Source organism: Cryptomeria japonica, chromosome 7 (genome assembly GCF_030272615.1).
Source record: "Cryptomeria japonica chromosome 7, Sugi_1.0, whole genome shotgun sequence".
Lineage (NCBI taxonomy): Eukaryota > Viridiplantae > Streptophyta > Pinopsida > Cupressales > Cupressaceae > Cryptomeria > Cryptomeria japonica.
In genome coordinates, this window is record NC_081411.1 from 166,744,763 (window position 1) to 166,816,851 (window position 72,089).

Sequence of the window (72,089 nt, forward strand, 5' to 3'; positions counted from 1 at the left end):
AATGAAGATTTGGTTAGGTCCGGTGAGTTAGAATAGTGCATCTGACATAATATAGTATTTTGGTTGGCATTTCATTTATATTGAATATTTTGTGTTGCGGAGCTAGAGGAAGATAGTTGGATGTTTGGAGTACTTTATTCTAGAATCTTAGCCATCAGTGATGATTTTCATGTAAGTTAGAAGATCTGGTATATAGGTTTTGGGGTTGAACAATGTGATATGAATGACTTGTGTAATTGATCATTATGTAGAATTGATAGAGTAATTTTGGTGATTGTTTTTGCATGATCGAGGATGTTTAGCCGATATTTATAAAGCATGTGGAAAATTATTTTTGGTCTGCATATGCATTGGAGTTCGGATTGAGCCGACTATGTATGCACGTTTCATTATTTGTATAGTGTTCTTGAAGCTGACATGTAGAAGACCTAATTTCATGTTGTAGATATATGAGACCGATGGATATGATCATTTTGGATATTGGTGGATATATGCAAGATGTTTATGATTGATTGTGCGCAGTTGCACATGCATAAATTGAGGATTTGTGCTCCGGATTACAACAGAACAGTGGATTAGCACAGTATGAGTTAAAGTGTGTGTAATATGTATAATGAGCTTAACCGAAACTATAATTTGTCATTGGTAGATTCTATTCATTAGTTCATTTCACTCTTGTGATCTTTGTAATTGTTTGTAAGGTAGTGAGCCTTACCAAGGGTTGTAGCCCACCTTGCTTTGTAAATTGAGTAGTGAGCCTGAATGCATGTGCATTCCGTTGTAATACTTTTAACAAAGTATAATTATCTTGTTGGTTCATCCTCACCATGGTTTTTCCCTTAACCAGGTTTCCATGTATAAAATCATTTTGTTATGGTGTTGTTCTGGTTCTTTTCTTTATGCTCTTGCATCTTTCTTTTGTTCATTTGCATCAAGTGGTTGAAAGAACACGTTAATAAAGTTAAAAATTGCAGAACACTGATTCACCCCCCTGCCTTCTCAGTGTTCCTTGATTACAACAATATTATCAATCTTAGAAAGAAAGGAATTACCTTTTTGACTTGTATGTTGTTGATCAACCTCACCATCCTTGATATACTCATAATCACATGTGCTACAACATAGGTCATAAGCACAAGCCTTTGATTCATAAGGCACTTCATAAGAAGATCTAAAATCTTCAGATTGCCTCTCTATTTTTATTTCTTCTTCTTGGTGACCAACTGCAATAACCTCAAGCTCATGGCACAATCTGCTTCGCATACTACCTACAATAATAACATCATTTCTTGTAGCCTCCTCAACATGTGTAGCAAGAATCACATCCTTTCAACATAAAGAGACATTAATCTTCATCCTATCCTCTGAAAATGGAAGAAAAGAAGGTAAGACATCAAAAATATTTTTGTCTTCCCCATTCTCATCATAGTCTGACTTGTGTTCAGAATGATCAACATCATGACCTAATCTAACTGAATCCTCCATGTTGTCTTCACATTTTGGTTTAGGAGATGGTGGCTTGATGTTAACATATATTTCTTTATGGGTTGATATTTCTTCTTTCATAAGCTACTTCTCTATAGTTATAAGTTGCCTGATTTCCTCCTTCCTAGCAAAAGAAACTTGCCTTGTAAGGAAATCCTCATGTTTATGTCTTTGACCCTCTATCTATTGTTGTTGAAGTTGAGAATGATAAGTAAAGATAATCTTGTTGTATGTGGCTCTCTTTATCCAATTCAATAGACCTTAGTTGTTCTTGGAAGCTCAACATCATGTCTCTAATGCAGACATCTTCCAAGCTTTCACACTTTGATACTAATTGGAAGGGGAAAAATGTTGATTAGGAACAAAAGGGGCCTCTTGGGGCTACTAGTGAGCATAGTTAGACATACAAGAAGGATAATTAGGGATGGTTGGGTGCTAATAATAAGGAAAATTCCCACCTGTTGCTATAGTAAAGTTGTTTGGGGTAAAACTAGGACCATTCCTAGTTTGGTACTTATATTGAGAAGGAAAATAACCAATAGGCTCATGGAATGGAGGGGAAAAGAACGTATTCCCAAGATATGTATTCACTATAAAGAATTTGGAATATATAAAACTTTTTTAATAAAATTCTTAAAAGAACAAGCAAATCTGCTCAACCGAAGACTAGTAACTTACCAGCAAATTTGGCAAATTGAATGTAGAGTCATTCGGTGTTTGAAGAGTGCCTCTCCAAGGCCAAATACACTAAAGAACACACCAAATATTTAGCTTGATGAAAGAGGAGTCCTAATGCTAGCCACAAACTATAATATGACTAGTCGCTTGGGCTAGAACTGCTTGACCAATGGGTTTTCTTTGAATGACTTGAAAGATTTGTCACACTGAGTATGCCAGAAATTGTGGTATGATTGATGGCTTTTCTTGGAAACAACTTGAAAGATCTATCCCACCAAGCATGCCGAAAACTATTGTCACAAAACTTTGCACCCTTATTGAGCTATGAACTCAACAACCTTATGAAACATGGAAATAACCCTGAAGTGTGGGACCTTGCACAGTAGAGTTGAATCTTTGAAGAAGGTTGGTTTCCTTTTCTGATTCAAGTGAAAGTGTTAAACCAACCCAACACTTCAAACTCTACTTCTAAACCTATCCTAACTATCTACAGAGAAAAGGGGAGAAGGAAAACAAAATTGAAAGGAGTTGATACACTTAAATAATAGTTTGTTTCTCCTTGCCTATGGCTACATAAGACATCAATGAAAATCACCAAAAGATTGCATAGTTTTCTATATTAATGGTCCGTAGAGGTATATATGGAGGTATATAAGGAAAGATATATTCATAATCAAAAATTGCAAACAAAGTTAACACAGTGTATACATAGATAAAATAGTAATAATACATTTAGACATAGAGACAAGATAATTTGCATAGGACATCAAAATGAGAAAAGAGACAAAATGATAACTTCCATTAATGTAGGGGTAAGGCCATTTTAACAATTACAAAGTATGAGATCTATGTCAAAGAAAAGAAGAAGAACCCTTAGGATATGTTACAAATAATTTGCCTAAATATAGATAAGGCATTTAATTGAGATGTCATAATCAGGAGCTTGATGTAAGGAAAGAAGAGTGCGGAAAACAACTTCCAAAATGTTAAATTTAAAGGGGAGAGAAGAAGGGGTGTATTTTAATTCCAATCACATTCATTAAGATTCACATAATAGACAACAAAGTAAACAACAAGATTTGCAATCACAAAGAAATACAAAAGAATTCACGTGGGAAAACCCTTACGGGTGAAAAACCCACGCACAAAGCGATATCTTCTTGTATTACAGTAAATCAAATTACATACAAGATATAGACTTAACACTTTGTATTAGCCTCTGTTCAGGTAGCATACAAGATTAGATAAAATTAGATCACACTGATTATAGGCACAATGATTTCTACAATTCGGCACCCAACATAAACATCAACAAACTGACTAACTTCACCAATTGATTGATCAACCTCTACAACCATTTCTTCATGCATTTTATACTTTTGCACGGAAAATGGTTCATTTCAATTTCCTCACGGATCCATAGATTCTTGCTCAGACCAATTATCGACATCCAATTTAGAAGGAGAAAACCAGTCAAACGTGGTCCCCATTGAATCCTAAAGACTATTGATGATTGTTCCCATTCAGACTATCACTTATCAACATAGAATAAAAAATAGACATTAAAAAAGGGATTTTCCAAAAACTCAAGTTCTATCGATAACACTGAGTCAGCCGTGGTCCCCACCAAGACTATCGCTTGTCGACTTATTGACAACAGATGGAAGTATGACTCATTAGTTCACCAAGATTTGTTCCACCCGATCTCTAATCCTCAATAGTGGGCCCCTCACAAGTCTCTTATCAGTTGATCACCACCTGATGGAAGTGTGACTCACCATTGTCACCAAGCCTTGTTCCACCCGATCTTCGATCACTGATAGTGGACCCCTCACAAGTCTCTTATTGACTAATCACACTTTGTCAAAACAGTGACTTCGACTATTGAAAACTTAAGTTCGACTGATAAATTTTTTGACCAATACTGAACTATCTTATCGGAAAGATCTCACCGAACAAAATAGTGACTTCGACTATCGAAAACTCAAGTCTGAGCGATAACACTTTTGCTTGATTAAAGGACTTAGTCATATTATGAGATTTCAACCAGTAAGTTTGAGACACCCGTTCTCAACATTCTCCCACTTGAAGAAGAACTTATTGGTATCTCTAGAACATTTGAGACTAAAGAGAATCATGGGCTCCAAGGCCCATAGAGCTAGCACACCATTTGTACTTAGCCATGCTCACAGGCTTCATCAACTCATTTGCAATATTCTTTAGAGTATCCAACTTTTCAGGATTAACCTTTTCATCTTCCATCATGTCATGAACAAAATGATATTGCACATCAACATGTTTCATCCTAGGATGGAAGGTATAATTTTTTGCCAAACAATTGTCACTCTGACTATCACAACAGATAGTAATTTGCCCTACATTAAAGCCAAAATCAGAACACAAACGTTTAAGCCAACCAACCTCTTGACAGGCATGAGTTGTTACCATGTACTTTGCCTCTATAGTGGACAAAGCGACTACAACTTGTCGCTTGCTCATCCAACTAATTGCACCACCATTCAACGTGAATACATATCCACTGGTGGATTTTTTGCTGTCAATGTCCCTTGCCCAATCAGAATCCACATATCCTTGAATTTTGATAGTCCTCTGTGATCCAACCAAATTCCCATGGTAACATGAAGCATACTGATAAGTACATCTCAGATATATAAACACTCTTTTCACAACATCCCAATATGATCTACTTGGATTTTCCATAAACTAGCTTAGTACTCCAACTGCTTGGGCAATGTCTAGCCTAGTACAGACCATTGAGTACATTAAGCTACCAACAACACTTGCATAAGGCACCTTGGTCATGTCCTCCATCTCAGTAGAAGATTTTGGACAATCTTCAACAGAAGCTTCATTCCCTACAACACTAGAACAACTAATTGCCAGCAATCTGACATATTAAACCTCACAAATGTTTAATTTATTTGCTCTGACTAAACCAAAGATTTCTATTCTTCCTATCCCTATTGATTTCCATTCCTAGAATATACCTAGCTGCACCTAAATCTTTCATTTCAAAACATTTTGACAACTGATATTTTAGATAATAAATCATACCCTTATCATTCCCAATGAATAACATGTCATCCAAATACAGAGCAATGATAAGTAACTGACAATTTTCAGTTTTATAATACACACAATGATTAGATTTTGATCTTACAAAACCCAATGACAACACAAAGGTGTCAAACTTCTGGTACCACATTCTAGGTGACTATTTCAAACCATAGATAGATTTCTTCAACTTGCAAACCAAATATTCTTTACCTTTTACAACAAATTGCTCAGAATAGGACATATAAATCTCTTCCTCCAAATCTCCATGAAGGATTGTTGTCCTCACATCCATCTACTCGACCTCAAAGTCTTATGTTATTGCAAGTGACAATATAAATTTGATAGATGTCAGCTTTGCTACAGGAGAAAATATTTCCCCATAATCAATTCCCTTAACTTAGGAATAACCTTTCGTGACCAACCTAGGTTTATACTTTTCCACACTGCCATCTAGGCCAATTTTCTTCTTAAATACCCATTTGCAGCCAATTGATTTTCGACCTTCTAGAAAGGGCACAAGATCCTAGGTTTCATTCTTCTTTAATGATGCCATTTCTTCATTCATGGCTTCCAACCAGGAATTTGAATCAAACATTTTGATTGTCTCTTTCACTGTCCTAGGCTCATCAATGTTAGTAATCAAAGCATAGGCACAATTCAAATCCAAGATTGAATAACCATACCTATCAGGTTGTCTCCTCTCCTATGTAGACCTCCTCAATGGCTAAGGTGGAGGTTCTTATTCTTCCTCTCCATTAGAACTCTCAGAGTTGCTTGAGCTCTCCTCTCTTTCAGTTATACATGGAGTTCAAAGTTCCTCCTTTTCTAGAGTTAGAGGAATTTCAATGTATGCTTCCCATTTCTCTGTCTTTTTGGGTTGCAGATCAACTGAGGTAGGTTTCAGCTCTCAAAAGATCACACTTTTGTTGTACAAAACCTTCTCAGTCACATAATTCCAAAGCTTGTATCCCTTCACACCAATGCCATAGCCAATGAAGATACACTTGACATCTTTGTTCTCCAACATGGATCTATTTACATTAGGCACATATGCATATGCCTCATAGCCAAAGACACAAATATGACTCAAAGAGGACTTCATACCATACCATGCTTCCATAGGCATTTTGTCTACCAACATTGAAGTGGGAGATCTAATTTGTAGATAGCATGCCATGGATACAACTTTAGCCCATAATTTCTTCTCCAGCCTAACACCACTCAACATGCTTCTCACCTTTTCCATCAGAGTTCGATTCAACTTTTCAGCGACTCCATTTTGTTGTAGAGTGTAAGGTGTGGTCCTATGCCTTTTAATTCCATTGTCTTTGCAATATTGTTCAAATTTTGTATAAAAAAACTCACTACCATTATCAGTCCTTAAGCACTTAATTTTCTTACCAATTTGATTTTCAATCAAGTTCTGAAAATCCTTAAACTAACCAAACACTTTTGATTTATATTTCATCTATGAAAGAGACATAATATCTAGACTTCAATAATGAAGGAACATTAACTGAACCAAATACATCAAAGTGAACATAATCCAACAAACCAAACGATATATGAGGACTACAATAAAATGAAACATGATGTTGCCTTCCATTTATGCAATGTTCACAAAATTCAAACTCAAATTACAATCATGAAGCCCCTCTACCAAGCTTTTATTTTTCAGAGCTTTTAAGCCCTTTTCTCCAATGTGATCAATTCTATGATGTGATAACATCATTTTCTCTATAGGAAGTTTGACCTCCATAGAGCTTGCAACGTTCTCCTTCTAGGTAGCCTTCTTTGACTTTCCAGAGGCACTGTTACATTGAACAGACTGTGCATCCAACTTTAACAAAGTATCAACCCTTGCACCCTTAGCCAGCACTATCGAGCCTCTAGTCATTTTACAGCCACCACTCGAGAATGTAACTTGTACACCAACATCATTCAACTCATTGACAAAAAGAAAATTCAGAGCCAGACTTGGTATGTGCATAATGCCATCAATTCCCTTAATTCATCCATCAAGAAACTGAATTTTGACTCTTCCTCAGCCAATAATTTCAAGAGATGAATCACTCTTTAGATACACCTTTCCACCATCACATTCCTCATATCTAGATAACAATTCTCTATGAGATGTCATGTGGAATGACACACCTGAATCAATCAACCAAACATTATCAACTATCTGAGTTTCCAAGGTAGTAATGAAGGCATCAACATCACTCTAAGAAGACTAAGTGTTAGAATTCTTCTTCTTCTTCTTCTTCTTTTTCTCCTCCTTGCAATCCTTTTGGATATGACTAGGCTGCCAACAATTCTAGCACTTCACCTTGGACTTCTTTCCAAGAGACTTTGATCTCTCGTTCGACTTGGATTTGGACTTTTTGTCCTTCTGTTTGCCTCTTTCCTTTGTTCTGCCTTGAACAACAAGAGCCTCCTTGGCCATCTTAGAATATTTCATTCGTGCCCCTCTGACAACTATGAAGCAACGACATCTTTCATTTTGAAGGTGGTTGTGGTACTTCAAATAGCCATCACTAGATAATCCTACATGTTAGGCAAGGAACATAACAGAAGCATACAACGATCCTCATCCTCAATCTTTACACCCACAAAAGTTAATTGTGCAACAATCATGTTGAAAGTATTCAGATGGTCTACCACAGATGTACCTTCGCTCATTTTCAAGGAGTACAACTTTTTCCTCAGGAATAACTTATTTACTAGAGACTTTCCCTAATAAATGTCACCAAGTGTCTTCCACAAAGAAGTTTATGTCTTCTCCTCATGAACATTCAACATAACTGAATCTATAAGACAAAGTCTAATCAACCCTTTGGCTTTCCTATCTGCAAGATCCTAATCTTCTTGTTTCATGCCTAGGGGTTTAGACCCAGACACTGCAACCCAAAGGTCTCTATCCACCAACAGGTCTTCCATCTTGAGTTTCCACAACTCATAGTTTCTACCATTGAATTTATCAATGTCTACTCTCACTGATGTGCTTGCCATCTCAACCTACAATTTCAATCACCAGTTCTCTACAAAACCCCCACTATAGAATTAACACAAAAAGCCTGTCCTACCCACAAGGATAAGACAACTTGGCAATCTCTGATACCACTTGTAAAGAAAGTCGAGTGTGGAAAACAACTTCAAAAATGTTAAATTCAAAGGGGCAAGAAGCAAGGGTGTCTTTTGATTCCAATCACATTCATTAAGATGCACATAATAGACAACTGAGTAAACAACAAGATTTACAGTCACAGAGAAATACACCAGAATTCACATGGGAAAACCCTTACAGGTAAAAAACCCACACACAAAGAAATGTCTTCTTATATTATAGTAAATCAAATTACATACAAGATACATAATTAACGCCATGTATTAGCCTCTATTCAGGCAGCATACAACATCAAATCAAATTAGATCACACAAATTACAGGCACAACGAATTTTGCAATTCGACGGCTAATAGAAACATAAACCAATTGACTAACTTCACCAACTGATTGATCAACCTCTGCAACCATTTCTTCATATGTTTTATACTTTTGCATAGAAAAAGGTTCGTTTCAATTTTCTCACTACTCCATAGACTCCAGTTCAGTAGGAGAAAACCAGTCAAACGTGGTCCCCACTAAATCCTAAAGACTATCGACTATTGTTCCCATTCAAACTATCGCTTATCGACACAAAATTGGAAATCAACATTAAAAAAGGCTTTTCCAAAAACTCGAGTTCTACCGATAAGACTAAGTCAGTCATGGTCTCCACCAAGATTATCGCTTATCGGCTTATTGCTACTAGATGGAAGTATGACTCATTAGTTCACCAAGCTTTGTTCCACCCGATATTTGATCCCTGATAGTGGGCCCCTCACAAGTCTCTTATTGATCGATCAACACCCAATGGAAGTGTGACTCGTCATTGTCACCAAGCTTTGTTCCACCCGAGCTCTGATCGCCGATAGTGGGCCCCTCACAAGTCTCTTATCAGCTGATCGCACTTTGTCAAAATAGTGACTTTGGCTATTGAAAACTTAAGTTCAACCAATAACACCTGTCTGATACTGAATTGTCTTATCAAAAAGATCTCATCAGATAGAACAGTTACTTCGACTACCGAAAACTCAAGTTCGAGCAATAACACTTTTTCCCAATTACATGACTTAGTCATATTACGAGATTTCAACTATTTGACACACCCATTTTCAAAACTTGAAACCCTAACCCAACTAGGGTTTTCTACAAGGATGATCAGAAAATAGATCAAATCAGAGATATGATCTTAGCCTGTACACTTTGATCTTCTAGAAGGAATGATGGGCCGAAATGAATGCCTCTCCAATCAAGAAGAATAAGATCTGATCCTATTGTTCTTCTGATAAGGGAAGAGTAGTTTGTAAGTCATTAAAGTAACATGGCACGTCCTAATATTTCTTTTGTAGGGTGAAAAATCAAGCAATGGAATCGTCCTATATGTTGGGCCTCAACAGAAATCCATTGAAGTAGTTGGGGAATTGAATTCATTCCTTCTGCACATGGGTTCATTTCCATAGTCATTGAATTTGAATGTTGGTCATTGAGTTTAAATGTTGGTCATTGATCCTAAATTTGGCATGTGTTTGGATAGCAAAGATGGGTTAAAACCCCAACATAAAGCAACTTTAAAATGTGGTCATTGATCATTTATATCAACCACATCTTGCCATCCTGAAAGGTAGATTGGGTCCCACCACAAAGGCCCATGGGGGTGTAGGAGGAGCAATAAGGCACCAAACGGTTAGAACCATTAACCTCTTTGCAAGACCACAACCGCTAGCCGATAGGAGAGATAACATTTGTGGAGACGTGGGGAACAAAATGTAATTGCATCCCACGATCGCCAGAGGGTAGATAAGTTACCCCCCATAGGGATGTAGGGTAGTCATGAAGTACAAATGGCTAAGTGGCAAACACATGTGGGGGTCTCCCCACCAGCAGGTGTTAAAGCATTAAGGGTTAAGTTTTTGTGGGGATGTGGGGGAGAAAATCTAACTTAAGTCAAAATAAGTTGTCGATTAAAGGGATAATGTGCTAGGAAATGGGGTCAGTCAACTCGATGATGAGAAATGCTCAAGTCATGACTTAAGCGTTTGGTAATCGAGACAACAAGTCAACACAAAAATAGAATGTAGGATAGAAAGAAGGCTAGGGTTTAGAGTTTAAGAGGGTTTTAACACTGCAATTGAAGAAAAAACCTAAAACCTTTAAGGGTAATTCTTCAACAGGAGACCAGTGGGGTTCTAAAATGACAACATATTTCATTGTCTCCTACCAAGGATGACTTTAGAGAAGATAGAAAGGTTCACTAGAGGGAATCATTTGGAATGTAGTCTAAACAAATTTAGACGCAAGAATGACAAGGTAAGGGATCCAATAATTATGGTTTTAATACCATTAACACATATCAATGAGACTCTTGGGGTGGGGTAGATCCTTTGGTTTGGTGCAACATTATCCTTGAATATTCTTGCATGATTATATTAAAGATGCAAGTAGGGTCCAATAAGATATTAATTTTTTTAAAGAAAATATTATCTTTATTATATGATGGGGCCTTACATAGTCATTATGAGGGATCTCTTTAAGGAGGAAGGTGATCATAAGGAAAGAAATATGAAGAACAAGGCCAGTGAAGGAGGATGAGGGAGTAGAGCTAGAAGGGATAAAGGAAGCACTAGGAGGATGGAGATGATAAGGACCAACCTCAATGACACTGACTATCTTGGCAAAGTTCATATTCTCATTGATCTTGTTAGAGTTAAATAAGTATTATAGTATGAATGAAATTAAAAAACAAATCTTGAACATCTATCACAACTAAAGTAATTCTTAATGGGTGATTATTCCTATTAAATAGGTGTTTATATAGAACACAAAAAATTACTTTTGAACAGATAAAGATGTATTTAGAAATGTGTGTTGGGTTAGATAAGATGGATCATGAAGCTAAATTAAATGGTCATATTTATGTAATTTTATAGTAAAATACAATCAAAATATTAAGAAGATTGTATTACAAAAAAGGGGAGGTTTTGGACATATTTTGAACTAATTTCCCTTTGAATGGATGAAAAAATTATTTGGTAACTGTTTGAGATGATTAATGTGGCTAAATGCATTGTGTTCACAAATTTTCTTTCAAGGTGAAATACTTTCTCCCATCTACAAAAAATAGAGTTGGTCACATTATCTAACTCAATTTATTAATGTAAAGTTACAACATTCTAAATATTGTTGTCTTAACTTGTGTTGGCTATAATGAATCCCACTAAAAATTATTCAAGTAAGAACCATCCATAAATCATAGGGGCTAATAATAATTAGAATAATAATTAATATTAAAAACATAGAGTGTTACAAGTTTGAAGGTTATTAGATCTATGAATATCCCTCATATTCTCATTCCAAAACTATGCATGCATGCCAAATAATATGTATGTAATCCTACTGAAGAGTAACAAAATTTCCAACAAAAATTCATAGAAATCTTATCACTTCATCTCAATATACGTGGTACAATGAAAATTTGTTGAATTTCATCTCAATATGTAGTGTAAGAAGAAATTTAGTCACATTAAGTGATATAAACAACCTTTAATGTAATGAAAATTTTTAAAATGATGATGGCATTATTTAGTAGACCAAACAACTTATAAATAAATAAATCCATATATGAAATTCTAAAATTTCTTTAAAAAATATCACACACTCATTAAACCTTTAAATTAATCTTTGGTTTAAAAGATTGAAATGCGTCTAAATTTGACAATATGAACTTTTTTTATTAATATTTGGGATCACACTCCATGATCCATCATCACGATGAAGAAAGTAGATAGCATGAGAAGAGAAACGAAATTGCAATTAGCAAACCAATCTAGCCATAAAGAGGAAGGAAAAGGGATAACACAGACTAAGAAGCTAAGAAGGGAAGAGGAGCAACCCACCAAAATATTTAAAAATTATATTATAAATAAGGGAAGGCTTAAACGACTCCCACGTTGTTTATCATTGTAGAGCTTTGATTTAAAATAATAAACATGTATATTATTTACTTTTTTGTTGGAGGGTTTTATACAAACCCATATAATCATTTGGCTATCCAACATGAGAGCATGGGCCTTAGGTTGAAACCTCTCCGGCTATAATTTATTTTGTCAAAGTGCCCTTGGACATGATCTTGGACTTCATCCCTTATGGTGTTTCGATCTTGCACTCAACAATACATAATCCTTGATAGACTCATTCAAAACTATTCAAATTCACAGTAAACCAAAGACCCTTAAAAATGTCAGATTTCCACAATTCATGATATTAGTCACTATTGCTTCTAGATTAGATTGCATAATAGTTTTTTAGTTCAACGTTTCAGATCATTCTTTTTAATCTAACAGATTACTCTCAAAGACTAAAGACCCTTATTTTTAAATTTATAAACCCCTCTATTTATTAAACTAGTGGAAATGACCCAACAGTTAAGCATGCTCCAATAGTTGTTATAACACTTGTTGATTTAATGCTCAATATATTTGACAATATTGCACCAATAGTTGTGACTGTAAAGTTGTTAGTGTGAATGAAATGTATTCCTTAGATCTAAAAAGTTACAAATCATCTGATGCCACATCGGCACATCAATAAAACGTGACTTAGTGCATGAGTATGGGTCTCACTTTCTTTTTTTGGGTCTTTTTGGACACCTTGCAAAAGGCATGTTGATTTGGCCCTGAAACCTTAGTTATAAGCAGAGAACTGGCCAAGTAAGCTACTGTAAAAAATTAAAAGATACATAAAATTTTCACATAAGATTTTGAGAAACGCGAAATTAAGATGCTCAACTATAAAATTTTCTCCCCTACTTAAACACACACTGTAAAACAATAGCCCTCTCACCAACCCAAGAGCTGCATCCTAATCTAAGAGCAGGAAGCTAAGCAACAGGTTCCTATTCTATAGACCAAAGTGCGAGGAAACTCCTCAAATCGTCAACAATTTCATGCTTATCAACAACTCAATTTTCGAAGTAATTTAATCGAACCTGTGGCCTAAACAGTGGGTATATTTACAAGTGATGGTTTTTTTATTAATCTGCTGTCTTCTCAGGTTAACAATTTCCACAAGGCAACTTCTGTTTAAGATTTTCCTGTACCAGGGGCCCTCACAATGAGCTGTAAATTGTAAATGCATCCATCATCAGCCGAAGTTTTATGTCTAAAACTATTGGTTTTGAGTATCCAAGGACTCACTTAAACAGATCCAAATCAGTACCTTACCATTGCAATTTAGACAACAGTAAACGTGTTTTTTTATGTTCTAAACCAATATCTAACCATTGGAATATAAACAACAGTAAACTTGATTTCTTATGTATTTAAAGGAATAATGAACATTAAGGACAAGAAGATGGGAATGCTATAAAATAATGGAGACCTGTCACTGTATTTCTATTTACTGGACAGCTATAAGCCTCAAATTATTGCAGGCCAACATCAAGCTTGTAGTATACAAATTTTCTTCAAAGATTAATCCTTAAATGACTGTCTTTGTCTTGACAGCTGCACCACGTATGAATGACCTTATCAGCTCAGGAAGTAGGTTTAAAGCATGTGATTGAAGAGACGCTAGGTTTTGACTGTAAGGAATGTGTTGGAAAGATCTGGAAGTAAATATAAAGGGAGAAACAGACTAGATCTAAGTGCAAAGAGGGTCTGAATCCCAAACATCTGAAAGATAAGTTTGAGCAAATTGAAGCGGTGAAGAGTTGTAGTTTGTGGTTAGGAAAGCCAGAAGAAGTATTAGTTTATTGATAAGAAAACATGGATCCTGGAGGACCAGGAGGACCTGGAGGGCCTGGTTCTGGTCCAGGGGGGCCTGGAGGACCTGGTGGAGGTCCTTGTGGGGGGCTTTCTGCTTGCTTTGATAGTTGGTATGCCTTATTCTGATACTGGGTCTTTTTCAAACATATGATATACTCTGGTTTTCTGATGATATGTGTACCAAGTTTTCTGATTTATTGTTTGATGCTTTGCATGCAGTTTGTGGTTCCTATGCTGTTGTGGATTGCTGAGAGGATGCTGTGGATTATGCCCACCTGATGGGCCTCCTCCATAGTGGAACAAACCAGAGAACCAGATCCTTATGATGTGTATTATCCATAGTAGTGTGTTCTGTAATAATTTCAAGTTTCAAAGTTAAAGATCAAACATTCTTTTAGATTCTTCTGTTATTGTAAATTTTCTGCATGGAAGTTTTGAAGGTACCCTTTTTCCCTTCCCATTAGTTATGAGCTTTCAGATTAAATGGTGTCCTGGAATTTCCTCAGTCTAGGATAACTGGTGTATATGGGGTTCTACCAGATTCAGGTTGAGTTCTCATTAGCTGAAAGCAACTTTGTAAGGTCTGCAGATGGTGTGTCTTTCTCTAGTTCTGTTTTGGCATATTGGAGTTACAGTACATTTGTTATTATTTTTAGATTGTGGTTAGTGATCCCACGTGGATACCAATGCACTAGTCTGGATATTCGATTTGTGCATTTTGTACTTATCGAGAGACTCATGTATGTGTAATTTTATATATTTAAATGTATTGATGTTTTAAGTTCATTGTTTTTTAATTTATTGAGAGATTCATGTGTGTAATTTTACATTTTTATATGTATTGATGTTTTAGTTTCATTGTTTTATTAAAGAATTATGTATGTGTTAATAACAATGTTTCGATGGATCGTTTAACTGATATGGGATTAATTAAATTAAATGGAAGTTTTATGATATTATGTGGTTTCATTGTTTTAATTACTGTTATCTATTGGGTAGATGCACATAATGTTTGATTGAGTGTGTAGGAAATGTAGTAGTGTTTGATCAATGGAAGATATGCAACAAATTTAGATTCACATAGCTTTCTCACCTTACCTAATACCTAAGGTTGAATTGTGGAGATGTGATGTTGAAACTTGTGAAAGCATATTCATGATTTTAGATCACTTTAAGTTAGACGTATGAATGTGTCTTTCTTGAGTGATTTTATTTATTGTTTATACATCTCCTTTTGATATGCGCAAAAGAATAAATAATCTTTTTAAGGTATTAATTATGCTATTACAATACATTTGTTTTGACATATTGAAAGTTAAAATACATTTGTTTTTATTTTTTATTGTGGTTAGTGATCACATGTGGACACCAATGCACTAGTCTAGATATTCAATATGTACATTTGTATCCAGGGATTCATGTATGTGTAATCTTACATATTTATATGTATTGACATGTATTTTAGTTTCATTGTTTTTTTTATAACTAAGATCTTATTAACTGATTATATCATGTGTTAATTGCATTGTTTTGATGGATGATTTAAATGGAATGTGATTAATTAAATGTTAATTTTATGATATTATGTAGTTTCATTGTTTTAGTTATTGTTTTTTATTAAGGTAAAAGTAGGTTTTGAGGGGACTCGAAACCCCATACAATAGGTTTTAAAGGGATCCGAAACCCTCAAACTTTACCAGGATTTGGAACCCACAATACAACGTTGCTAAGAGGAATAATCATGAAAAAACAACAGCCCAACCACGACAATGAGAGGAAATGACAACGACAATCACATGCCCAAGGGTTTTACAAAGGCTCCCTTAACCTTCAACAAATACCATGGGTGTTTCCAGGCATCCATAACTTTCAAAGACACTAGATTACACCAATTATTCATACAATAACAATTTGGACACATAAGGTTTTGAAAGGCTCCCCTAACCTTCACAAGGAACATAGGGTTTTGAAAGGCTCCCCTAACCTTCACAAAGAACAAGGGTTTAACAGGCACCCTCAGCCAAATAACATGGATAATCCCAGCCCCTTTAACCTAAGACAAAATCTCTGAGTAGCAAAAAAACTAGCCCATGCCTTAACCAAAAACAACCATAGTCTATGTTGAGCCCTTCAAAACTGTTAGCGACTAGCCAGACAAAATAACACAATAAAAACATAAAGAGAAAAACAAAAACCTCACTCCTGAAGAAACCCGCTACACCCACCTTCACCTCAATAGAAGGAAGATCAACTCCGGAACAAACCCTCTCCACCTCAGTAGAAGAAGGGGCCACCTCAATAAGCCAGCCCAAAGAAGACCAAAGACACAGTTGAGAAACCAGGAGCACAAGAGAGTTGGGTTTTAAGAAGGCTCCCAAAACCTTACAGTGTTGAAGAGTCGCAGGCCTGCAAAACACCAGCAAGAAAGCATCCACCCACGACCCCACCTCTATAGGAGCAAAAGAATGGAGGAACCCAATACTAGTGCAGAAATCCACAAAGCACCTCAGCAGCAAAGAGATAGCAAGACAGAGACCCAAGAGGTCTCCCTCAACAAAACCCTCAACCCAACAAGCAACCCCAAAAAGAAAGCCATCCACCTCAAGAGGATAGGCAACAAGGGGGAAGAAGAGTGAAGGACACCACCACCAAGCCCTCTCCATCAAGATCTACAAGAAAAAAACCTAAGCCATCACACCAGTCAAGCCCCACTAGAAAAGGAAAAATCCTCGGACACTCCGAGGCCAATCAAAACAACAAAACAAAGCCCCCAAAACATCAAGGGGGACTCTAGAGACACTAATAGGGCTCCGAACTCCAATAGAGAGTTGGCCAAAAGGCACAAATAGAGGAACATAAATGAACCCCTCACACAAAGCTCCGACCACAAACCCCCCGCATCTGCCAAAGACCACAAGGACATGCAAGAGAAGGAAGCAAGGGGAACAAAAGCCACCGCAACAAGGCAAGAAAAACCCTCGACCTCAAAATAGAAAAAAGGCACAAGACCCACTCGAATTGCAATAGTCACATCCCACCATAGGTAAGAGCTCGAAGCGGAGGTAAGGCAAAACACAGCATTGTCGAGCCGACAAAGACCACCACCACGAACCACAACAACCACCAAACGAGCCAGAGGGAAAAAATAAAACGTTGTCGACACAGGGGGATGCCCATCGTCTTCTACATCCTCCAATTCGGCTTCCTCAACCCCCTGAGGAAACCCTAACCCCTACATGCCCGCCACAACCACCTCTCCTGCTCATTCTACCTCATATGAAGTGTTGGTCCTATAGATGTTCCTTCCATTTTTTAGTTATTGTTATTTATTGGGTAGATGTGCATAATGTTTGATTGAGTGTATAAGAAATGTATAGGTGTTTGATTAATGGAAGATGTGGATGAATTTGGCATGGATTTCCTAAGCTGCCGATTCAAGTATAGATTCAAGTACGTGGGAACATCACTTTTGTGTGTGTGTGTTTTCAAACATCAAAATTACAAAATATAATTGTAAGTATATAACTATAAGAAGAGTGATACTCATAAATCCATAATTGTCAATAAGTCTCAAAATGTCATTACACAATGAGAATTCAAATTACAATCCATATTTAATAGCCATATTCATCTTCATCATAAGCTTCAAAGTCAAACATTCGGTTCAACGTATTTGAACCACAACCCATTAGATTGCCACTCCCACTAGCCACGTTTGTGTCATGAGCAAGAGTTGCCTCATGATCATCTATAGAGACTTGGGCAAACTATGTAACTATAGCATCTAAATCAACTCACTGAGGGGCCAGATCCCAATTCCTGGTCACGCCCTCATCATATTTAGGTTTCTTATGTGACAATAGATGAAGTTTGGAGTGTATGTAGACAAAATCCTTTTTTTTTTTTTTTGCACCCAAACAATTACGCTTAACTAAGTGTTTAAGAAGTATGTACTCCCATTTCGCTCAATTGAAGAACTTGCAACCTGTTGAGTTTGCATACAACATTTAATATTTAATTTCATAATTCAAGAACTTGCAACATGTTGAGTTTCCATACAACATTTAATATTTAATTTCATACTTTAAGAATCAGAACTTGAAACATAAATTATAGAATAAAAAAATATTTTAATATGATAGCATCGAATGAAAAACAGTATAAATTAAAAATAAAAATATACATAATTAAGAGAGAATTTTAATTGCAAGAAGCTATCAGAAAATGGATCCTTGAACATGTGCATACCACCACTCATCAACACTAATCCTATATTTGGGATGGAGAGCACTAGTATCATGATTTTTGAAGATACGAATTGGCCAAAGTTGCTCAAGACAATATTTCAAGTTTCATCAGCCAAATATATCTTTCTAGATGCAACCTTATATCCAGTAGCAACCTCCACATCTCTATATGGTACCACTATCCTTGGCAATGCAAGTATCTCTTTGCTATAATACCTTGGCAACAAAGAAAATGCTTAGAGATGTAAGGAGTGGACATCTTATTCCAATGGTCAACAATTTGTTACAAAATTTTGAAAAATATTTACATTGGGTCACATTCTTTGGCCTCTATTATTGCTCTGATTTTCTCCATCATAGAGTCCATGCCATCATAAATTTCACCCAAACATGGTAGATCAATATCAACATACTTAATCATGCTCATGATAGGCTTTGTGAAACTCAAAACATATTCCACATGATCCCACCACTCATCATCAAGAATCCATACTCTTACTTTATGGGCTCTTTCTGTGTTTGATTTCCTTCATACACCCCACAAGGTGTTGATGACCATAGAACTCAAGGCCCCTCACACCTTCTCAAGTAATCTTAAATGATTGTGTGAGATGAAAATCATGTTCAACAACCTAACATGGAATAAAAAATAAATGTCATATATCAACTATAAAAAATAAAAACTGGAAAATTAAAAATATAAAATTTAAATTACCTTGAACAACTCCAACTTGGAGAAGGTCTTGAAATGGCTTGTGACATGTGATGATTAGTCAAAAACATTTCAATCTCCTTAGCCTTTGTGTAAACTTGTTTGACCTAGTCAATTTGTATGTCAATCTTTTGCAAGATTTAATTGAGTGAGTAGACTACACATGGTGTCCAAAAAAAGTAATTATATGTAGCCTCCACTATAGAACTAGATACCCTATATTTTTTACATTTTCCTTTATGACTTGGATAGCATTTTCAGGCCCCACCATGTCAACAAATTTTATGAGGATATTGGTAATGGAACTTGTATCTTTTACTTGCCCCTCACAATCTACTACTTTCAAAAACATCGCCCCTTTAGGGGATACATCTATAACATTGATCAATGGCATGTTTTTGCAATCTTTTCATCCATAAAAAAATGATGGATACACTTATTTCAGGCCATGTATCTTTGATCACTCTCAATGATGTCTCTATTGAAGCTTTATCCTTCATCAATAAGGTGATTTACACCTTTTCATACTCGAGACTAACATAATCAAGAGGTGTATTCCAAAGTTTATTCACCATCTCCCACTAATAAGGTGATCTAACAATGTTGAAAGGAAGCATATTGCCATAAATATAACAAGAAATGTTCTAATTTGCAACCTTTTTTATTTTATTTTCGAAGGCCCTATCCAATGGACCTCCTTTTTGTGTAACCACAACATTTTTTGGTTCAAAAGGTGGTGGCATTGGCATGAAAGGATGTGAGCCAACTAATTGTATCAAGCCACTAGGAGGCCTCTTTGAGCTTTGCTTAGCAAGAGGATGATTAGTCTTTGATTTGTTTCTTTTCATGCCAAATTCCTCTTGTTCTTTAATATAACCCATGATTAGATCTTGTGGCAGCCCTTTGCCATCCAACCCCTAACAAGCTTTTATTTCATGTCTAGGGATGGTGCATAGATGTCCTTTCACTCAATAGTATGAGTTCATATACTCTATGTTACAATGGTTACACTCCCAAAGAAAAATCTCACCGCCAAACATTTGCTTAATCATTGTTGTATAACATCAAAGTGGTGAAGCTGCATCAATTTTAAAAAGCCTCTCTTCATTTTTTGGCTTCGAGCAACTAAACTAGAACTTCCACTTCCAACCATTATGTATGAATAATGAACCTAAAATGGAAAATATTATTGATTTTTTTTTTTTAAATTCCTTATTTTGCATAATTTTTTTTTTAAATATTTAAAACTTCTTTAAAAAATAAAAAAATAAAAAACTTGGAAAATATTGAATACTTGAAAAAATGAAGATTTACTCACCTTTGATGGCTAAATATTCCTTCTAAAATGATTTATAAGCCTTTGGTGTGTGTCTCGCTCCTCCGTAACCTTCACCTTTGAAGAAAAATAGCAACTTTCAAAACAAGCTTGGAGAAAAAAATGGTGAAAATGCAAGTTTTGTGATGAAGAAATGAGGTGAAATTACCAAAATGAATGATAGATAGACCAAAATTAGGTTTGGGGGGGAGGGGGCTTTTTGAGTTTTAAATGTTTTTTTTTTTATGGAGGACCCTTTTTTGGGCATCCATGATGCAGGTACACTTATGTTTGCCCAAGGTTCCACCTGGCCTTGGATTTGTTGTGGGTTTGGTCAAGTTGAACCCAAGCTAAACCCACAACGAATCCAGGTGCTCAAGCAGAACCCTACACAAACCCAAGGGCAAACCCCAATCAAACCTGAACCTGAATTTCACCTAGCTACGAACTCAAGCCTTCTAGCACAAATATGATAATGTAGCAAAATTCACATAGCTTTCTCACCTTACCTAATCTCTAAGGTTGAATTGTGAAAATGTGTTGTTGAAACTTGTGAAAGCATATTCACGATTATTGATCCCTTAATGTTAGACATATGAATGTGTCTTTCTTGATTAATTTTATTTATTGTTTATACATCTCCTTGATATGTTGAACATAATTAATACTTTCTAAAGTATTAATTATGTTATTACTGTTGGAAAGGGAAAGAATTGTGTTAAATTAATTATATTATTATGAAATGTTGCATTTGTGTGAAATATGTGTTTAATTAGTGAATGGAGAATAGATTTATATTCAAAATCTCTTTCAAGATATTTTTTATTTTAGATTATAGGAATTGGATATCTTTTTTTAGATATTAACTCTAAGTGACGAGTTAAATGTAAAATTGAAAAAAAAAAAAAAAAAAAAAAGCTTTAGATTATTTTATTTCTTAAATTTAAGCTTATCTTTAGCAAAATATATGTTATTTTTCAGACTATGTTACATTTGAGAAGAGAAAATAATATATTTTTCATATAATCTTTGTTTGGAGATTGCTTAAAGTTGATTGAATTGCTTGTGGAGGCAAAAAAGGAAAAAAAAGGTTCATCTAAGAATTGCTATTAGATTTATTGAGTAGTTTTTATTGAGGTTTGTTCATTTAATATATGTTTTTTACTTTTGTGAAAAATAGTGAAAACACTCTTAAAATCTTGTCATTTTTTCTTATATAAATTGTGTTTGGAAAAGTGTGATGTTGGATGAATTTGAAGCATTAAGGAATTTTTCGAATTTTGATTTTGTAAAATTTTATTTTTGGGAAGATAGTATGAATGTGTGTTAATGGAAGAACCTAGATATTTTTTGATTATTTTTTTACAATTTGAAATTTTTGAAATTTTTTTATTGTGGAATTATGTATTTTGACATGGAAATATAATGTGTGTGTGCTTTGAGAAGTGTGTTTGTGTGGAAAACCAAACCTTACCCATCCTTAAGCTCTCTAAAGAGCCTTGACTCTTAAATCGTTTAGGATTAAAGGATATCTAAAGGATGCTTAGAGTGGCTTTAATTACCTATTCTCTTGGGAACTCTTAAGATTCAAGCAATAATAAAATTCTAACTTAAATTGAATAATTAAAAAATATAATTGAATCTTGAAGTAATAAATGTATTAAACATACCACATTGTGAATGTTAATGAAAGAGAGTAGTTCATTGAATAACCTCTTACATGATTTTAGTGCACTAAATGAGCTCTTGCATAGGTTTGAATGTGTTGAAGAAGCTCCTTACATGCAAGCAAGTGCAAAAGAAGTTCCTTGCTTTATTCAGGAGATTATTATTGTAACATTTGCATTTGTATTGACAAGTGATCAATAAGAGGAAACCTTAACAAAATGCTATTAATTCCCCTGAAAGTATGTAGATACTCTTGGAAACATTCAATATTTGACACCCATTACAATCTTTTCACTTACAGGTGCTTCAAAAACCCACAAACTTCAAAATAGACATTCAATGAATGAAACCCGAATAATTGCTCAACAATTGCAAAAATTTACTAAAAGACCCATTACATTGAAACGCAAAAATTAGTTTGTCCAACAATTATAAAAGATTACTAGAAACAACAATGATCAACCCTTGGAATGAATAAGGAATTTGCATTTATAGCTAATGAGAAACTTGTGCCTTTTCTGCCCACATGAACTAGCTATAGATCAGGCATTTCAAAATAATTTAAAACATTAATGGAAACTTTTGTAATTACACACCATCCACTATTGAATAAGTAAATTTAGAATAATGTTTGGGATGGGGAAAAAACTTTTGGAATGTTGCATAAGCTGAATTGGGGCATTGAAGCAAATTGAGAGTAGTTGGGGAAATTGGATGAGCACATGAAGCCTTGATGCACAATTTTAAACATTTTAGTGCCTAGGGGAAGTTCAAGTCTAGGAGGGACTTGGGGAGTTGCATGATGTGCACAAGTTGTGAGAAGGATGAACTTGAAACATAAGAGAAGGTGTTGAGTCCATGTGGGCCTCTAAGATCCAAGGGAAGCATGTGTCAAGAGGAAGAAGAGAACAAGAATTGTGGAAGGAATTGAGTTGAGGGCCAAGAGTATAAGAGGGATTGCCAAGGAGAGTTGGGTGTTGTAGTTCTAAGAAGGAGTTGGGATTAGAAGCGGGGAGGTGCAACAAGCAAGAGTAATGGAGTGGCAAGGTTAAAAGAAAAAAGGGGTTTGAAGACCAAGAGCATAGAAGGAATTGGAACTAGGGCAATGCCGAGATTCTCAATCCCTTTAAAAGTATGGGGTCTAGGAAGGATGTGGAGTGGAAAGGGGCATTGGAGCTTTTCAGATGTTTTGAACCCAATCAAAGGTTCAAGAGATTCTCGAACTGCCAAAAACTGCACCGAACCCAAACCTATACATTTTGGCCCATAGATGATGTTACCATGAAAGGGAAAGAAGAAAGAACACAAAGGACAAACATAAGAGGAGGGAGAAAAAGGGAGTGCAAGGGGTTAGGACAAGGAGGTCATGGGACTAGGAACTCTGAGACTTAGTTCCTTGGTTCATGGTTTTCACAAAGGTCCACAACCCATCAAGAAAGAGAAGAACAAAGAACACGGAGTCAAGATTCCAAGGGAAATTGATATCCTAAGACTTGATCCCTAGGTCTTTATTCCACCTAAAAGCTCACAACTCAAGAAAACAGACAAGTTGAGATATATCATTGAACACTTGACTTCATCAACAAATAAGGGTTCAAAAAGGAACACCACAAGGCACAAATAGGCAACATTGGCGAGGACTAAGCTTCATTTCACAATTTTTTGATAAAGTCCCAACAAGTCAAAATGCAATGGCTAATTTGAATTAAGCCAACTTAGGCCTCTATTTTTTTTTTTTAATTTTAAACAAACAAGTGAATTTAGCACATGTAATTTGACGAGTTAACATTGTACCGACATTTTTTTAACGCAATAGATAATGCAAATTTGAGAGTTCAAATATGTTTAAGCATAAGTAAAACATTTATCAATGCAAATACTGGGAGCACCAAATCAATTAATATTATGTACTAGGACACCTACAAAATGCGGTCTAAAATAAAGAGTAAAGCTACAAGTTGTGCACTATTCACCCTTAAAATATAACAAAGAGAGGAAGAGCGTGGTATCTTACTATAGAACACTACAAGCCCTAGTTTTGGTTGAAATTATGAGTGTGATGGGCTATACTTAAACATCATACAATTCAATGATCAAGTAGTCAACTAAATGTTTAAAAGTGGTAAAATAGATTTTGGATCTAGAACCATTTATTCCAAAGGAGACAACTCTACCAATCCTCCTTTCACCTGACTCACTTGTAAAAAATGATAAATAATCTTCCTATTTTAAAAACCAGCAAGCAACACCAAGTGGAGTGTATAGTGATGTTTCTAATTTTACAAGACACTCCTAACAAACAAGAACATGCAAATTTTATCTGTTAGAATTAATGGGATCAACATTTTCTTTGTTAGATTTGATGAAATCAACATTTTCTCTATTTTAACCTAAAAACATCATAGAGGCTCAAATTTAAATTAAAAACACCAAAGGACTAGTAGATTGGGTTTAAATCATAGCTGTTTAAACCTAATAGTGCATCTTTATTTTAAAAGTTATATATAAAACTACTTTTCAAAAGTCAAGTTTTTAAAAATTCAAAGATGATCATAAATGGATATAAATGGTTTGTTTAACATTCATTGCATACAGGGGAAACTAACATAAATCCAATATTATTCAAACTCAAATATGCTTTAAAATATTCATGAAAATTGTCTCCCTCTACCTTGAAATCTGACTTTAAATCTAATATTTTCCCATTAAATAATTTTAACATTTTAAATAATAATAAATTGTTGAAAATAAACAGCAAATAAATTTATGATAAAGCTTAAATAGTTCCTACATTGTTTGTTCCTTTACAACTCTTATTCATTTAGAACTCTATTTACAAATAACAAACGTATCTATTATTTCCTTTTAAATTTATGGGCCCCTGTCTTTATATAAAGATTTGACAAAACTTATAACAAAACTTAATCCCCTAAAACCTCTCTATACCAACAGTCCTCACATGATGGCTTCCTATTTACTTAATCTACGTGTAAAGAAACTCAGAATTTATCATTCATCATTCTGTTTTTTTAACAGAAACTATATATATATATATATCCCGGCGGCTGAAAATAAACAGTGGGTATGTATATGGATGATGAATAATTGATTAATATAGCCAATCTTTTCATTTTTACTGCTTGCTCAAGTTACCTGCTGCTTAAGCTTTCCCTTTGTTCACAGGACCCTACAAGGAGCTGTAAATTTGTACTTAAATCCATCAGCAGCCGAACTTCTACAACTTTAGACAAACAGTTTCATATTAATATACTACCATTGCTTTAGCAATAGAGACAACAGTGAACTTGGTTTTATGTATTTTAGAAGAATAATGAACATAAAGGACACTAGAAGGTTAGGAAGCCATAAAACAATGGAGAAACTGCCACGGTATTGCTATTTGCTGGATGGCTATAAAACTCAAGTTATTGCATGCCAACATCAAGCTTTTCGTCTACAACTTTCATACAAAGTTAAATCACGTTTTCATGACCAATAAATGACTGTTCCTGAGTTGACATCCACACCATGCATGAATCTTAGAAGAATATCTTTATCAGCTAAACAAATAGGCTTCGAGCCGATACGTGCAGCATGTGATTGAAGAGACGTTAGGTTTTGACTGTTAGTAAGCTATCCCTGACTATTACTATTTTGCTTTTTACCTAGTAATAGATGTTCTGGAAAGGTCTGGATATAAAGAGAGAAGGAGATTACATAAATGCATAGAGGGTGTGACTCCCAAACATCTGAAAGATAAGCTTGAGCGATTTGAAGCAGTGAAGTGTTGTTAGTTGTTGTTTCTCAAGAAGTGTGAGTTTATTGATAAGAAAAATGGGTCCTGGAGGACCAGGAGGACCTGGAGGGCCTGGTTGGGGTCCTGGAGGACCTGGAGGACCTGGTTGGGGACCTGGAGGACCCGGAGGACCTGGTTGGGGACCTGGAGGACCCGAAGGGCCTGGAGGGCCTGGTTGGGGACCTGGAGGACCTGGAGCGCCTGGTTGGGGTCCTGGGGGACCTGGAGGGCCTGGTTGGGGTGGAGGTCCTGGTTGGGGGCCTTTTGGTTGCTTAGATCAATGGTATGCCTTATTACTACATCAGATGACACCGATTATTATTCAAATATATGATATAGTTTGGTTTTGTAGTGATCTTTGTACCCAGTTCCCTGATTTAATGTTTGATGTTTTGTATGCAGTATGTGGTTCCTCTGCTGTTGTGGATTGCTGAGAGGGTGCTGCGGATTTTGCTGCCCACCTTTCGGGCCTCCTCGTTAGTTGAACTAACGAGATATCTAGATCCTTAGCTGAGTTAATGTTATCATTTATATTATTCATGGTAGTGTATTCTGTACATTGTAATTTCTAAAAATATCAAACTCTCAAATGGAAGCTTGAACAGGACATATTTATATTTCCATTCGTTATGGGCTTTCAAAATAAATCGTGTCCTGGAATTTCTTCATACTGGGATGACTGGTGCATATGGGGCTCTACCAAACTCATGTTGAGTTCCCATGAACCGAGAGCCACTTGCTTGCTTAGTATAGAAAGCTTCCCCTTCATTATAAATAATGATAAGAACAATAAAAAATTATGCCCATAAGTTAATGGTTCATGTTTCATTATGCAATGATAAGCTACTACAATAATCACCTTAAAAACATTGAATGAGAGTATAAGTTTTCTTGAAGCTAAAAAAATAACAAAAAGCAAGGACTGCACAGCAAGTTAAGTCTCGAATATTGAATGAGTGGTCTCTGAGAAATTGATGGTATTTTTTTGGCGAAGTGCACGCATCATTTTCATATATTTTTTCATGATAAGTCCCCTGCCAAAAATAGCATTAGTTGTCTGCAAGTAATTGATGGTATTGTTTTTTGCCAAAGAGCAAGGCAGCACTTTTAAGTTTTATAATAATGTATTGTAAATATGTTTATTACAACGTCATGACAATGGCAAAATTTCCAGTTGGATCAGAAACATATTTAAAAAAAAAAAAAAAAATGGAGCTCACATCCACCATTTACATTTAGCCTTCAGGTTAAAAATGAAAAGAATTTAATGTACATATGTGCCAGACAGGCAGTATTCCACAAAACTTGTTCAATTTTGATGCTCATAAATTTAAGATAAGAAAAAGGCACGCCTACTACAGGAAAGGTCAAAAATAAGATTCTTTCTCTCAAATGATAGGAAAAAGATTAGTCTGAAGCCATAAGAAGAATCAGAGCACAAAATGCAAATTCTGCCAAAAAGATACAACCTATAAAGACACAGTAAAATATTTTAAGGCTGTCTACTTTAAGGGTCTCAGTTTATGTCTATATTGTTTGGACATTATCTTCGCATTTTTAAAGAATTTCTGTTTTGTGCTTTGAATGCTCATTTTCTTGAATGCAATGTCTAAAACATACTCTTAATCCACTAACAGAATTGATTTAGTGAGCATGAAAGGATAGGAAAACAAGCCATAAAGCAACTATAACATGAATTGTAGACAACAATGATTTCTTCATCTAATCTGTTATTTTGTTTTCACTGTTCACATAGAAATTACAAGGAGAAAGGAAGTTAATTTCTAAAGAAGCAAGAGATGAAACATAAATACAACTATCTTAATTGGAAATATGCAATGAAGTTGTATGCCATGGAGAAAGAAGGCAAAATAATATGGGTACATCTTGTGCAAAAAAATCTGTGGTTTTAAACACTCAGCTGATGTTTCACTTGCCATATAAAAGAGCACAGGGTATCACCAACTGCATGGCAGATGTACAATCAAATGAAATGCCAGATTACTTTTTGAAAAGCAGACAGAGCACAAGGCACTGTGAAATAGAAGAAGAGACAGAGAACAAAGAAAGAGGGTCAAGGATTATGTGAAAGGGTGAGAATATCATAGCTTACACCCTGCAGTAAAGCTCCAATTTCAGCATTCTGGAAGACTAATTGCAACTATATTTGTATCAGGTTTTATACCTTCAGACTGTATTTCGCATAGAGATATAATGGCTTTTGAAAGCACCCAATCTGTGAATATCCAACCCTAGTTGTGCACTATAACACTACATCCTGTAGTAGCGTATTCTTAAGTACTTGGAACATTGCATGATGACATGAATAATTTTACAATGTCGAAGCATTTATATTTGCCTACCCACCGAACAAAGATTCGATCTTAGATGAAAATTAAGTAAATTTGGATTAGATTTATCAGTTTCACATCAGAACTACATTAAAGAAAAACAATGAAGAAGCAGTGTATTCAAGTTGAAATTGCAAAATTCAATATTCAACAGTTTATACCAACCATCTAACTTCACAACATTGACATCAAATTATAAAAGAATAAACAGGATTCCTAAAAGCATCTTTTACTTAGAAGTTCATCTACAAAACGTAAAGCAGCTTCACTTCTATGCCCAGGATCTACTAGATTTAAAGCAGCTTAGTCAAGCAACTTTTTTACTGCTGTTCAGATAACCAGCCAAGACATTTGAACAGAAAGAATGTGCATTTGACATTTTAAAATTCCATTGATTTACAACTCTGAACGTCTCTCTTTGCTGCCAGTCATCAGAATCTTGCGTATATGCTGCCTTTCTTCCTACTCCATAAAATGTAAGATTTAAGTCTTAATTTTTTAAATTTTTTCTTAAACTCCAAATGGAAAACAAAGCCCCCAAAAATCAGTATATCCAATTCAAAACATCCAATTTTCGTGCTGAAATTGGCTTGCAATTGAAAAGATGAATTTTGTGAAACATATTAGGTACCTTACATTATTATCATATTTAAGTTCTGCCAAACAGTCATCTATATCCACAAAACATAACAGGGAAAAACACATTCAGGGAATGCCTCTCCTGTAGAAAAAAAGAACTGGGGTGTTACAGAATGCCCACCTATATTTGCATACTTGTGTTCCATCTCAGAAATCCCATATAAAACCAATTATCAGCTGCACAAATACAAGCCTATGAATGAAAATGAATTCAAGAGATCATTAACAAGACTATGAAGCTCCTTAGAGACAATAGAGTGATGAATTAGGTAAAATACTCTCATCAAACTCATTGAAAGATTCAATTAAAAGAAAATACATACTTGGTATCAGCTTGTGTATTAAATGGAGTTTATGGCAGATTCGCATTTTGATTCCTCCAAATAAATATGCAACAAAAACAATAGAGTGAATTGAAAGCCATCCAACCCCTAAATCTCTACCGAAATTGGGAGTATCAATTTGGTAAACTGTAAAACCCCAAAACTTGCAATCAAACTTAAAAAAATTATACCCAGAAGATCTCCATTAGAAATAGGGATGAGTTGTGGATTTAACAGCAGCACATTCGAATAGCAGTGTGTGATACCATTGGAAATGGTGAATTGAGAAAAAAAGGCAGAAACAGGGAAAATTAATATAAATTTGGAAACAACTTTTGAAGTAAAAAGTCATAAATGATTAAGAGTATTTTTTTAAATTTTTGAACAACTTGGTCTATATAATTTATGAGGTCGCAGAAAATTGACCCAGCTCTTTGACAAGTGTGATATTGTGTCAATATGCCCAACACGCAATCCTGCAAACTTCATAGAAATAGCACCTAACCTAAAGACAGGGTACACTCGTTTGCTACTTTACCATCGAAAGGAATTCCATGTTAATTTAAGTTTAAAAACATTTAGCACTATGCAGAACAATCACAAATAGACATTCTCCCCACCATAATATCATTTTCGTGGGTTTGCCTAACAGGAACCTTAATCTTACAGATTTCAAGAAGTACATTCCCAAATATCTAAGAGGGAACTTAATCCTGCATCTTTCTTGATAGTTTATTGTTGGAATATTAAGGTTTTCATATTGTAAAATGTCATTTTAGTGACTTGAGGTTTATTATTGTTATTCAAATAAACAGTTAATTTTTTTCATAAGTAATTTGAGTAATTTTAGGAGTTTAATGGAATGCAATGCTTTATAAACATTTGCATAATTGATTGTAAATCCCTGTATAGATTTTAATAGTTTTAAAAATATATGTTTATTACCGTACAAATGTAGATACTCTTCAATTTTCCAATATGTTATTAACGCCCATGGTTTAAATCATTGGGTGCAGGAGAAATGCTCAACATGAAGGCAAGCGGTATTCATAGGCAAGTCACCACTTCAGGATAATAATCAACTTGGAAAGAATCACCTGCAGGATTAGATTTTCAGACCACTTATTCCATTATTTCATCATTTCGGGTAGGTTCATAAATGCTGAATGAAACAACATTTATTTGTCAAATCTTATTCATGATTCAACTCTGAGTATTATTTGAGGGTAGAAGGCTCAGTTTGACTGTGAACAGCAGGCGAGGATTTTTTGATTTTTTTTCGGTCGAGTGAGAAATTTTCAGTCAAATATGCTGCAGCGAAATTCGCAAATATATATTTGAATATTGGGAAAGTTTAAACTTTACTGCAGTTAAAACAAAATGACAAAAATGGTACAGGAAATAATATTCGAGCCCTTTTAGTTTTGTTTATTAATTGCTAGGAGTAGAGTGGAAAATACCTTTATATTTAAATTCAATATGCTGGTAAAGTTTGCCTGCATTTGAGGTTAAATGAAAAAAGGATTTGAGTGCTTATTTGTTGTCACAACTTCTTAAAAAAAATTGCTTTTAAGAGATAAATTTATAAAACAGAAGCAGAAGCAACTAAATATTTGTCAACAATGACGCATGGAGGAGTCAGTGATGAGGACCAGTATTAAGAATGTGAATGGTGGGGGTTGTTAGTTCAAAATTCACAAAGTTGTTATTACATCAGTTTTTATTATGAATTAAGGTTAAAAGTTCTTTATTTTTTATACAATCAAATTTTATAAGATTTTCTTTTGGAAGCGTAAGGAAATTTTTTTAACTTATTTTAAATGGGTGCATTATGGGTTGAAACCAGTATCCTAGTTTATGGATATTGTAGTCACATAAATCTGTCCACTTAATTAAATGAATACTTAGTATTTATTTGATTATTTAACCATCAATTAATAATTAATTAAATTAATATTTAATTAATTCATCTTAACCCTATTCTCCTATTAATTAAATAAATTATTCAATTTATTTGATTTAATTCACTTAACCAAATTCAGACCATTAATTAAATAAATAAATCATATTTATTTAATTAAATATTCTCTCACATTTAAATAAATTAATATTTATTTAAATCCCCCAAAATCCCACCTCTCACATTTAAATAAATTAACATTTATTTAAATCACCTTTATCCTCTACCCACTTGTATTTTCCTACAAATGCAAGTTGCACAATTATTTTAAATAAATAATTTATTTAAATCACCTTTATCCTCCACCCACTTGTATTTTCCTACAAAAGCAAGTTGCACAACTATTTTAAATAAATTATTTATTTAAAATCCTATTTATCCTCACCCACTTGAAACCTTTAATGGTTTCCCTTAAAGTAGTCAAACTTGATGGCTTTAAAGTCTTCAAACTTGATGGCTTCCTTCTATAGTCTTCTTAAGACTTTAATGGTTTTCCTTAAAGTCTTCAAGCCTTTAATGGTTTCCCTCAAAGTCTTCAAGCATTTTAAATGCTTTATCTTCATTTTTCTCATTTAAATAAATTAATATTTATTTGAATATTTATCCAAATGCAAATTACACCATTTAATTGAAATAAATGATTTTATTTTAATTGAAAATACCAAAATTTCTCCCACTTGCATTTTCCTACAAAATCCACTTGCATGCCTAAACCCCTTCTAAATTCTTCTAAACCCTTCCTAATTAGCCTAATCCATCCCCTAAATATTGTCACATTCCTAAGCAAATTGGAGTCACTTCTCAAAGACTCCAAAGTCTTTGAAAAGCAATTAAATGCTTTGTGTGTTCAACAAATTAACCCTCAAAGTCTTGGATAACCTTTGAAAGCTTCCAACCTTCAACCACTAAATGGCTCAAAGTCTTTGATAACCATTGAAGGCTTTCAACCTTCAACCACTTAATCCCCAAAGTCTCCAATAACCATTAATGGTTACCTCAAACCCTCCCACATGGTTAAAACATTTGTTTTGACTCAACCTCTACCCAACCCAAAGGTCTCATCAGGCCATTAATGCTTTGACCATGATTATCTCTTAAACATTTGCACAAAGGTTTATCCTTGGATTAACTCTTAATCCAGTGGGTAATCTTAATTTAGACTTGACCCTTGCCTTCTAGATAACCATGAGGTCTTCTCAGGCCTTTAATGCCTCCAACCTCTTCTCTCAACCCAATCCTATGTTGAAACTTGTCACCATTTTATTGGTGCCAATTGTGCACATGGATCCCCAACTTTCAATCCTAACCCTTGTTAAGATTGCTCAATCTTAACCCTTCATTTCCCTATTTCTTCTATAAATAGAACCCTTCTCCTCAAGCAAGAGGAGAAGCATTTTAGAGTATTGTTGTTATACTAGCATTAGCATAGAGCTTTTTCATAGCATCACTATCTACTCTAGCATAGTATTTAGCTTTTCATTTCATATTTGAAGCTTAGTATTAAATCTCAATCCTCCATAAGCATCCATAGTGCAAAAAGCTGCTGAGAGCTACACTCATTTGGGACTTGGAGAGGAGAGGAACAAGGGAGGAGCAACTATGAGCATCTTGATTAGCTATTTCATTTTATGTTTATATGCTTTCTATTTCATGCTTAATATCTCTCTTGATATGCCTGTTTAGGATAATCTTTTGTTGCTAACACTAACGTTTGTTTCTTGTGCTCTTGTGTGTGTTGCCATCAAACAGATTTTCTAATCCTTTTTGCAGAGCATCATTTGGTGAACCCGACGTGAAGTGTTTGAAGTGTGTTCGTTTTACAGACCTAGTGCGAATTGAGCCGACTTCAGGCTTTGGAAATACACCTTAAAATACATCTAAAGGAAGGGTCAAAAACAAGTCCAAGAATTGGGTTGATCTAGACCCATACTCATTTGTGCCTTTGAGGCAACATTCTTGTGTTTGTGTGCTTGCTTTGTTTTCTTGTCAAAGAAAAATCAGAAAATCAATCCCAAAAACATAGTATTCATCCAACATTTCTCAAAAACAAACAAAAATACCAAAAACAAAGTGCAAACAACAGAGTCAAAAATTTATGACCATTCTTCACATCTTGCGAAAGAAGAAGTGTCATCAGAATATTACCTTGAAAAGAAGACCATTAAGCTCAAAGGCTTTGATCAAAAGGAGGAAATTCTTCTATCTCAATAGACAAATCTTTGTCTCACATAGAGTCTTTCTACATCGCATGCGTCTCTATCTTCAAGGTAAAACAAACGAGTTTGATTCCGAATCATTGAACCGCAGAGCTTTTATGCAATATAGAGCTCTGAGTTATCACAAAAATCAAGGAGGAAAGATTAATCCCAATTTCTTCCCAAACATTTGTATCACCTACAACATAGCTCGAGAAGTGCCACCAACACCTGAAAGGGAAGAAGAAGAGTTTGTTCCATTTGTGACACAAAGTTTTTATTGAAAGATTGAAAGTTGAAAACAAAACATCCATCATCTCATTCATACATCATTTTTCCATCATCAATTCATCCCAAAACTCTCAAAACATTAAGAGGTTCTTGTCCCAAGATTCCTTTTTTAGATATTGCTTGAAATCAAACACATCACATCACTTTTAGATTGTTTCTACATCTAGGATAAGCTCATCCTAAGAGACACATCTACGCAGGTTAAAACTAGTTCATGAGTGAATCCTCTCATTGCTAGGTAGTCAAAATCTGTAACACATCTCAGATTTCTCTACACCTTATCACATCCAAACTCATCAAAACAAACAAGCAATTCAAAGAAAGAATTCTGGTTACATTTACCTTTAGAGTGCTAGAGATCTACAATCCACTAATCATCCATCTTTCATCGAACAACTCATCATCATCTTCAATCAACTTCAACACAAACTTGCAAACAAAATGGCTCAAACCCGATCGCGATCAAGGCAACGAGAAATAGAAATTGAGGAAGAAGAGGACAACCTCAATGAATTTCAAGAAGCACTTGGAGGAAATGTAAATGATGAAAACCCAAGTAGTCCCACTCCTTCAACAATCGAAAGGGTTCAGCATAACCCTCACTTTAACAGATTATTTGATGAAATTCTCAGGAGCAATGCGGATGCTCACTTCTTAAGACTTGCTCAAGAAGGAGCCAAACTCCCCTCAGACTTTGATCTTGCCCAATTAAGACAAGCATCAGAAAGACAAAGTCACCATGAGGAGGAAAGATGTAGAGATCCCATCAGATATAACATCCCTCGAGGTAACCCACCACCTCCTCCTCCAAATGAAATGGAGATGTTGCGGCAACAAGTCGCGAATCTCGCCCAACAACTTCATAGTGGTGTTAAGACCAATCAATTTTCACTTAACGACATCTGTCCCTATCCGTTTGATAGGAATCTTTATATGCCACCCTTTCCACGCGGGTTTGAAACACCCAAATTTGAAAAATATAGAGGAAAGGGGGATCCCCGTGATCATGTCCGAGAATTTCATTCTGCTTGTCTTGAAGTAGCTTATGAGGACACATACCTAATGCGCCTTTTTCCCCAAAGCTTGGGAGGAACAACCACATCATGGTTTTCCCGACTTCCAGGTGGCATTAGAACATTTGAGGAACTCATCCAGAAGTTCCTATCTCATTACTCTTATAATATTGAACGCGACATCACCATGGCTGATCTATGCAACACCAAACAAAAACCAGGTGAATTATTCGCAGTATTCCTGCAACGATGGCGCCAAATGTCTAGCAGACGTTCTCTTCAGTTACCTGAACGAGAACTAGTGGAAATTTTCATTTCCAACTTAAACGAAGAAATGGAATTTCACCTGGATGTCAAAGACACAGACTCTTTTAACGATATGATCACCAAGGGTATAAAATGTGAAAGGGCACTCATCAAAAAAGGACTCATCAAAATCTTTAATGAACCAAAAGATGCTCCTCGCCCGCGCTTCAATAGCGATAAACCGAACTTCTGGAACAAGAATAAGAACATCGTCAACGATGGAGTTGTGGATGCTCGGACTGTCCAAAATGCACAACCTGTGGTTCGGTTTGCAGGACAAAATCCTCCACCTCAAAATAACACAAATGTTCCTCTTAATCAAGGTCGCATCACATCTCATGATGAACCAAGACCTCGTCCACAAAAACAAAAACGCACATACACTCCCTTAGGGGAACCCATTGAAACAGTGTTGCGACAACTCCTCTCTCAAAATTTGGTCACTCTACCTAAGCTATCAAACTATGAGCCTCAAGTCAAACCAGCATGGTGGAAAGATACTGAACACTGTGAGTTCCATCAAGGAAGAGGACACAAGACAAGTAATTGTCACCGATTGAAAGATCTCATTCAAGATCTTATTGATCGAGGAGAAATTGAGATTGAAGGACATGATCCAAAAACGACAAATAATGATCACCTGATGTTCAAGAATCCACTTCCATCACAAGATCAAAGGGGTCCTTCCACTTCCAGGCGAGGCACCGATACCACTGACTATACGCAGGCTGCGTATAACTACACTGTAAATCACCTATATGATGCCAGTGAACAAATTGCAACTATAACCTTCAAAAATCCCACCTCAAATTGCAATGTTGTTACACGTCGCGGCAAAGTTACCATAAAGGCAGCTCCACAGGGCACTACCTTTGTCCCGAAGCAATACAATCTTGTGGAACAATTAGACAAAACCCCTGCACTTATATCCATTTTGGAGCTTTTGCGTCTGTCACCCTCTCATAAAACAATCTTGGATCAAGCACTCCAAGAGGCGTCAGTCCCTGCAAACTTAAATACGGACCAATTTCAAGCCATGGTTGGAAATCTAAAGTCATCACCTTGTCTCACTTTTTCCGAAAGTGACAACTCTTCTTTCCAACAACCTCATAACGCCTCACTCCACATTGAAGGCTTTGTCAACCAACACAGGATCAAGCGAGTCTTGATCGATAATGGAGCAGGCCTAAACATTTGTACACTGCAATTGGTCACAGCATTGGGATATGCAATAGAATCAGTGGATCCTCGCAAGAAGATCACCATCAAAGCCTATGATGATGCAGAGCGTTCATCTAAAGGAGCTGTGGTCCTACCAATCCGAGTGGGCCCTGTGGTAAAGCATATCATTTGTCAGGTTCTGGACCTTCCTCTGCCATATAATCTATTATTAGGGAGACCTTGGATACATGCCATGCAAGCCGTTCCATCTACCTACCATCAATGTATCAAGTTCCCACATAATGGTGCAGAGATCACAATCCTGGGCGATGCAAATCCCTTTGCATTTTGCCATAATATCAGCCATCAACCAGAAATTACTGTTCCTAATAATAGGGAAGCCATTTCCTCCACATCATATGTAAATCCCGCCTCTCTTGCTAGTTCAAACACCCCTATACCCAAGCAAGAAAAGCTTAAGATGAAAATCGCAGAGGAAGGTCCTGGAGAATACAACTTGAGTCAGCTCTTTTGTGTGGGACAAATGCCCACTTCTCCTAGAACACATGGTAAACCACAGTAGTTGCTCCAGCAACCACTAATCACGCCTCCATGTGCCTTAACGCCTTTCATTCTTGGAAAGAGTCAAGAGGAAGAGACACAAGATGAGGACCTGGCGGACTGGATCTATAAAGATCCCATCACCACTGACAAACCGCAAGTTACACTTCCTACGGAACAATATGGCAAAGGCCTCCTCATTATGCAAAGAATGGGATATGATGGTCAGAGTGCTTTGGGATACTGCAAACAAGGACGACACGAACCTCTACTACCAGAATTCAAGCCCAAAGGTAATACAGGCCTTGGCTTTGAAAAAGAGATCCTTCCTAAACTCAGATTCAAAGGAAAACCCAGCAAACCATTTTGCCCACCTACTGCAAAGAGGATACCTTTCATAATCAAAGCACCATCAAGCACTATCCCCACTGCCCCCTCAAGGCTCACAACTCCACCATCACAAATGTCACTCATCCCATCAAACGAACCAGTAATCCTATCAGCAACACCATTTGTAGCAGCAACTATATTGGAACCCGCAGCAGCATCTATGGCACCAGTAGTTCCAGCAGAAGCCACTGAGTCACCATTACCGATACTTCCAGTGACAAATCCATTAAACCCCATCACAATTCCTGCAGCACCGATCACTACAAGGATACATAAACCAATCACACCTGTCGTGTTTAACTCCAAAGACATCCCAGTATGGTATAGCAATCGGATGCTGGAGAGTGATTCAGAGACCGACTCACATGAGTGGGAATTCGATTCAGTGCAACTTAACACTTCAGATGAGGAAGACACATCACCACCTCCACCCCGCAAAGACATCCCTGTTTACGGAGAAGCACAGATAAAGACCACTTGGGTACCTGAGCTGGAAACATCTTCCACAGACCCTACGTCTCATCCTACGCCGGATTCTGACAGGGAGAGTACCATCAACGACCTTCGCCACACTGTCTTAACCCTCACTGATACATCTCCCGCACTTAACTTAATTGATGACGTAATGCCCCTTATCCACCCTGAACTCATCGAATGGAATCAACCAAATCCCCCATGTCTTGACCTCTTCCAAAACGATGAGGCTATCATTGACTTTTTGGAATTAAGGGATAATCTACCAAGCGGGGATCACAAAGCTGGATTCGCCATTGAACTTAATAGCGCAGCATACTTCGGGGCGGATGCCAAACCTTTCAGCTGCAAAAATATAACATTAAAACATGGATCTTCCAGTGAAAACCACACTGTGGCACTGTTTGATCCAACAAAAGTAAAAAGAAAGAGCGTATCCAATGGTGAAAACCTCTCTGAGGCACTTGAGGATGAAGGGTTTGACATTCTCCCTGCTAGTACACAACAGGAACGATCGACGATTCTCATTGAGGAGACTAAAGAATACAATGTGGGGACTCCTGAAAACCCTCATATCATACATCTGGCATCTCTTCTCACTCCAGAGGAACAACCTCAATTTATAGAGTTCTTCCAACAGCGTCAGATCAACTTTGCATGGTCATATGCAGACATGCCTGGGCTTGATCCTGATTTAGTCATGCATCATCTCACAGTAGCAAAAGGAGCCAAACCTGTCAAGCAGAAGCTTCGTAAGATGCATCCTCAGATTGCCGTGCTAGTCAAAACAAAACTCAAGAAACTCCTGGATGTTGGTTTCATTAGACCAATTGATTATGCAGAATGGATCTCCAACATTGTACCAGTTGGCAAACCAAAAGGGGGCATCCGCATTTGTACTGACTTCAGAGATCTGAATAAGGCATGTCCTAAGGATGACTTCCCTCTACCAAATATCGACATCATAGTGGATCTAACAGCAGGACATGCGATGCTTTCACTCATGGATGGATTTTCAGGATACAATCAAATAAAGATCGCACCAGAGGACCAACATAAGACAGCCTTCACATGTCCATGGGGCACATACTGCTGGAATGTAATGCCTTTTGGTCTAAAGAATGCAGGAGCGACCTATCAAAGAGAAATGACCACCATCTTCCATGACATGATGCATACTATAATGGAAGATTATGTGGATGATTTACTAGCAAAATCACTTACTAGAGAAGGACATCTTCACATCTTAGATCAAATCTTTGATAGACTGGAACAATACCATGTTCGACTCAACCCAAAGAAATGTGTCTTCGGAGTGACCTCCGGGAAGCTTCTAGGATACATTGTCTCAAGCAAAGGCATTGAGGTCGATCCAGCAAAGGTTAAAGCAATCATGGACATGCCACCTCCAAAGAATATCAGTCAGCTAAGAACACTACAAGGACGGCTTCAATCTATCCGCAGATTCATTGCACAATTGGCTGATAAGTGTCACCCATTCACACACCTGCTACACAAGAACATCCGCTTTCAGTGGGATGACAGATGCCAGCAAGCATTTCAGGCGCTTAAAGACTATCTCATGAATCCACCATTGCTGATGCCACCAGATCCAAGTAGACCATTATTGCTCTATATCTCAGCAACAAGTACAGCATTGGGTGTACTACTGGCACAACATAATGCAGAAGGAAAAGAGTGTGCTATTTACTACATCTCTCGCACACTGGTGGGCTATGAACTCAATTACACACCTATTGAGCGAGCTTGCCTAGCAGTAATCTTGGCAGCCACTAAAATGAGGCACTATCTGTTAACACACAAGGTGCAACTCATTGCAAAGATTGATCCACTCAAGTATTTACTTAGCAAAGCAGCATTGACAGGTCGCTTAGCCAAATGGGTAATGATTCTAAGTGAATTTGACATTGAGTATGTGGACCGTAAAGCTATCAAAGGTCAAGTTATTGCAGATCAGTTGGCCGATGCACCTCTCATAGGTGATCATCCTCTCATTTCCAATTTTCCAGATGAAGAGATATTCATGATTACAGAAGCACAGTCATGGAAATTATACTTTGATGGTTCATACACTAGGCACGGCTCGGGGGCAGGCATTCTGTTTATCACACCTCAAGGTGATAGCATCCCGAAGTCTTACAGGCTCACATTTCCATGCACAAACAACATAGCAGAGTATGAGGCCTTGATCACAGGACTCAGGTTAGCCGTACAATGGAAATTAAAAGAATTGCAAGTATATGGCGATTCCCAACTAGTCATTCGACAAGCAACAGATGAGTATCAGACCAAAGATGATAAACTCATGCCATACAAGCAAATGGTGGACAATCTAAAGACATCATTTACTACTATCACTTTTGAGCAGATACCAAGAGATCAGAATCGAGCTGCTGACGCTATGGCTACCATCGCATCTCTACTAGATCTTCCACAGAATTCAACACGCTACGAGTTCTTGGTAGAACAACTTTGGATCCCCGCTTATGATATCCCCGAATCTGAAATGATATGTTGCCTTGTTGGTTCTGAATCCCCATGGTACGGTGAGTTCTACACTTATCTCCGTGATCACACCCTTCCTCCCAACCAATCAAATAACCAACGTAAAACCTTCATTCGCCAAACTGCTCGATATACCATTATTGCCGAAACCCTATACCGACGCGGTCTTGATGGTACTCTCCTTCGATGTCTGGAACAAGGTGAGATAACAAAGGCTTTGGAAGAGGTACATGAAGGAATTTGCGGGACTCACTCAAGTGGTCCATCACTAGCCAAGAAGATCATGCGAGCTGGATACTATTGGCCATCTATGGAAAAGGATTCCTACTACTTTGTCAGGAAGTGCAAAAAATGTCAAGTTCATGGCGACCTAATACATGCACCAGCTCAAGAACTACAACCAATCACAACACCATGGCCTTTTTGTCAATGGGGTCTTGATCTTGTGGGTAAAATCCATCCATCTTCATCCAATGGCCATAAATTCATTATTACCGCCACCGAATATTTCACCAAGTGGATCGAAGCTGTTCCACTTACCCAAGTCACCGACAAGCAGATCGCCTCATTCATCCTCAATTACATCATCTGCCGGTATGGTGTGCCCATGTCCATTGTCACAGATAATGGTCTTCCTTTCAAAAATCAGGATGTCCATGAGCTTTGTGAGAAATTTCATATCCAACACCGCTTTTCCACTCCCTATTACCCACAAGGCAATGGTCAGGCCGAAGCATCCAATAAAAACATACTGAGAATCCTAAAGAAGACAGTCAATGATGCCGGTCGTGATTGGCATGTTCAATTAAATCCAGCGCTATGGGCATATCGAACTAGCATTCGAACCCCTACAGGTGCAACTCCTTATTCATTGGTCTATGGTGCAGAAGCTATCTTGCCTATTGAGGTCGAGATACCATCATTAAGGGTTTCCTTGCACAATCTCATTGATGATGACGCATACAGAGTCTCACGCCTTCAGGACTTGGAGCTACTTGATGAGAAGCGACAAGCTGCATACAACCATCTCAAAGCCTATCAGCAGCGCATGAGTAGAAGCTACAATCACCGAGTTAGACCTCGTACATTTGAGGTAGGTGATCTTGTTCTTCGAGAGAATCCTCGCAACCAACCAAATAGAGAACATCAAGGCAAGTTTGAATCAAATTGGCTCGGCCCATATGTTGTCACTGCTGTATTCGGGTCCGGGGCATATCAGTTGGCTACATCAGAAGGAGAACCGCTTGCAGATCCAATCAACAGCATGCACCTCAAAAGGTTTTATACCTAAGGTGTACAAAGCATCAGGCTCCACTGCACATCAGAAAATACCAAAAACATTCAGAAAATGTCCTGAAGAAAATACAAAAACATTCACAAAAGTAAAGAAAAAAATCATGCATCCAAACGGTGAACAACCACTCCGGTGGCACCTTGGGTAAGTGCGATGGTGAAAACCTGGCAAACAGGCGCCACTCGTAAAGGCTATGGCTCCATTATCTTTCAGACTTGTGGCGATCACATCTACTTCATACATACATCCATCCATCCATCAACCATGGCTTGTTATTCCTCTGCAATTATGATAGTACTCCATACATCTTGCATCCCGCTTTTTCATAGTCATGTCTAAAACTGGGGGCAATGCCTTTAACCTATTGATGGAAGTGGATTCTACATTGTCTTATGATTCATTAAGTTCTTCATTCAAACAATCATCAAAAATCCAAAAACATTCAAAAATATCTCGCAAAAATACCAAAAACATTCAAAACAATTCAAAATCCAAAAACATCGACAAAACCATTGAAAAATCACACAAAAACATGGCAACACCTTGTACATACTCATCCATGCAGATACCAAAACAAACATTGCGACAAACTACTCACACAATGACCATTTACCAAACAACCACACAATCCACATCAACAATCCAAAACTGTCTTTAAAACAAGGATGCATCCTTCCTTACCAAAACAAAGACAAGATGATGTTTTCTTTGACAAGAAAATTCTGTTAGGCTGTCAAATACTTGGTTGATTTGTGAGTAATTCATTTGTTTATCTGTATCGGGATCTTTCAGCATTGTTTTGTATCGTTTGCGCATTATTTCCGATGAAGTTCTGGGGCATGTACTAATGGTGTCTACGTGGGAAGTTCACTAGGCTACGTGATCTTATGCCAAATGCAATCATAGATCACTACGGCTTGCTGACTACAGCGTATACCTCGACCATATGAGCATGAACCATTACCAAGGATCCTTATTCTTTATTCTTTATGTATATATTGTTTGTTTGCAGGTGCAATGCTCTTCCTTTGGTTCCTCCTACCTCATCCAAACTGGATAAAGGTTTTTTATCTCTTAGTACGGTATGAACTTGTCTCAGGATATGATCAGCGTAAGATCAAGGAGGACGATCCAAGTCATGCATGAATAGAGATAATCCTTGTCTGTTCCGCAAGCAATACTCTGGTCGACTCGATCCCTTATATCAAGTCGTTTGTATTAACTTGCTATATAAAATCCATGTAAGGAATACTCAGGTCATCTTGAATCATTATGTCAAGATGCTTGTATTCTCTTCCAACATTTTAAAAGCTCAATGATGAAAATAGAGCACTATGGATCGTCATTCCATCTCATCTGTATATACTGCATTCCGTTGCATTCCAACTATCCATACATTCATAATAGCTGCATATCATGCATACATAGTCATAATAATGCATACTCTATTTTCCTCTTCTTCCATAGGAATGAGTCATAGGTCCTCCATTTCTTCTAACTTCAAACACTTTCAAATTTGGGTGTTTCAAACCCGCGTGGAAAGGGTGGCATATAAAGATTCCTATCAAACGGATAGGGACAGATGTCGTTAAGTGAAAATTGATTGGTCTTAACACCACTATGAAGTTGTTGGGCGAGATTCGCGACTTGTTGCCGCAACATCTCCATTTCATTTGGAGGAGGAGGTGGTGGGTTACCTCGAGGGATGTTATATCTGATGGGATCTCTACATCTTTCCTCCTCATGGTGACTTTGTCTTTCTGATGCTTGTCTTAATTGGGCAAGATCAAAGTCTGAGGGGAGTTTGGCTCCTTCTTGAGCAAGTCTTAAGAAGTGAGCATCCGCATTGCTCCTGAGAATTTCATCAAATAATCTGTTAAAGTGAGGGTTATGCTGAACCCTTTCGATTGTTGAAGGAGTGGGACTACTTGGGTTTTCATCATTTACATTTCCTCCAAGTGCTTCTTGAAATTCATTGAGGTTGTCCTCTTCTTCCTCAATTTCTATTTCTCGTTGCCTTGATCGCGATCGGGTTTGAGCCATTTTGTTTGCAAGTTTGTGTTGAAGTTGATTGAAGATGATGATGAGTTGTTCGATGAAAGATGGATGATTAGTGGATTGTAGATCTCTAGCACTCTAAAGGTAAATGTAACCAGAATTCTTTCTTTGAATTGCTTGTTTGTTTTGATGAGTTTGGATGTGATAAGGTGTAGAGAAATCTGAGATGTGTTACAGATTTTGACTACCTAGCAATGAGAGGATTCACTCATGAACTAGTTTTAACCTGCGTAGATGTGTCTCTTAGGATGAGCTTATCCTAGATGTAGAAACAATCTAAAAGTGATGTGATGTGTTTGATTTCAAGCAATATCTAAAAAAGGAATCTTGGGACAAGAACCTCTTAATGTTTTGAGAGTTTTGGGATGAATTGATGATGGAAAAATGATGTATGAATGAGATGATGGATGTTTTGTTTTCAACTTTCAATCTTTCAATAAAAACTTTGTGTCACAAATGGAACAAACTCTTCTTCTTCCCTTTCAGGTGTTGGTGGCACTTCTCGAGCTATGTTGTAGGTGATACAAATGTTTGGGAAGAAATTGGGATTAATCTTTCCTCCTTGATTTTTGTGATAACTCAGAGCTCTATATTGCATAAAAGCTCTGCGGTTCAATGATTCGGAATCAAACTCGTTTGTTTTACCTTGAAGATAGAGACGCATGCGATGTAGAAAGACTCTATGTGAGACAAAGATTTGTCTATTGAGATAGAAGAATTTCCTCCTTTTGATCAAAGCCTTTGAGCTTAATGGTCTTCTTTTCAAGGTAATATTCTGATGACACTTCTTCTTTCGCAAGATGTGAAGAATGGTCATAAATTTTTGACTCTGTTGTTTGCACTTTGTTTTTGGTATTTTTGTTTGTTTTTGAGAAATGTTGGATGAATACTATGTTTTTGGGATTGATTTTCTGATTTTTCTTTGACAAGAAAACAAAGCAAGGACACAAACACAAGAATGTTGCCTCAAAGGCACAAATGAGTATGGGTCTAGATCAACCCAATTCTTGGACTTGTTTTTGACCCTTCCTTTAGATGTATTTTAAGGTGTATTTCCAAAGCCTGAAGTCGGCTCAATTCGCACTAGGTCTGTAAAACGAACACACTTCAAACACTTTTTATCCCTAAGGTGAATACATATAGATGGGTGTGGTAGTCATTCATGCCATCCATGTTATTCCTTAAAGAGCTTTCACAAAGTCACATGCTAGTTCAGAGGATAAAGTGTAACAAGGGTATATTGTAGGTTGGAATATTTTCATCATCTTGAATTATCTTTTTCCTCAAAAAATGGTACTTTGTATGAGAAGCATATGGTTTTTTTACTTTTTGATGCTGATAGAATTGAAGAACACGTATATTGTAAAGTTTTTGTTTCTTAAAGATAGGAAGGGATCTGGTGAACTCAATATAGATTGGCCCAGATAGTTCGGGGCTCTGTGAATCTAAGTAATTATACTCTCCCAAGGATCATGAGACAGTTTTAGAGGTGCTAATCTAGGAACCTGGGAATTCAGCTTGGGAGCTACACTGTTTCAAAGGTTACAAGATAGCTTAATGGAATTTCACCTAGTTTAAGAATTGTTTTTTCAGAAAGAAAAAAGATTCTTAAGAAAATGTATTTGCTTGCTTTGATCAGCATGTTTTTTTATGTAGAATGTAAACCCCATGTTTTTTTTATGTAGAATGTAAACCCTCAGGGGGGATGTTGGAATTTTAACATTTAAACATTGTAATAAATTCATCTTAATGACTTGTAGTTTATTGTTGAAAATAAATAGTTAGTTTCCTCTAGATAATTTGAAGTGGTTTTAGGAAATTAAAGGAATCCAATAAATTATAAACAATTGCACAATTCATTGTAAATCCCAATACAAACTTTAATAACATTATTATGTGATTATTAATGTTAAAATTTAAATGCTATTCAGTTTTCCAATATTTATTTCTAGCATACCTAACAGGGACCCTAAACTTGCACCTTTCAAGAGAGCTTATTCCCAGGATATCTAACAGGGACTATCCTGCACCTTTTAAGAGAGTTTATGGTTCTCACATGCATTCGTCTGGTCTTAGTTTTCACCCAAAGCGTTTGTACTTGCCAAGCATTTTTTGGGTAGTTCGTTATTTTTGCAACCAAAGTGATCTTAACAAGTTATTTGGAGCTCTTAGCCATCTAGGGTTTCAACATAGGTCTTCCAACTCGTGATCCTCTGCCTCCACTGCTGAACTCAGTACATCCAACAAAATCATATATCTTTTGGAGGACTTTTCACTCAGGAGTCATTCCTATATCTATTGGAAGATGCCATTCCTGTCTAATATATACACTGGACTCCTATAAATTTCATACTTGAAAGCTCCATCCATTTCAACTCTTCGAGAATGTATTTAAACTTTGAAACCTCTTTCAAATTGATTTGACAGGGATTGTTCAGTTACATAATTTCTTTAATTTTGTATAAATTACCATATGAAACTAACGCAAACAAACGTTTTCCTTACAAAAACAAGAAATAAATGAATAAGCTGAAGCTCTGACCCGGATATTGAATAAAATGCCTTGAACGATGAGCAGGAGAAGGGCGAAGCACCAAATCTGAGGTGCAGACTTCTTGGTGTCGTTCTGGTGGGTGGTACTAGAGCCCTTGAAACAGTGTCTCTCTGGACGTGACTGATTCACGGAAGAACAGACCGCACTTACTCTCCCACAAATCCCGCAAACTTAGCGTGTCAAAAGATTGCTTTTCCGATGCCATGGCCACTAATGGCTAAACAGCGTTCGCAAACATTAATTCAAAATAAATTTACTTCAACTAATTTTCCCCCATTTTAAAAACTTGAATATATAAATTTTCACAATTCATAAGATTTAGAGGAGTTCTTTGTGGATCAGATTGTGTAGTATTTTTTTATAACATTTCTGAGGATGTTTGGGTGCTATTAGAAAGTAAAATGAGTAAAGATGAGGCCAACTTAAAAAGAGGTGGGAGAAATGGAAAGTGGCAGAAGGATGAGATAAAAGGGAGGAAACTTAAATTTAATGAAATAATAAATTAATAAATTAGTTAATAAAAAGCATGGTATAAGTTTTGCCTTCCATTTGGCATGTTAAGAGACCCATAAGTATGCTCTAAAGGAAGCAAAGAACTCAACATGGGTGAAGGAGAATAACAAAGCAATTCTCTTGGAAACAAAAGAAGTCATTTTCATTTTTCTATTCTTAAAACGAAAAGGATTAGATGTGCATCTCTTGTATTTCCTAATAGATGATGAACAAAATAGTTTATTTTTACTTCTTTCTAATGTGCCTTTGGAAGTGTGTATGAAGTCTAATATGTGTCAAAGTTTTAGCTTCCTTTGGAGGTTGTGCTTTTTATAATCTATGTGAAAGATGGCGATTTTAATTAATTATGTGGGTATAAATGATTTTTTAAGTATTTTCAATTGGATTTGATTAGGGATGTTAGTCACTCAAGGATTCAAGCTTCTAAGATCACTTCACAAAATCAAAATATTCTTCTACAAAAGAAAAAAGCATGACCATAATTTTGTAATAATAGATGCAAATATATTAGATCAAATGTGATCAATATGCAATCTATGAAATGTACATATGAGACCTTATTTTTATAGACAAGTTGAAAGGTAAGACAAACTAGGATGATGATAAGTGCATTAATACTATGTCATATGACAACTAAGGGATAAGAGCACATGTCTACAAGAGACTTCTAAAAAGATTCTCAATTCACTAAGAAAAATTAACATGTGAACATGTGCGAAAAGTTCCTAACTAGGAACTAGTTGGATAATGTGTCTTATTCACACTACAAAGGAGGAAACCACATAGGAAGAGAAGGAACAAGAGGATCATGATGCTCTCCCACAACTTCTAAAGAAAATGATGTAGCTTCATGTCAAGTTACATCAAAGAGAATATGAATAACCCCAATTGTGTCCTCTAGGATTGCAAGATAGGTCTCACAAAACAATAAGTTAATATATATGTCTTGCTACTCTAAAAACCATGAAGTTGTGGCTATAGTAGCACAAGCATCATAAATGCAACAATAGATGGAGGAGATGAGATCCCAATGCATTCTATTTGACTACACTAATAATCTCCAAATGATGTAGTGTGCTTCTAAAATGTTGAAGTAAGAACACAAGATGAATTTGTTCACGTTGGATTAGAAGAATCAAGCAAACTAATATTGTTAACAATACAAATTTATTTTAACTAATGAAGTTTATAAAGAGGTTTCAAATCATCAAGTTCTTTCAACAAGCATTCATCTATTGTATGATTTTTCTTCCCACAGTTATCGTATTTAACTTTCCATGGATTAGGACACATGATTACAAGAAGCAAAAATGCAAGATTACCCCTAAATTACTCAATCAAGAATCCCCCTAGAAATATATAATCCTGGCACTTTATGATGTAGGAGCATCCAGGGGTGTAAGGGCAATTTCGCACCACCCAAATATACTTATTTAAATTTTTTTAGGTGGGGTGGATAAAATTTACTATGGTAAAAATTATTAATTTTAATCAAATTATCCTAGTGAAAAGTTTCTCTATAACTAGTAGTAATCATGAGCACACATATAGTTTATGCAGGGGAAACCATTTTAGTTACTTATTTTATTTTTCAAAATTGATAAGGGATTTGAAATTTAATGTTGGAATCTTGTTTTACACTATTTGTGGAGGTTATGTTAGAAAATTACGTACATGGGTCAAGAATGGCAAGTTTCTAATTAAGACAATCAAAAGTTAGAGATTCCATACATGCATGCATGCAAGAGGGTGGAGGAATTTTTGAATTCTTTTTCACTATTTTGGACATGACATTGGTGAAAATCCCTTTAGAACAAATTTAGTTCTTAGACAAGGGTTATAAAACTTCAAAATTAGTAATATTCTATTATTTTTAGAATCTAGCTTGGATTTTTGGGAGAATATTGCTTGGCATATTTGGTTGGCATTTAAAGAGGAGTTGTATTTCCATTTTGTTGTGGTTCATAAGAGATTTTTTGGAGGAAGTTGAGAGATTTTGAAAAATGGGGAGCTAGTTGTGTAATGTCCCCTTTCTAGGTGACAAGAGATGAGCAGAGGATTGACCTATCACTCGAGTTCTTGTAGGTCAACCATATGGTTAGGGGATTCTTTATGAGGGGCATAGATCTTTGCAGGGGCTATGTGAGACATTTTGAGTGTTTACACGATAGCTCCTACTTTTTAGGGAAGTCTCCTATTTTTTAGGGAAAACTGGCAGTTGACTGAATGACCACCCGGGGGACCATGGAGTAGAGCAGTAGCCTTTTGAGTAGTTTTTGGAATTTGGAGTGAGGTTCCTATTTTTTAGGGTGATTTCCTATTTTTTAGGATGAGCTGCCAGTTAGCCTGCAAGACTCAAGTGTCAACGATGACCACAATGCTTCAAACAAAATTTAGATCTTTGCATTTTATGAGTAAATATTTAATATTTCCTAAGTTATGGATTTAAATAAATTATATTAAAGTGATATTATAATCACTTTATAATAAAATAACTTATAATAAGTTAGCCCCTTTTTCCTAGGTGTTTGAGCAATAAAATATTGTAATAAAAAGAGAAAAACATTATAATAATAAAATACTGCCTAAGGGGTCGATTTTTAAAGGAATACTTGTATTTTATTAAAAATAATAAAGTGAAATCATAGAAACCCTAAAAGCGATGACCTAGGGTTTGGACCCTTTTAAAAGATATTTGGAGGTTATTTTTTATCATTCTTGGTTATTTTTCTTCATTACAAATTGAGGTAGAGCTCTGATCACAGAGATTGCAACAGTATTTCTCTTCAAGAATGAAAACTCTTGGAGAATTTTTCAGGTTGAACGATACCCCAACCTACCTATGGAAGAAGTTACATTGATTTATCATCTTTTTTAGCATATTGGTGGTTGAATTTGTTTTGATAACTCATATTGGTAAGTGAGGACGCATAAATCTTATTCAAAAGATACAGATCAAATTTGTTGCAATTGAATTAGGGTTTCTTAGACCCTTCATTCTAGTTGTACCTCCCTAGAGGCCCACGTGGCACCTCCAGCAACAACGTTCGGTATTTAGGGTTGGAATCTCATTGTTAGCAGCAAGAAATAATTTAATAAAGGTTTCTTCAATCTCTACAAGGCATACATGAGTGGAACCAGCAAAACATTGAGGAAATTTCCTCAATTTGATCACCTTGCTTAACAACTTGGAGGAATTAGCTTCAGATCTACCTGTTATTGAAATAAAAGTTTTTGATAATTATAGTTATAGAAAATAAATTGCATTGGAGTCATTGTTTTCACTTGGAAGCTTTTGTATTGCTCAATTCATCGGTTCTAGAAATAATTAAGCCCTTCCCAGATCAACGCAGAACTTTTGGTATGCCACTTCTGATTTTGGATGTTATAAATTGTTCATATTTTAGTTTTAGTGTTTGCTGCAATAAAAATCAAAAGTCTCTAACTTATCATCAGTCCATTGTTATTTTATGTTTTGCATTCAAATTCCATATTGTATTGGTCAACAACAGAAAAAAATCAATCCACTTATTTGCATACATTGGTCGAAGACTATCATTCAAACCTAAACTCGGAATTTAGGGTAGAAGTCTAGTTGGGGATCATATAGTGGTATTAGAGCTTTGATTTTGCCAGCCTAAGGGTAGAAGTCAGTTGCTTCAATTTCCAATTACATTAATGGTCAGAATTAAGGATGGAAGATTATTTCCTACCTTCCTTCCAACTACACCAGTGAAGGAAAAGGTTGTTGGAGTCCAAGAACATTGAGAGGAGGGGTGAATCAGTTTTCTACTGGTAAAGTTAGTTTTGAACTTATTCCTTATTAATTGCTTAACAGTAAATAAAATTAGAATGCATACACAAAATAACACAATGAAAGGCAACACCATAACACCAAGATTTATTAGTAGAAAACCCTACAAAGGGAAAAACCACGATGGAGCTAATACCCACAATATCTATATACTTGATCAAGGTATACAAATATTACATAAGAGGGTATGCACATGTAGAAAGGCCAACCGCCTAGAGCTCATTGCTCAAACACAAAAATAGGAAGTCTCACTGACTTACAAAACATTTACAAGTGTTTACAAATGACAGTGAACTTATAAATCTAGCATCCAACCATGCTAGATAAGTTCCAATGAATTCTTTGATAACCTCCTCTGTATTCTGGTTTTCTGATACTCTATTATGCTACCGGTTAAGTTGTGCACGTGAAACTACACACAGTCGCTTTCAATCGCATACCAAAATGCATACCAAAACTTACTGAAATATTTGCAATCAAAAGTTCACATTACATCTAACACATCTGATCTATCACTGAGGTGATCTTCTTAAATATCCTTCTAACTTAACCATGTCGGCTTCGACAAGAAATATAAACAAGTCAGTTGGCGAAACATAATGAAAATCAAACTTAAATCCAATGACCATGTCGATCATCACATGTTACCACCAAAATCCAAGAAGACATAATGAGGATCAAAAGATTTCCTTAGTCAGGTCCTATCAGTTACTGGGTTCTATATACACGTTATCGGGATCAGGACATTTTACCGGGATGAAGACTTAGCCGGGATGAAGTGAATACTAGTGCTGGTGCCAGTACCGGTGTAAAGCAATGTGAATACCAATATCGATTAGTGCAATGCATGTCAGTTAACCAAACAATGAAATCATTTATCCCAAGATGATGAGTTGCCATCAATGACAACACATAATGTCATGAACCCTTGCTGGATGAGTGACAATTGCCAACAATCTCCCCCTTTGGCATTGATGGCAACACTCATGTGAAAAATGATACCATCAGTGAAATCGCCATTGAATCCATAACCTCCTGATCTATACATGTGCCTGCTATATACGTCTGATGCTCCCCCTAAGAAATATATACATTTTTCACTTATTCCTCCCCCTTTGACATCAATGACAAAGTGGGGTGCCCACAAACAAATCTGTATAGTTATAAACATGAGTCGGTTCTATGCACACTTCAAAATATTTGCATACATGTTCTTCAGAAATGAAAAGTAATTATCCCAACCATTCTTAAGAAATTTGAGAATAGAGATGAAACTATTTAAAATGTTGGCATAATACTCTATCTCTTCTACAGTAGTGGGATCCTCCTTTTGTAGGTTAGAAATATATTTTATTTTATGAAATAGAAGATTATCAAGCTGAGGACCAATCAGATTCCAGAGCTCATTTGTTCTTTTTTATTATTCTTTCCCTATCCTTCTCCAATTTCAAAATTTGATCCATCACCATCAAAATTGGACCATCCAAAGAATTTGTCAAATTAACTGTCAGATTGCAGGTGTTAGAAATCTGAATTAAGTTCTTCCTACACTCTAACAATTTCTTGTCTATGGAGCCGGTTAATTTATCAAAATCTAGATAAGTCTTGTAAACATTACCTCCTTTAGCCAAAGCTACATCAATTGACTACAAACAAGTCTTAAGTTTCACCTTATTAGTCTCAATCATGCACAAAAATGTTAGCTTCCAGGCCGCCACAAAATCTTCTTTAGCCTGAGTTAGTGAGATCTTCAATAAAGAATCATAATGCTTGGGGATAAAATCAACGATTTCCTCTAATTTACCTGAAGAGCTTTCACCATAATGTGCATGATATTCCAGGACAAACTGATGCAAAAATTCAAAACTATTTTCAATTAGTTTCATGTCCTTAGATTCTTCTTGTGCTAGTTCCCATGTATCATGTGCATGAAGAGTTGTTGCTGCCAAAATATTCTTTGTCGGTGACATCTTATGGTAGGGTTTGTCAAAACTGATGGAAAGTTGTGGTAAATTCCCTTTAGCTATGACAGAAGTGTTAATTTCCAAGCTGGAAGAGAGATCCACCATAGTTTCCTTACCCTTATCAGCTAGAGAGATAACCTTTGTATCCTTTAGTTCTTGTGCACTAGTGGCTTGATCACTTGGTGCCTCACCCAAAACTTGAGTATCCTTTGCACATGTATCCTTATTTACATCTACCTATGTATCCTCTGTTATCTGTACATTATTTGTAGGGATGTCCTCTATTTCAAAATGGGACTCAATAACTAGTACAATGGTATCCGGTTGAGTGCTTGTCGGTTTCTCAGTATTTATAGTTGGTTTATCAGTTGGTTTCTTATCCTTAGGTGACTGAATGTTCTATGATTGTACAAAACTAGAACTTAACTCGTAGCCAAGATATCCAAAATAACTCTCGCCCATATATCAATCATCTCCTTTCTAATTTCTTCAAGTCTGTCCAACAGGAGACTGTTAATTCTGCACTTGAGATTGAATTCTAATGATCCGGTTTTATTGATTAAATCACCCATTTCCAGAGGAGTTATTGAAGGACAAATATTGACCAATTCGGTCTCCTTAATCTCTCTATCCAAAAACTGAGCATGTAGCTTTCTGACCTCTAATATATCAAATAACTCCTTAGGCAAAACTTTCTCTAATTCTATCAATGCATCGCTACTAAATGAATCAAGATATAAAAGAATGGCCTCTTCTATTTGCTTCTTGTCCTCCTCACCAAAATTATCAAATAATGAAGAAATGTTATCTAAATTACCATCATTTACAATCTGTTCAATCAAATCTTCTGCATTCATCTTTTTCTTACCGATTCTTCGTTTAGGTTCAGGTTTAGCTTTCTCATCTGATTTGGGTTTTCTCTTATGTACAATGGTGATCTTTGTCCTCCTCCGAGTCTCCTTGACATGTTCTGGCTTTTGTTCTTCTCTCTTTTCCCTTGCCACTCTAGCAAAAACACCTTTCTTCTTGGGAACCTCCTTGATCTCAGTATTTGATTTTGTTTCAGAAGAAACAATCATATATTATTAGGTTGCCTTGGATTTCTTCTTGGGTGGCTCTACTAGTGTCTGACTGATAGGCTCAACTTCTGGTTGTTTGGATGTCTTTGATGTAATCGAGACCGCATTGGGTGTGGCCTGAGCTTCTTTCCAAGCATCCCTTTCCTCTTTCCTCTTTTGTTTTAACTCTTTCTTCCTCTGTCCCTCTAAAACTTTAACATGCTGCTCAACCTTAGATCTGTCAGCACCTTCACTTATCAATGAATTTACTGTGAGTTGGGTCATCTTCTTTTGGATTTCCGGAGCTACCTATTCCTGATGAACTTTAAGTCCTTTCTCCTTAGTAGTTCCAAATTTATCTTCCTTTTCATCTACCAGTGCCTGCAAAAGGTGTTGTGCATAGGCATCTGGAGTAGCTTCCTCAACCTTATAAACCATAGGTATTATCCATATGGTCTTAGGTTGTGCAATCTCCACCATACATTCATCTTTATCTACCATAAAGCAAATTGTGTCCATATATTTTTCAACTATAGATTTAGGAATTCAGGACCTATTCTTCATTTCCTCCTGAAATATTTTGAAAAATTATCATAGATTGGCTTTCTTATCCTTATCACCTTGTCTATCCAAAATTTGAGCAATCTAGGATGCTATTGGGTAGTCAAAAGCCCAGTGAGTCTTTCCAAAACTGGGAACAGTGCCCAAAAAGTAAAATACTAAACAAATGATGAAGGAGCCATATCAGAAAGTATTTTTTTTGTCTTTCTTGATCTTGTGTAGGTTAGTCATGAGTTCCTTTAGCATTACACTGCATAGATCATAATGGGCATCCTCCTTTACCATCTGATAAGCAACCAAAATGTTGTTGTCAGCTACAGAGTTTAACCAGTTTGACTGATATACCTTATAACCAATAACCATTGCTACAAATTTAACATCTATGTCCCTGACATCATCTACCCTCATAGACCTTCCATCAAAAGTTGTGTCGGTAAGTTCATTCATTTTAGTGTGAGATAACTTATATCTAGTACCGAGAATGCCTCTAATTTTGTGAAGACATGTGACATTCTTGATCACTTCCTCAGTAATCTTGTATGGTTGATCCAACTAGATGAATTCTATGTGAATGCAACTCAAAACATAGCATACCTATTCCACCTTGTAGACATCTAAAAATGGTCAACGCTTGCAGAGTCATACTTTAACATTTGCGCATTGCCTTATTTTAGGGTTTTTGCATCGCATTAACATTTCTCCTATGTTGCGCACTTGGTCTTTATCATTTGCGAGCATCGAGTCCTTCTTCTGCATTCTTCATTTGTCTCGCTTTCGAATTTGGCCTTGTCGATAACAATCTTCAGTCATGATTTTGGTCGATCTTATCCGGTCGCATTAATGTGCATGCTCGTTTAACATATTTTGACATCGTCATTTCGATTTCATTTTGGACATTGTCAATCCTAATCGATGATAGCATTAGGGTTTTTGTCCTCTGGTCAATCTTGTCATTTTGCGATCAACTTGTCATCAATCTTGTCATTTTGCGATCGATTTTCTCATCGATCGTTGTCATTTTCAATCTTGTCGTTTTGTGATCGATTGTTGTCATTTTCAATCTTGTCATTTTGCGATCGATTTGTCATCGATCGTCATCCTTCTCAATCATGTCAATTTGGATCAATTAGTCATTGTTCCTCGTCAATTGGAGCATTTATCAGCATTGGTCTTTTATCAAGTCAGAATCATGATCAAGTCGATCCTACATCAAGACCTAATTGTCATCCTTGCATTTCTAATTCATCTTCAAGGATTTTATGATTTATTCATTTAATCTTGATTGTCATTTTCTCTATAGGTTAAATGATTTATTTATCTATCCTAAGTCTTCTTGTCGCAATTAAATATTTATTTAATTGGCTAATTAATTCCTCCTCTTTTTGTAAATTAATTAATGAATGAAAAATTATTAATTAATTTACCTAATTTTCATCAATTTCCTAATTTCCAAGTCATCATTTCTAACCTAATTTTCTAATTTCTTCTAATGTCTATTTCTATTTCAAATTCTTGTCATAATTCTTGCATAGCAATTTGTCATAAATTGTCATAAATTGTCATAACTCCTTGCATAGCAATTTGTCATACACTTGTCATAATTTTTCTATTCTTGATTTGAATTTCCATTCGAATCAATTTCATGCTAATCTTGTCTTTTCTCCAATTTATCTATAAATTGGATGAATTTCTTCTATCATGGCCCCCAATCGATCAATTAATCGCGCTTCTAGTATCTTTATGTTGTTTTGTCAATCTTGCTTTCATCTCATGCTTGTGCACTTGTAGGTGAGATCCACAAACAAAGCAATTTGAAGGAGAAAGAAGGACAATGGAGAATTCTGGAGGAGACATTCACGTTTGCGATGGTTTGCATTTGATTTGAATGTTTTGTTTTCATGTCTCTATTGAATTTTTTTAGGATTTGTCATTGCAATTTAGTTTTTCGTGATTGAACTAGCCTAATTTGTTACTTGCTTTGATGGTTTCCAAATTCCTATCTACATACCTCATAAAAAGTTGGGAAATCCATAAACTCCGTGAAACCCTTTCTCTGCAAATGTGCAAATTCCAGTTTCAGCTGGTTGTCAAAGATTAGGTTTTCGGTGAAAATGCAAGATGACTCATATCCGCCAAGTTCTTCAATGTTGTAGTGGATGTATGCCCTAATATCCTCTATATGAAAACTCCATGATAAACTTGCAAAAATGCACCTAATTTCTCATCCAAAAGGGATTTGTACGAATGCTTCTTGTAAATGGGATGAGAGCAGTTCTTGATCTCTATCAGGACCTAGAGACAATTAAGAGGGGGGGGGGGGGGGGTGAATCAGTTGTCAATTAATTTCAATCTAAATATAGCTTAGCCAAACTTAATGCATAATACCGGTAAACCAAAATTTATGCTAGTTGACAGTTTTAACAATTAATTGCAATGCCGGTAAAGTTTAATGCATGAAACAGAAAGACAAATAATATCCACAATAGATGACACAGATATTTGTACGTGGAAACCCTGTAAGGAGAAAAACCACGGTGGGAAACCTTACCCACAATCAAATGATACTACTGCAGATAGTATGTGGTACAATATGGTGTCTGCACATGCAGAAAGGCCAACTACCTAGAGCTCACTGCTCAATCAAAAAATGGGAGTCACACTGACTACAATTGGATGGTAAAATCCAATGATAATGTACTGCTCAAAATAACATCTTCATATGCTTGATTCAGTACCGGTTAATCTCTAATTTTCCTTCTTCAAACCTTTGTTGAATCTTTGAATGATTTTTGCATGCATAGCTCTGCTTATATTCACATATACCTTATACTCTACCACTTATTACATTCCCATGTTAATCTCACAAATGAGATCTTGCATATATACCAAAACCTAAGACCAAATGTGTAGGTCGGCTCACTAAGATATTACAATAAAATAAATTACAAATGAATCAATATGCAATGCATCATATTGGCTCAATGCATTTAAAGTAATAACAAATCATCTTCATAATGTGTCGTGTTGATCTGGAATAGATAACGCTTGCCGGTCCATAACCTAGACCTATTTGCTGGTAACAACAAATATGCAAACTCGATTAGACCAATAATCAAATCACCAAAATAAAGTGTCCAAACAATGTCTTCCACATAACCAAGTAATCTCCAAGTCATCCTTAGTGTTGGTGAACAATATAACCTACCAGTGAACCAGGTACCGGTGATTGTGCATAAGTCACTAAACATGTTGGTGAACATAACCAAAGATCTCCAAGTGTTGATGGGTGTTGACAAGCATTGACATCAATGAAAAAACCAGTGCAACACATCCAAAATACCAACAATCTCCCCCTTTGGCATTGATGGCAACAAAAGATGCAAAAATGATCTAAGTGCCAAAACAGAAGTGCCAAAAACCAAAAACCAACAATCTCCCAAAGAGATCATTAACCAGAAATCAAAATACAGATAAAGAGAGTAACAATCTCTCCCCAATGAATAATCTCTCCCATAATATAATGTGTTTTTCCATAGATATCTCTCCCCCTTTGACATCAAATGCCAAAGCAATACAAAAACTAGATTCAAACAGTTCATAGAACTTATTACAAAATACCAACTTATCCAATTTATCCGACTACTCCCCCTGAGAAGTATCTCTCCTCATCAAAGCCGAAAAAAATATTTCTCTATTGATTCTGCCAGTTTGATGACAAGCATCAACTATCTAAGTCTCTACCGGTGAGGGTATAACTCCAAGTTTCTCTCTGAGATATTCAAAGGTTTCCTTAGGCAAAGGCTTAGTAAAAATATCTGCAATCTGTTCTTTAGTATTCACATAAACCAATTTCACTTCTTTTGCTTCAACATTCTCTTTTAGAAAATTGAATTTGATAGAAACATGTTTAATTTTTTAGCGAAATACCAAATTACTAGATATGTCAATTGTTGTCATATTATCACAATAAATGGTTATAGGTTCTTTGCATTTTACCTTTATATCCTTCAACATTTGCTTAATCCATAATACCTGGGTACAATTAGTTGCTGCTGCAACATATTCTGATTCTGCTGTTGATAAAGATGTGCAACTCTGTTTCTTGCTCAACCATGAAATTAATATGCTACCAAGAAAGAATGCTCCATCAGTGGTGCTCTTTCTGTCATCTACATCTCCTACCCAATTTGCATCTGTGTATGCACATAAATAAAAACTTTCATCTTTAAGATACCATAAGCCAAGATTTGTTGTGCCTTGTCGATACCAAAAAATCCTTTTCACTGCCGATTCATGATTTTCTTTAGGATTACTTTGAAATCTTGAAACAATACATACTGCATTCATAATATTAGGTCTTGTTTGTATCAAATACAGTAAACCTCCTATCATAGATTTGTATCTTGTCAGATTAACAGGTGTTGATTCATCCTTCAATGATAGTTTGTCAGTTGTAGTCATAGGCGTACTTACCGGTTTAGAGTTTTCCATGCCAAATTTCTTTAGTAATTCCTTCAAGTACTTTGATTGATTTATGAATATACCTTTATTAGTTTGTGAAATTTGCAATCCTAAAAAGAATTTTATCTCCCCAATCATAGACATTTGAAATTCTTCCTACATCTTATTAGAAAAGTCTTTACACAATCCATCTTCTCCTCCAAAAATAATATCATCAACAAAACTTCTATAACCAAGATGTCATCATTAGTCATTTTAAAATATAGATTGTTGTCACCATTACCTTTAGTGTAACCAAGCTTCAAAAGATATTTGTCCAATCTAGCATACCAAGCTCTAGGAGCTTGCTTTAATCCATATAAAGCTTTCCTTAACCTATAAACCATATCTTTGTCATTTGTCAATGAAAATCCATCAGGTTGTTCAATGTGAACTTCCTCTTCAAGATCACCATTCAGAAATGCACATTTAACATCCATTTGATATACTTTATAGTTCTTGTGTGTTGCAAAAGCTAAGAATAATCTGTCTGCCTCAATTCTAGCTACCGGTGCAAAGGTTTTATTATAATCAATTCATTCTTTCTATGAATATCCCTTACACACTAATCTTGCTTTGTTTCTGATTACCTTACCATCTTCATTAAGTTTATTTCTGAATACCCATTTAGTTCCAATTACATTTTTGTTTATAGGCTGGGGAACCAATGTCCATGTGTTATTCTTTTTAATTTTCTCCAATTCATCTTCCATAGCTTTAATCCAATGTTTATCTTCACATGCCTCATTAATTGATGCTGGTTCAATTTGAGAAATTAGGCATACCTCTTCATTTGCCAGTCTTTCTCTAGTCATAACACCTTGATACTTGTTCCCAATTATCTGATTTTCAGAGTGATTCAATCTTACATACTTGGGTGTTTTTACTTCTTGTTGTTCTTCAGTCACTGTGGAATTCTCAGATGATGCCGGTGTGACTGGATCACATTCTATACCGATGTACTCATTGTAGATTCATTTGATATTATCTCTATTGTTAGTTCAGAGTCCATGTATCTTGAATTACCTCTAAACTATTCATCAATCTTCACATTTGCACTCTCAATGATTTTCTGCAATCTCTTGTTAAAACATCTATATGCCTTTCTTTTAGATGAATAACCAAGAAATATTCCTTCATCACTTCTAGGATCAAATTTTCTAATATACTCATCTCTCCTAATATAACATTTACTTCCAAATATTTTTAAATATTTAAGAGTAGGAGTATTACCAAACCATAATTCATGAGGGGTCTTACCGGTTTCACCTTTGATGTAAACTTTGTTGAATGTGTAAATTTTCGTATTCATTGCTTCTCTCCAATATACATGAGGTGGATTTGCTTCTGATATCATACTTGTAGCTGCATCTAGAATCTAGTTATGTTATTCCTTTCCACCACTCCATTTTGCTGGGGTGTTCGAGGTGCTGATAGTTGTCTCCTAATTCCATTCACTTCACAGAATGTATTAAATTCACTTCCTTGATCTGATCTCAAACATTTGATTTTCTTGCCGGTTTCATTCTCTACCATCACTTTGAATAGTTTGAATTTCCCAAAAGCTTTTGATTTCTCCCCGAGGAAAGTAACCCAACACATTCTAGAATAATCATCAATGATTAGCATAAAATATCTATCTCCTTGTAGACTTCTAGTTCTTGTCGGACCACATAAATCAGTGTGAATTAAGTCAAGAACATTATTGGATTTTTCTGGAATACTCTTAAAAGTTTCTCTAACTTGCTTTCCAAATTGACATTCCTTACATACCGGATTGTGAGGTTTAAAAATCTTAGGTAAATCCCTTACTGCCTTAGTTGTACTAATTTTCACATTGTAATCAAAGTTTACATGACAAAGTCTCTTAGTCCATAACCAACTTTCATCAATATGTGCAATCAAGCATGCTTTTTCATTGTTATTCAAATGAAAGATATTGCCTCTAGTCTGATTTCCGGTTGCAATTTCTAAGCCAGTTCTATTCATGATTGTGCATTTACCATTCTTGAATTGTAACTGAAATCCTTTTTCAACTAATTGACCAACACTCAAAAGATTATGCTTCAAACCTTCAACATAGTAAACATTATTAGTATTGTGCTTACCATCAAAAGATATAGTTCCCTTTCCTTTGATCAAACAAGATTTATCATCCCCAAATCTTACTAGACCTCCATTGTATTCCTAAAAAGTTAAGAATTTACTTTTATCACCAGTCATATGATGTGAACATCCAGAGTCAATGATCCATTCATCCTTTTCTTCAATTTTAGCTGCCAGGGCCCGCTCTACCGGTTGAACAGTTGTCGGTTGATCTTTTGTTATAGAAACAAAAGCCCATCCATTGTGTGTCGATTCCTCATCACAATCATCAGTAACTCCTTCATTAGCATAGTAACATGATTTGTCTCTATTCTTATTAAAGTTGTATCTCTGATATTTAGGGTTAGGCTTGTATGTTCTTTTATCTTCTTCTTTCAATCTTGCATGTCTATCAAGACACCTAGATGCCATATGACCAATTTTATTGCAGTTAAAACATTTAAATGGTGTTTTACCTTCATACTTACTTCCAACTGGACCTTTAGGCATTTTTCTTGCAAATAGTGCTTCAAGCTCTTCCAATTCTTCATTCTCCCTTTTGATTTTTTCAAGTTCTCTTGCATAAAGTGCTTTCCAATCAGATTTTTCAGATGATGATGATGATGTTGTAGATGATGACGATGCCTTGAAAGTTGAATCTGTCTTAATTGTAGCAACATGACCAAATTCCTCAAGTTCAAAATCTGAAAGTTTTCCAACCAACGTATCTCTAGATACTAATGCATAGGCATTGTTCTTAATTCATTGATAGTGGTTACTTTCATTTTATATGCCGGTGGCAATGCTCTTAAAACTTTAGAAACAATTTCATTTTCACTTAAGGATCCTCCACAACATTGTATACCAAAAACAATTTCATTTACTCTTTCCATAAAAGAAAAAATCCTTTCATCTTCTTCCATTTTCAGATTTTCATACCTGACCCAGAAGCATTCCAATTTTGCAATTTTGATTGTGGTATCACCTTCATTCAATATCTCTAGTTTGTCCCAAATAGCTTTGGCAGTAGATCGGTCTGATAATCCCATGATTTGTTGATCTGACAATGTGCTCAAAAGTGCTTATCTTGCTTTGCAATCATTCTCCTGATCTTTAGCCAAGGTTGGTGGATTAGGTTGACTTTGAGTAGGACCAACATAGCCATTCTTTGTAACATCCCATATGTCTCTTCCAATGCAATTTAGATGTGTCTCCATTCTGATCTTCCATATACCATAATTAGTTCCATCAAGTTTCAAATTGTCCTTCCTGAAATAGTTAGTTGACATAGGATGTCCTCAAGCTATTAAACTTCTGCAAAAAGAGGACTAAGCTCTGATACCAATTGCTAGGACCCAGAGACAATTAAGAGGGGGGAGGGGGGCGGTTGAATCAATTATCAATTAATTTCAATCCAAATATAACTTAGCCAAACTTAATGCATAATACTGGTAAACCAAACTTTAAGTCGGTTAATAGTTTTAACAGTTAATTGAAATGTCGGTAAAGTTTAATGCATGAAACAAAAAGACAAATAATATCCACAATAGATGACAAAGATATTTGTACGTGGAAACCCTGTAAGGGGAAAAACCATGGTGGGAAACCTTACCGACAATCAGATGATACTACTGTAGATAATATGTGGTACAATATGGTGTCTGCACATGCAAAAAGGCCAACTGCCTAGAGCTCACTTCTCAATCACAAAATGGGAGTCACACTCACTACAATTGGATGGTTAAATCCAATGATAATGTACTGCTCAAAATAACATCTTCATATTTTGGATTCAGTACTGGTTAAGCTCTGATTTGCCTTCGTCAAACCTTCCTTGAATCTTTGAATGATGTTTGCGTGTATAGCTCTACTTATATTCACATATACCTTATAATCTACCACTTATTACATTCTCATGTTAATCTCACAAATGAGATCTTGCATATATACCAAAACCTAAGACCAAATGTGTAGGTCGGCTCACTAAGATATTACAATAAAATAAATTACAAATGAATCAATATGCGATGCATCATGTCAGCTCAATGCATTTAAAATAATAACAAATCATCTTCATAACGTGTCATGCTGATCTGGAATAGATAACGCTTGTCGGTCCATAACCTAGACCTATTTGCTGGTAACAACAAATATGCAAACTCGATTAGACCAATAATAAAATCACCAAAACAAAGTGTCCAAACAATGTCTTCCACATAACCAAGTAATCTCCAAGTCATCCTTAGTGTCGGTGAACAATATAACTTGCCAGTGAACCAAATACTGGTGACTGTTCATAAGTCATTGAACATGCCGGTGAACATAACCAAAGATCTCCAAGTGCTGATGGGTGTTGACAAGTGTTGACATCAATGAAAAAACTAGTGCAACACATCCAAAATACCAACAATCTCAACCACCAAGGGAGTGTCAATTCTGGATGAAGATGAATCCATTGCAACTAAACACGAAAGCTAGGGTTTCTGCAAACACAAAAATACCTCAAAAATGTTGTCAAGAGATAAAATTGCTGAAAAGAAAGTGCTCGCTCAAATCATTCAAGAACCCTAAAATGCTCTGAAAATTTGCTCACTCAAATACTCGATCATTGTGTGAAGAAAATAACTTAACTTTTCTTTTTTATCGTTGTTAACCCTAATTTTCCATTGTCATAAATTGTGTCGGTTAGGCTTGACCTGTTCAAGTGATCTACAAGTAGATTTTGGTAAACCACCGAAATCTCCTAGTTATTCATCCACAATTAGAATCTTTTGATTACAGACCTAATCTGAGGTATCTGCATGATCTTCAATGATTTACCTACCCCTAAGGCCGAGTGCTTTAGTTACTGATGGTATTTGTTGTAGGTGTAGGACCTAATGACTCTATCGGTTGTTCCATCGATTGAGTATCAACTCTTCTCACCCATCTCATCTCATACTGCTTCTTGATGTCTTCCACTTTTGTCTTTCCCTTCTCATCAGTGTTTCCATTAGTTTCTAGTGGATTCTTACTTTTGCAATATTTAGCAATATGCCCAATCTTGTTGTATGCATAATAGACAATATTGTTCTTTTGAATTACCTTGTTAACCCCTTGATTTCCTTGATTTCCTTTTGATCTGCATTGGTTAGCCATATGTCCAAATCTACTACATGCATGAAATCTTACATTTCCAAGACCAGTGAATGATGCATTGTTCTGATTATTCCTATTTCTGCACTGACTAGCCATATGACCATATTTATTGCAAATAAAGCATGTAACATTTAATTTGTGAGCATTAGGTTGTCTTATCAGTGATTTATGGTTCTAGTTGACATGATTATGTTTCTATCTAGTTGATGTATCTTGTTGTGCAGTACCAGAGATTTCTCCTTCTTCATAACCAAGACCTCTTTTGTCATTAGCATGTCTCTGATTTTTCAGCATTTCATCAAGTTTGGCAAAGCTAGCTAGAAATTTATCCTTGTACTCATTAGCAGTAACCAAATCATCTCTCATGATAATAATCTGTCTTTCAAGTTCCTGTTCATTGTTCCGAGACTAGACCAATTCAAGTTTCAACATATCATTCTCATGAGTCAATCTGTTGCATTCCTCAGATCTATCCTTCAATGCTTGAGCTAGGTTTTCTTCATTTTTCTTCTTGTCCTCAATCTCTTTGCACATTCTCATGGTTAGGGCTTGCATCTGATTCTTCAAGATAGTGTTCTCCCAAGTAAGCTTCTGACAATGATCCTTCATAGCCTCTTCCTCATCACTGTTTTGATTTTGCAATTGATCACAAAGTTCCTTCCTCTTAGCCTTGACAACTGAAAGCTTTCCTTCTAATGAAATGATGTGTTCTCTAGCTTGCTTCAGTTCACTTTTTAGTTTACTATTCTCCATCTACTCATTATCAAGATCTTCAAGAGAAAGTCTAAGTTATTGTTGTAGACCGGTTTCCATTGATTCCAAATTCTGGATCTTCCTCAAGTGGTTAAACTTCTTTTGAGGAACCAAGCTCTGATACCAAATGTTGGAATCCAAGAACACTAAGAGGTGGGGGGGGGGGGGTGAATCAATGTTCTACTGGTAAAGTTTTTGAATATGGGAAAATAGGTTTTGATGTGCCCCTGAAACCCATTACAACCAAAATATCAAAAGAGTTACATCAAAGCGTAGCAAAACACAAAAGACAACACACTAAGAAAAGATAGCTGATGAACAAAACACCAACAAATAATAGACAACAAGTCAAAAACCAAAAAGGACCATCAGAAGCCCAAATTTAGGTTAAGTTCAGAATCATTTATGTAGCTTCCAACTCTAGCTATTCCATATTATCAGCTGCCCGCTTGATATCCTCAATTTTCTTGCTATGGCTTTGCATCTTTTTAGTTCTCACCCGCGTTCTTCTCCCAAGCCCTGTTTCCTTATCATATGGGATATCATCCTTAAAATCAATAATGTTCATTGTAGCCTTATCCCCATGGTCATTCTCCATCTTACTGATAAGGGCCTTCATACTAGCCAAGGCAGCCTTAAGAATCTTATGTCTTTGCTCACCTATTTGTTTGAGCGTGTTCTCAACTCCATCAAGTCTTTTTTTAGTGGCACCTGCTCTATTCTCTAGGCTAACAAAGATATTACGATTAGCATTGATAATCTCCTCTATGTTACCAATAGGTTTGGTAAGCTCACTGAGACAATCTGGGAGGGAATTGAACTTTCCCAAGCCTAAAGCTTGTAAAGTCTCAATTTTCCCAGCTTTCTAGGCCTGATTGGTTTTAATAACAACAATTTCCTTATGCATCCGGAGGAACACCTATTTGAAGCTATCCATGTCATTATTGATGCAAAGGTCAATATCTAGGTGATGCTCTTCCTGGGTCTTGTCACTAGTGATTTCAAGATTCACTTATAGTCCCACCTCCCTGATATCAGAACTCTGAGCTTCTCTAATGGTCATATCCTCCCCCATCAAGCCCTTATCCTTAGACTCAGTCATGAGAGGTGACTGGTCCTTGGTACCCACATCCTTAGTTTTAGGAGTCTTCCTTTTCTACTTCTGGTTCACGAGGGTTTGGACCTCCTCACTTCCAGTATCCATGTCCATGTTCTACTGGTAAAGTTAGTTTTGAACCTAATCCTTATTAACCAGTTAACAGTAAATAAAATTAGAATGTATACACAAAATAACACAATGAAAGGCAACACCATAACACCAAGATTTATACGTGGTGGGGTTGATACCCACAATATTTATATACTTGATCAAGGTATACAAATATTACATAAGAGGGTCTGCAAATGCAGAAAGGCTAACCGCCTAGAGCTCGCTGCTCAAACACAAAAATAGGAAGTCTCACTGACTTACAAAATATTTACAAGTGTTTACAAATGAAAGTGAACTTATAAATAGCATCTGACCATGTTGGATAAGTTCTGATGAATTCTCTAATAACCTCCCCTGTATTCTGATTTTCTGATACTCTGTTATGCTACCGGTTAAGTTGTGCACGTGAAACTGCACACAGTCACTTCCAATTGCATACCAAAATACATACCAAAACTCACTGAAATATTCACAATCAAAATTTTGCATTCCATCTAACACATCTGATCTATCGCTAAGGTGATCTTCTTAAATATCCTTCTGTAGTGTCGTAAATTGTACGCACTTGCTAGGGTGGTACAATTTCACACCTAGTTTAGCACCCGCCTTGGCACATTTTGCATTTTGCATTGCTTTTTCCCTTTAGCACTTAATTAATTAAATTAATTAGGTCTAAGGTTCTATTTTATCATCTCCCATATCATAAAGTTGGGCCCTTTCATTAAAGTGTGCCCCTTTCATTTTATTCCTCCAATACATCATTTAATCAAAAACCCTAATTAGGTCCTATTTTGAACTTGGGCGCTTGATTTCAGGGGTCAAAACATCTCGAAATCACCTGTAACTTCGGGATTCGCTCTAAAATCATCATATCCGACGGCCCTGAAAATTTGGTGAAAAGTTGTCGGGACCATGGCGCCCGGCGTGCACATGGTCCCGTACATTTTTCCCGAAATTTTAGGAGCGCAATCCAATCATAAAATAAAGCTTAACCCCAAGATATTGGCGGGAGATTCAATCTCTAGGTCGGCCAAAAGTTGAAATTAAGACCTAGGGTTTCATATATAAAAAAGCTCTCTTTCTTCATTTGAAGGCACCAGAATTTTTGGGTTTCAAGGACCTTCTATGCAGCGAAAGAGCAGATCTTTGAAGACTTCAACAACATTCAACATCCATCCATCAAGCATTCATCAATTTCATTCATCCATTTAGGGCTTTGAAGACATTGAAGAGCAATAGGGGATCACCGACTGAAGATTGGCTTGTACCCCTCCCTTGGGGTTGGGTATGATTTCATGTTGTTTTCATGTCTTTGCATAAGCCTCATTATATCATTTGTATTCATGCTTTAGATCACTTTGCATCTTGATTTGGAGAATTTACATTATCATTTACAAGCAATTAGGGTTTACTTTCTAGGTTGCTCTAGTTTGCTTACTTGCATTTTAGGATCTTGCACACACACAAGGTCTGCACACACTACTTTTACAATACAACTTGGCTATTCGTGGAGGTGGAAACCACCAAAGTGGGGGTTTGACTAAGGCAAAACCCTATATAGCCGCCCACCATACCTTTTCAGATATAAGTGCAGGTTTCAGGATTCGGGCGACACCGCAAGTTGCAGATCCGACGAAAGCGGACCGAGATAGAACAACACACCAAGTTTCAGAGCAAAAGACCAGGACAGGGGCGTGGGGCACCCTGGTCCTGCCAGGACAGGGGTGCTGGGCGCCCTGGTCCTTCTGTCAGACAACAAGTTTCAGACAGCAGTTTCAGGAGCAGAATCAGGACAGTGGCGCCTGCGCCCCCGTCCCGAACATTTCCACTCAAATTTTAACCCCAGGTACACATCTGCATTCTCCTTTTATCTTTGTGTTTACAACTTTTCATCACTTAATCTCAATCTTGCAATCTTGTTACTAGTTCATACTTGCACTCTAGGGCTAGTAGTTGAACTTGCATCATTTTATCTATCATTTGCAACAAAGGAATAGAAATCCTAATAGGTAGCCCGTGGCTCTCTCTTCCACAAAAAGAAGTAGCCAATTGTGTGATACCTCTAGGCTCTTTCGTATTCCACAAGTGTGTGATTGAAAGTGAGATTAGGGCATGTTTGCTTAGTGTCACTTTTTCCCCCACACATTTTGGTGAACCCAACGTGAATTCCAATCTTCTCTAATTCTGATTTATGTTTTCAAATTTGAGTGTTTCTACTATTTCAAATTCAAATTTGCATTTACAAGTTTTAATTTCTTGCAAGATTCAAAAATTTAGAGGAAATTTTTGCTAAAACCCTAATTTTTCAATTCAAAGTTGAACTTGTGGATAGATTAATTGGGATCAATCTGATTTAGGAACTCATTTATTTCATTTTCTAAATCTACATTCTAAGTGCTTGCATTGGTTAAAATTAAACATCTCCTTCTATTTTGCATGTGTTATCATTTGAAAGAGGAAAATTGTTGTCATGATGCATCCATTTCATAGATGTGATAATGGGTTAGCTTCCCTTGTTTCAATTTTTCTTTCTCCTAAAGAACCTCCCCCCATCTATAACAACATTTTGGTGCCTAAAAGAGATGCTACCAATCCCTTTGAAACTCTCCCATGCTCTAAGGATGAAGACTTTAAGAGTGATCTTGACAATTCTCCTAAAATGTGCCCTTCCTATTTAGCTATCCTAGAGGAAGAGAATGATATCATAAACACCTTTCTTAATGTTACTTCACCTTCCCTACATGATGCCTCTCTAAGTGAAAAGGTATTGATGGATATTGACTTATTTTCTCCTAAAGTTGGTCCTTCCAATGGGGGCAAGTTAGTACAACAAGAGGTTATGAACACTTCTTTCAAAGATCTCCTTCCTAAGCATGAATCTTTGGAGGAATATGTTCATGTTCCTCCTAAAAAACACTCCCTTCATGAGGATCCTTTTGTGCAAGAAGATGACATTATCCCTACATTTCCTAGTGATGGCATTTCCTTTTCCAACAAAATTCCCACTAGAGATGATGAGTTAATGATAAATGCTTACCCTTCTCCTAAAGTTTGTCTTACTCATAAGCATCCCTTAGAGAAAGAAGAAGAAATAATAAGCAATTTCCTTAATTCTCTCTCCCCTAAAGATCATATTGAACATATTTTGAGGAAAGAGGATGAGTTTAACACATCTATTGATGCTCTCCCTCCTAAGGATGAGGAATTAATAAACAATGTTATCTCCTCTCCCGAAATTGACAATACTTCAAACATTCCTTTCAACAACTTCACTATTTGGGATGAACCATTAGAAGAAGGTGTAGACTATTCTATACCCCATGAGAGAACCCTAGCCAAAGGGGATGAAATCAAGATTGAAAACTCCCTTGATAGTTTCTCACCTTCCTTGAATCTCAATTATTCTCCCACTAAAAATAAAGTATCTCCCTCTTCTCAACTTGGTTCTACTCATAAGGAAACCCTAGTTCAAAGCAAGATGGTTGAAATCTCTTTCAAAGATCTCCCTCTCAAAAGTGAGACTTTAGAGAGTAATGTTGATCCTTCTCCTAGAGAGTTTATTCCCCATGTAGATCCTTTGATGATAGAGGATGATATGACCTTTCCTAGTATTACTCTGCCTACTAGAACATCAATGCCTACCCCTGGTCTCTCTCCTAAAATTGATTTAATCCATGATAAGATTTTAGTGCAAGAGAAGACTATCAATAATTCTTCCAACACTTTTGTTCATTCCTCTAAACCATCCTCAATCAATTTGATACATGTGAATGAAACACCTAACAAACCTCTCTTTACTGTCCAAGGTGCTTGTCCTTCTCAAAATTCTCAACCTTTAAATAAGCCTATCTTAGTGATCCAAGGTGGTTATGCTAATGATTCTTTTTGCACTCCTAACAAACCTATTATTACTGTGCAAGGAGGTTATTTTAAGAGCCCTTATGAGTATTCTAAGCAACTGACTAGAGAGAGTTATAATGCGGTTGCTCATACCTATAATACTAGAAATAATAGGTAGCCTAATCCTCCTCCAGTTATCCCAACTTCACTTCCTCCTTCCCAACCTATTCTTCCTCAAGCTCCTCGTATTTCACAAGTTCTTGGTAAGGAATATGATCTCATAGAACAACTTAAAGCTACCCCTGCTAAGATATCCCTTTGGGATTTGATCCAAACTTCTTCTGCTCATCATGGAATGTTACAAGATGCCTTGAAAGATTTGAATGTTCCTCCACCTAATACATCTAGTAATATAGTATCTTTGGTTAACTCTGTGATGAATCCTAAAGCTCAAATTGTGTTTACTCAAGATGAATTGCCTACTAGTGAAATTCAACATCAATATGATCCCTTGATGATTGTGGTTATCATAAATGACACTACTATAAGACGAACACTGGTAGATAATGGTTCTGGCCTTAATGTGTGTAGCATTAATCTATTGCATAAGATGAATGTGGATACATCCCTTATTGAGCCTGACTCTCGTCCCATTCGAGGCTTTGATAATGTGGCTAAGTCTTCATTAGGTATTATCACCTTACCCACCACAGTGGGACCTGTTACTTTGCCTACTCGTATTCATGTTATGTCGGGAAATCTAACATACAACTTGTTATTAGGGAGACCTTGGATTCACAGTATGCAAGCTGTCCCCTCTACATTGCATAGACAAGTTAAATTTATTTATAATAACAAGACATATACCTTGATAGGTGATACTAATTTTCAAGCTTGTTTGCAAACATCTACTTCCAAAGGGAGTTCTTCTAAGCCTTCCTCTTCTCGTGACGACTCGTTAAACAAGATACCTATGGATGAATCATCACCCTCTGATAATCAAAATTCTTTGGACGAGTCTAGAGTTCCTGAAGAAGATTCTTCTCAACTTGAATCTACACATGAAAAGGCTATTGATCCTGAGAAGGTTCTCGCAGAAGACGATTGGGGACCTCTTGATTTCAATCCCACCTTTGTAGGTGAGTATAGTGTTCCTCCTAGAGAGCTTAAAGTTAAAAAGAAGGAAGAAACTAGAGATCAATCAGTCTTACCTGAAGCTATGAGCAATAATTGTGGCTGCTTCTCAAACTTCTTCTCCTCACACCTCTAATTTTGAAGAATTTGATTCTTTGTCTTATAAAAAACCACCTTCTCTTTCTGAAATGGCTAATCGTTATGGTCGTGGTTTTCATATTTTGGCTAAGAGTGGCTATAGTGGAAATGGTTGTGGCACAAATGGACAAGGAATTAAAGTTCCTTTAGAACATAACATGCATGAATATTCATTTGGACTTGGATATAATATTTCTAAGCCCACCAAAGCATCTAAAAGACCATCTCTCAATGTGAATGCTATATTTAGTAGTGATGATGATCTCTCTTCAACTAAATCATCTTCTACTTCTATCAACTCTCATTCCCCTCATAAGGAAATCTTGGCGATGAACAAATGTCTTTATGACTCCCCTCAAATTTCTAAATCCACTTATGAATCTTTATCTCCTATTCATCATAAAGTCCTTTCCTCCATGGACAAGGCTCTAATAAATTACACTCATCTCTCTTCTAAGATTTCTCGTAACTTTCCTTCTTCAATTTTTATCATTTTATACATGTTTTTGACCTCACTTATAGTTGAGCATTTAGCATGTCATGTTCAAATACCTCATTCAATCTATCATGTCTTTAAATAACATTAATGGCTATTATGTTGCTCATCATTATGTGACATTGGTAGCTCATTTATTGGGGGCTCATTGTCATTCATGATGGTGCAATTTCAAGTGCAATCATATTTTTGAAGCAACATAATAGCCTAATTTTTCTATGTTATCTCTTGTTCCTATGGGGTAATAGTGTGGAAATATTCATCATCTTTGCTTTAGAATTCTCTTTTCCTAGATATGGGAGAAGATGTGTATTCTCTTTCTTATCCTACCCACTTCTTGTGAGGAGCATTTTACATACACTAATGTCTTGCTTGCATGAACTCATGTGAGTATGTAGTACATTTTGTTTATGCCTAAATCTCTCCCTAGAAGATTTTGTAAGTCCTTCTCATTGACCTTATCCTTGGGAGGCAATGATCTTTCCTTATTTTTATCTAAGGATCCACTTTTTCCTATCTCGTGGATGGTGTGAACTTTATTACTTGATGTTATTCCTTGTATGCATTTGTTGTTGTTTGTTCAAGGATTCTCTCTTACAAGAGGTGTAAGTCCTTGACTACAACCTCTTTTGCACTTGGTAAAATACATCCATAATGAATTCACTCTCCCAATTGGGTTAAAAAGAGCGTCATCCTTCATTAAGAATCACTTTCACCTCGCAAAAGAAGGAAGTATTGCATTCTTATTCTCTTCTTTGTCTTATTCTAGAAGATGTTATATTTGTCTAAGACAATTCCTCTCGGGGATAGATGTCTTTTGTACAAAGATCTCTTCTCCTGTAAGGATCTCCTTTACACATACTACAAGATATCCCTTTTCAACTATCTTATCCTTGCTTAAAGAGTGCAAAACTCTCTTGCTTGGATCTATGACATTGTTGCAT

The 72,089-nt window shown here is 36.1% G+C and overlaps 1 protein-coding gene and 2 long non-coding RNA genes across 4 annotated transcripts; 2 read left to right on the plus strand and 1 right to left on the minus strand.

The window, feature by feature from the left end:
- Positions 1-13,663: 13,663 nt before the first annotated feature.
- LOC131068803 (uncharacterized) lies at positions 13,664-14,893 on the plus strand. Its single transcript, XR_009112068.2, has 2 exons — positions 13,664-14,217; positions 14,327-14,893. It is a non-coding gene; the product is annotated as an uncharacterized LOC131068803 (long non-coding RNA).
- A 10,990-nt stretch (positions 14,894-25,883) lies between these two features.
- Positions 25,884-30,593, plus strand: LOC131068801 (uncharacterized). Of its 2 annotated transcripts, none has more exons than XM_058004074.2 (3): positions 25,884-26,128; positions 26,248-26,359; positions 30,175-30,593. In XM_058004074.2, exons 1-2 carry the CDS (start codon positions 25,884-25,886, stop codon positions 26,324-26,326), a joined length of 324 nt encoding a protein of 107 aa, XP_057860057.2. In that variant the 3' UTR covers positions 26,327-26,359; positions 30,175-30,593. The 2 variants fall into 2 exon arrangements, with proteins under 2 accessions (XP_057860057.2, XP_059064002.1); XM_059208019.1 differs by lacking the exon at positions 30,175-30,593 and having other exon boundaries at positions 25,884-25,947; positions 25,978-26,128; positions 26,248-26,468.
- LOC131068802 (uncharacterized) lies at positions 28,235-46,217 on the minus strand. The gene is made up of 3 exons (XR_009112067.2): positions 45,930-46,217; positions 28,957-29,012; positions 28,235-28,658 (listed from the first exon to the last, which is right to left on the minus strand). It is a non-coding gene; the product is annotated as an uncharacterized LOC131068802 (long non-coding RNA).
- Between the last annotated feature and the right edge of the window lie 25,872 nt (positions 46,218-72,089).

What these genes read in the sequence shown, in the direction of transcription:
- LOC131068801 (XM_058004074.2), top strand. Translation starts at nt 25,884, where the DNA reads ATGGGTCCTGGAGGACCAGGAGGACCTGGAGGGCCTGGTTGGGGTCCT. An exon ending in TTTGGTTGCTTAGATCAATG is followed by an intron (nt 26,129 to 26,247) that starts GTATGCCTTATT and finishes TTTTGTATGCAG; the next exon opens with TATGTGGTTCCTCTGCTGTT.